This window comes from Crocodylus siamensis, chromosome 6 (assembly GCF_052110815.1).
Source record: "Crocodylus siamensis isolate JL-2025a chromosome 6, ASM5211081v1, whole genome shotgun sequence".
NCBI classification, from domain to species: Eukaryota; Metazoa; Chordata; order Crocodylia; family Crocodylidae; genus Crocodylus; species Crocodylus siamensis.
This window is the reverse complement of record NC_143400.1, coordinates 79,115,700-79,187,788: the sequence shown is the minus strand read 5'-3', so window position 1 is coordinate 79,187,788 and position 72,089 is coordinate 79,115,700.

The following is a 72,089-nucleotide window of genomic DNA, read 5'->3' as shown; positions in this document are numbered from 1 at the left end:
TCAGATGCAGTCTAATTAAAGCATCCCACCCCTGGAACACATGTAAAGACACCCTTGGAAACTGTGCATATTTTTGGGCCCCACACTCCAAGAATGATGTGGATAGTTTGGAAAGAGTCTAGCACAGAGCAACCAAAATGATTAGGGGCCTGAGAGACCAGACTTATGCGGAAAGTTTGAGAGAACTAGTCTAGAAAATAAAAGATTGAGGCATGATTGATAACTCTTCAAATACCTGCAGGGTGTTCATAGAAAACCTTGTTTATGTGGATGTAGGGGACAGTACTAGGAACAATGGCCTCACACTGTAGTAGAAGAAATTTAGTTTGGATATTAGGAGAAACTTTTTTACTAAAAGGGTGCTCAGTAGGGGTAAGTGAAATGGGCTGCATTTGATTCAGATTCGGATTTGGATTTGACCTGAAATGGGGACAGTTATTCAATTAGTTGATTTGGATCACTGTCTCCGATTGTATTCGGCCAACTCCAAATCCGAAGATTCAATGCTGATTCAAAGAATCAGCAATTTGGACACAGACACAGCTTTCAATGTTCTTCTACATACCTCAAGGTACCAGGCATGGCTCATGAATGCTGTGATGGTGGGCCAGATGGAGCACCCCACAGGAGTACGGAGGGCCTCCCTGCCACATGCTCAGCAGTGAACTTGGAAGTGGACCAGAAGTACTTCCTGTCCATTTCCAGGTCTGCCTAGGAGCATGTGGGGGGGCCTCCCTTGTGCCCCCCTGGCTCAGTGATTGGCCACAGGGGGAACCAAGTGCTCCCCCCAGATCCAAGAGGCACCAGTCACTGAGCGGGGGTGGGGGGGAGGGTTCACCACTCCCTGTTAGATCCAGAAGTAGACTGGAAGTGCTTCTGGTCCACCTCCAGGTCTGCTGCTGAGCATTCTGGGGACCCCTCCCTCCAACACTCCTGTGGGATGTTCCATCCACCCTACTATCTCAGCATTCACAACCCATCTGGTACCATGAGGTATGCAGAAAGAACATTTAAATCTGTATCTATGTTCAAATCATCAAATCTTTCTGAATCTCTTCAAATTGATTCAGAGGATTCTGACTCCATTTGGAGAGATTAAAGGGTCTCCTGACTTCGATTCGGATTTGGAGAGTCAATCACCAAATTGGGCCAAACCTCCACCAAATTGAATCAGTGACTGAAGCTTCGCACAGTCCTAGTGCTCAGGGATTGAAACAGGCTACCTAGAGAAGTTGTGGAAACTCCCTGCTTGAAAACTTTTAAAAGCAGCTTAGACAGAGACTTGGGTGGGGTTATTTAGTTAAGTATAAACCTGCCTTCAGCAGGGGCTGTACTAAATAACCATATGATATCCCTTCCAGCCTTACTTTCCTAGGATCCTATGATAAGATAGGCAATTGGACTCATTGCAGGGAAAAATGGAGAGGTATTTCTGGACTGGGCTTATTCCAACCTAAAACTTCTCTGAGTTAATTAGACAATATTATGTCTTGAGTCTCAATATAAAATGTTTGTGTAACCCTACTTTTGATGCCTAATATTTCAACATTTTCTACAAATGTCATTGTTATGGACTAGACAAAGATTTTGGGAGTGATATCTTTTATAGAACTAACTGCATGGTTGCGATAAAGACAGACAAGCTTTTGAGCGCCAGGCACCCTTATCATAGATTCATAGAAGTTAGGGTCAGAAGGGACCACAATAGATCATTGAGTCTGACCCCCTACATAGGCAGGAAAGAGTGCTGGGTTCAGATGACCCCAGCCAGATGTCCATCTAACCTCCTCTTGAAGAGAGAACCACCTCCTTTGCGAACCCATTCCAGATTTTCCACTCTAACTGTGAAGAAGTTCCTCCTAATGTCCAGTCTAAATATGCTCTCTGCTAGCTCATGGCCATTATTTCTTGTAACCCCCAGGAGCACGTTGGTGAGTACAGCCTCACCAATTCCCTTCTGCACCCCCATGATGAATTTATAGGCAGCCACAAGGTCGCCTCTCAACCTTCTCTTGAGGAGGCTGAAGAGGTCCAGGCACTCTAGTCTCTCCTCGTAGGGCTTGGCCTGCCAGCCCTTAACCATACAAGTGCCCCTTCTCTGGACCCTCTCCAGGTTATCCACATCCCTCTTGAAGTGTGGTGCCCAAAACTGCATGCAGTATTCCAACTGCGGTCTGGCCAGAGCCTGATAGAGGGGAAGTATCACCTCCTTGGTTCTGTTTGTAATGCATCTGCTGATGCATGATAAAATGCAGTTAGCTTTTCTGATGACTTCATCACACTGATGACTCATGTTCATCTTGGAGTCCACTAGGACTCCAAGATCCCTTTCCACTTCTGTACTACTGAGCAGGTCATTTCCTAGGCAGTAGGCATGCTGGACATTTCCCCCCCCTAGGTGCAGTACTTTGCATTTCTCCTTGTTGCATTGCATTCTATTTTTTTCTGCTCATTTGTCCAACCTGTCCAGGTCTGCCTGTAGTTATTCCCTGCCCTCCGGTCTGTCCGCATCTCCCCACAGTTTTGTATCATCTACAAACTTGGACAGAGTACACTTCACTCCCTTGTCCAAGTCACTGATGAAGACATTGAAGAGTATCGGTCCAAAGACCAAGCCCTGTGGGACCCCACTCCCCACGTCCTTCCAGGTCGATACCAACCCATCCACTACCACTCTCTGGGCAAGACCCTCTAGCCAATTTGCCACCCACTGGACTGTGTAATCATCTAAGTCACAGCCTCTTAACTTGTTCACCAGTATGGAGTGGGATACAGTATCAAAGGCCTTCCTGATGTCTAAGTAAACAATGTCAACCCCTACTTGTGTGTCCAGGTGTTTTGTAAATGGGTCATAAAAAGAGACTAGTTTAGTCAGGCATGATCTACCTGCTATGAACCCATGCTGGTTTCCCCTCAGCATAATTTTTCCTGCTGGGCTCTCACATATATGAGCCTTAATAATCTTTTCAAAGACTTTGCCAAGGATGAAGGTGAGGCTAACTGGCCTGTAGTTGCCAGGATCCTCCTTCCTCCCCTTCTTGAAAATAGGGACCACATTGGCCCTTTTCCAGTCCTCTGGGACCTGGCCCATGTGCCACAAGGTGCTCAAATATTCTTGCCAGTGGCTGTACAACAACATCAGCCAGTGCCTTTAGTACACTCCTATCATTTAGGATAATTTCATTTGATGCACAAGTGTGTCATCAAGGATACTTGGTTACCATAAACTCTGCTTGTTTAGCAGCTGCTGACAAAAACTGGATCTCAAATACCAACATAACATCTTCCCTGCATCTAAATATGTATTTTAATAATCAAAACTCTATGGCACTTATGTAAAAGCCATCAAGAGTTTCTCAAAAGTAACTTCTATGACAGTCCTTTCACCTGCTGTTTATACCTAACAGTTTATTACCAGTGTAATGTCACTGTTTGCAAATACTTCAAAGAGTAATACATTATGAGAAAAACACTGCTGTTTTTCAACATTGCTGAAGAATCCTGCACTGCATTTTTATATGGGATAATTCAGCTGCCACAATTAAACCTACTTCTTTGCTCAGCATATCCAGTTATTTCAGTGAAGTCTACTTCATCCTCTACCCCTTTCTGCTGAGATTGATTTATAGCTCCAGTCAAATTCGTGAGAACGTGCATGACCTGTATGGTATTTCTGCTATTATTAGGCCCTATGGTCCTGTGCCCACAGCTACTATACTAGGTTCTGATGCATTCAGTGAACCTTCAGCTATTAGCACCATTTCTTTCAATGTCATTCTATATAACAATGAGTTAGTGTCTGTGCTGATTTGCCACTTGGCTTATATATTTATTTCTTCTAGCTTGACTTACTCAAGAAAGCATTAAGAGAGGAAACTTTTAAAATCACTCCTCTGATGATATGGTTTTCTGTCTCTTCCTTTTAGCTCAGCTACTATATCATTTCTATTTCTTATTTAGTTTTTATTACTTCTCTCTTTCTAACTTTCTTTTTGTGCTAATTAGGATATCTATGACTTGACCTTTTCTATTTGTAGACTTTGTCTTACTAATTCTCCTTTTATTGATTTACTGTCTCATACCTACTTTATATTAACCTCAGTGAGGTCATTCATATCATTCTCCTTATTTCTTATCTACCTCATCACTCATATGCCATCTGTTCCCTGTATATATTAGAAAGGAACATATTTCTAATTTGCTTCAATGAGATGTGTTTTATTCACTGCATTCACCATGTACGTCAGTCGAAACTAATTTACTTGAGTGAAGTCACCCATATTCTCTCCACTCATATTTTGCCAGTAATATACACTTTATGGCATTATCTTCACTGAGGCCACCTGCATTCTTGTTAAACTTTATTCACCATAGCAAGCTACATGGAGATTGTGTACAAGCATTTTCAGTCACTATAAGATCCCAGTAAGGTCCTTTAGTAAAGGTAGTCATTAACCCCTTTCTCATGTTTCATATTTGGTAGGGTAGCAAGGGACCTGAACACATCATCAAGTCCGACCCCCTGCCATGGCAGGAAAGAGTACTGGGGTCAAACGACCCCAGCAAGGTGTTCATCCAGCCTCCTTTTAAAGACCCTTAGGGTAGGAGCCAGCACCACTTCTCTTGCAAGTTGGTTCTAGATCCTAGCCGCCCTGACAGTGAAGTAGCACCTCCTGATGTCTAGCCTAAATCTACCCTCTGCCAGCCTGTGACCATTATGTCACTCCTGGTAGCGATTAGGGGAACAGGGACTCCCCCAATGCCTGCTGGTCCCCTCTGACCAGTTTGTAAATGGCCACTAGATCCCCCCTCAGCCTTCTCTTGTGGAGGCTGAACAGGTTCAGGTCCCTTAGCCTCTCCTCATAGGGCCTGCCCTGCTGCCCCCTGATCATGCAGGTGGCCCTCCTCTGGACCCTCTCCATGCTGTCCACATCCCTCCTGAAGTGTGGCGCCCAGAACTGGATGCAACACTCCAACTCCAGCCTGACCAGTCTCACATAGAGGGGGAGGATCACCTCTTTGGACCTGCTCGAGATGCATCTGTGGATGCATGACAAGGTGTGGTTGGCCTTCCTGACCACTTCCTCACACTGTCAGCCCATGTTCATTTTGGCATCAATAATGACTCCAAGATCCTTTTCTGCCTCTACACTGACAAGAATGCATGAAATCCCACTAAAATAAAAGACTAGTCATGTATCATAATGATTTTGTTGAAATATGATATAAAGGTGAATAGCGATATAAATATTAAAACTCTTCAGCAATCCCTTGCAGTCAAGGATAGTTGTCTTTCATGATTGTCTTATCCATATGTATGTAGACAGCTCATGAAGCCTACCTGGGATTGTCAGGTTCTACTGCAGCCTGGACATTCATTTGTGTATGGGGTGTGTGGAATTGTATTTTTTTTTTTCATCCATGACACGCTGTTTATGCCACTCCCACTTTTCCATCTCCTTTTGTTGTCATGAAGTGTCAATGAACTGAGATCATTGCAGAACATTAATTATCCATGTGGGGCAGTCCTGGGCAATAGTCTCCCATGAGCTGACAATGATGTTGCGGGGGGGTTAAGCTAGACTTAAGGACTTCACTGCAGCATTTTCTTTGCCCTTCTCTTAAGTGTACGCCTTTGCTGAGATGAGAGAATAAAATTTGCTTGGACAATCTGGAGTCAGACATCCCGATGACATGGCCAGCCCAATAAAGTTGATGTTGGGTGATCATCGCCTGAAAGGTTGTGGTGTTTTCTTGCAGGAGAATGCTAATATTGGTGAGTCTGTCTTCCCACTGGATATGGAAGATCTTATGCATGCAGAATTGATGGTACTTCTCCAACAACTTTAGATGTCTTCTACATTATCCATGTGTCAACTCCATACAGTGAGGTAGGCATCATGACTGCTTGATAAACCATGAGCTTGTTTTTAGATCTGATGTCATGATCTTTGAATACTCATTTTTTCAGGTGCCCAAAGGCTGCATGTGCACATTTGAGGTAATGTTGGATTTCTTCATTAATGTCAACCTCCTGCAAGAGATGGCTTCCAAAGTACTGGAAATACTCAATGTTCTCCAGAGTCTAGTCTCATTATGGATCTGAAATACCAAAGCTGGGGATCATTCATTAGAAGCTTGTTGGTGGAGGACCTTTATCTTCTGAATGTTGAGCATCAGTGCCATTTTCTTGTACGCCATGGTAAAGATTATGACAATTACCTGAAGGTCTGCTTCTGAGCGAGCACACACTACAGCAGCACAGGTGTATTGAAGCTCAATGCAAAAGGTTGGGTATTCTTGGTTTTGACTCAGAGTTGTCCGTGTGTTACAGGGTGCATCTGGACCAGCAACCTTCTTGCTTTCAGGTTCCAATTCTTATTCCCCCCCGACACAGGATATCACACCTGCCACTTCTTGATGTCTTGATAGGAAGCTTTGAGGGAAAACTTATGTACCCAGAGAACTTCCTAGGTGAGATTACTCTCAGGTCCTCACTGTCTTCACCTGGCAGTAGTTCCTCATAATCACAGTGTTTATGTTTTCTAGGGCTCCTCTACCTCTACACCTCGGTCTGTCCCTTACCAATTGTTCTTATTGAAGTTAGCTGTTGTATAGGAGTGTAAATCTGCAACTACTTTCCAGACTCTCACAGTCTGTAACAATCAGGATTAGATTACAGTCCTTAGTAGTCCATTTACACACAACCAAAATTATATAAATTGAAAAAGCAAACAGAAGGATCCCAGATGTGTGAACTCACATTCTTAATCACGCTTCTGTTTAAGAGTGTGAGAGACAGAAGGAGCCACTGGGCTGCAAAGCACATGGGCTAAACAAAGGCTCAGTGACCCCAGGTTCGCAGTCCCAAGGACCCCAGCAGAAATTTCCCTTTCGGGAGGGGAGGGGCAGAGAACTCCCACACCAGTATAAAGAAGAGCCCGGGACAGGAAAGCAGGAGAAGCGCAGAACCGGAAGCTCTGTGGACAGCTGGTAGGAGACTCTTGCAGAAAGTAAGCTCCTAAGAGGGGAATTAGAGCCCAGACTACTGACCCAGCAGTCAGAACAGTTTGTTTAGAAGCCCAGAGTAGGCGGAGCCTGGCATAGAGAATTGTATCGTAATACCCCTAATAGAGGGCCACTATAGATTTGGCGGTACCGTATAGCATGTAAGAGTGGCACAAGCCAAAAAGATGGTGTCACAGATGGACTTAATGTGCTAAAAAGGAATCATGGCAACCTCAACAACAGGCTCAGAGAGAGAGAGAGAGAGCCAGCAAAAAGGGACTGACCTCACGAAGGCCAATTTGTTTTGATCTTGGCCGCAAACAGCAGGAACAATAATACAGGCCAGGAGAGCCTTCTTTGTTTTTCTTGTTTTTCCTGTCTTCTGTTGTTTGTTTTGATTGGAACCATGGACATGTGGCAAGACCAACTGGCTGGTCAGATCCCGGTGGAATGGGCAAGGCTGTAGGGGTGGTGGAGCTCTCAGGAACATACGAACCCACAGGACGATGGTGAGACTACTAATTGGACTATACGTACAGGTAATGAACCAACTCCTTTAATATCAAGTCATGGAAGGAGAAATGTGGGCGTGTAGATCACCAATTAGAATCAGTAACACCCTAGTAGATCAGCAGGTGGTGTCCTACAGGTCTGCAAGTGACAGCAGTACTTGGCAAAGAGCACCCCTCTTGTCATAATGGAACCCTCTTTATTCCTTCTTGGGATCTCTAGGTGATCTCCCTTATTCAATTGCTGCCCAGAGTTGGGTCCTCCCCTTTTCCCTTTCTTGGGGCTCCAAAACAGCTGGTGGGAGGCTTTCCTGCTTATTCTGCCACCAGTTCCCCAAAATCACAGGCAGCAAGGCATACAGGCCTCTCCAGCCCAACATCACACTCCCTGCTGCCTGAACAGGTGGCCGACTAGTAACATCCTATGAATGTCAGCAGGTGTTCTGCAAGCCATGGCTGCTACCTTAGTCCTGGTCTACCCATGGTATTTTGTTGCTAAGCAGGGCTATTAGCCTTCTCAGAGTAGATAGCTAGCCTGTTTAGCATCCCAGTCACCCTGCTACTCACAATTTCCACTAGCTTCCCTGTGTGATCTCTCACTGGTCTCTGGCTGCTCTATATCTTTTTGTGGAACTGCAAGGATGTCACACTTCCCTCCAGCTCATTGCAAAAACTCTGATGCTGCTCCCAGGTTGGATCTGCCCATGCCTCCACAATAACACCTGGTAAGACTTTGGTTCCCAGCTCGGAGAAGGATGATGCTCCTTGCTTACTAGGGCTTTGGCCTCTCTCTCCTGACATGGAACTTCAGCATCCCTTTTGAGGTTCTGCTTCATCCCCCTCAGCCTTAGCAAATACCAGACTTAAAGAGGCTGCACCTGCATTGGGGAAGTCCCTTTGCATCATTTCCAGTTCCAGCTCATCAGGGAAGATAAGAATAGCAGGGTCAGGACCCAGTTCCCTACTACACTGAGGTTAAACAGCTTACCATCCATTTGGTAGTTTAGCTCCACTCAGGCTGGAAGCATGTTAGTGGACAGATGTAGCATTGTGGCATGGAATATTGAGAAGTGTTGGAGTGATGATGCAGCCTTACTTAACTGCTGTTTTAAGCTCAAAGGGATCTGTGATAGATTTATTACTGAGAACCACGACTCATATACCATCATGGAGCAGGCAGAGAATGGTGACAAATGTTGTGGACATCCATACTTCAGAAAGATCATCCACAACACATTGCAGTTAACAGAGTTGAAAGCTTTCATGAAATGAAAGAAGACCACATGAAGAGGGCTTACGGTGTCCCTGACATTTCTCCTGAAGCTAGTAAGCTATGAAGAACATGTCAGCTTTGCCTCTTGATGCTCTAAACCCACAGTGAGATTCCAGGAGGAGCTCTTCAGCAAGTGGAAGGAGATGGTTCAGTAGGGATCTCACAGTGATCTTTCCTGTGGTGGGCAGTAAGGAACTCCCTATGTAGTTTCTATAGTCAAACCTGTCTCCTTTCTTGTCACAATCATGATGCCCCTGAGGCGGATATTCCATCTGTTCCAGATGACTTGTTGTTCTTTATCTGCTTGATGGCTTTCCTCACCTCATCAAGGGTTGCAGGGATTCCAAGATCACTCTGACTGGGTGTTGCAGGATGGAGTTAAGGATGGATTATCAACATAAAAATAGAAAAATATGAGGCATCAGAATAAGAGGTGTTATAATGGTAATGTTAGCATGATATTGTAGCCATGATAGTCCAAAAATTATGTGAGAGACAAGGTTTACTTAGGATGATATTGGACCAATTATCTAATTAAGATAGAGTTAGACAAGCTTTCAAATGCACATCATTCTTTGACAGGTCTCCTTTTTAAACTTTTACATTTGAAAGCTTCTCTAGCTTTATCTCAGTGACATAGTTGGTCCCATAACAAATGTTACCCTCGTGTTATAATAGCATTAGAAAGTTTATGTAAGAGGCAAGGATGTCTTAGGGTGATATCTTCTATTGGACCAATAAATAATGACATCACTACAGGAGAGAGAAGCCCTTGCACAGTGAACATTTCAAGCCCCTTATCTGCCTAGCTTAGGTTTCATTGGTTTGAAGCCAGAGAGGAGGGTGGTTATAAATTGTCCTACCCTCTTCATGTAGGAAGGAATATGCTAATCTTGCAAATAAAACAGCCAAAGACTAATGATACCCAAATTAGGCTATGCTCTTGATTTTTCCCATATATTATCACATGCAATGTACCCCAGAATCAGCTACACAACTTGTCTTTAAAAGGCAGAATGAAGAAGCAACAGTAATTGAGGGCCCATCCACATATTCAGGTAAACACACAATGGGATCTAATCTGCGATCCACATGATTGCACCTCCTGCTATGCCACATGTGCATGGCAGGAGGTGTGACTATATAGATTGTACATTAGATTGCATTGCACCTTAATGCCAGTACAGTGTGAGCTTGAACTCTGGATCTCCCTGCACCAGGAAGAAGAAAAATCTTGCAGTTAAGATCACCTTCAGTTGACTGGCACCCATTCATGGCGGTGCAGCATGTACTCCCACAGCTGGGAGCCCAATTAGCTAAAAGATCTTCCAGTCATGGGGGTGCCCACACAGCCTGGTGGTTGAGAGACCACATCCAATGTGATCTCCCAGCCACAGCTAATGCACTGGGGGTACTTTACTTCAGGAACTAGGAGATTGTATCAGCTGCAGTCTCCTAGCTGTGGGGGTACGTGAGGCACCCCTGTAGCTGGGACCCCTACCCCTATCAGCTTATGGGGGTCCCACATGTGGGGACTGAGAGCAAGGATCAGCTGGGAGCACCCAGGCTCAGGGGTGCACATACCCTCCCTCAGCTAGAGGCTCCAATTAGCTTATGGGGCCCTGTACCCACACATTCAATTAATGCTGTGGTAGGAACTACAAAGTCATTACACACATTACAAGATACATGAGGTACTTGTACTTATTATATAATATGCCTCTGATTTGAGGAATCTGAGTTCCACACTTGGTTCCATCATAGATATCTTACATGATTTGGGCTAGGTCACGTAATACTCTGTGTATTCATTACCAATTAAGTAGGGAAGTTTTAAAATTTCCTGGAAAATAAAAATCCCAGCTAAAAACATTTTGGTATTTAAAGAAAACCCAAACTCATGAAAATATTTTGTTTCCTTATATCTGAAAGCACTTCATAATGTGTGCTGGCAGACATGGTAACCCCCGCATCCCACCAACAACATTACTAGAAGAATTGCATCGTTTTGCCCTGACTACCCAGTGTCTATATAGGTCATGCATTTCAGCAGGGATTTTTGGCTTCATAGTTTCATAGTTTCTAGGGATCGGAAGGGACCTGAGCAGATCATCTAGTCCGACCCCCTGCCATGGCAGGAAAGAATACTGGGGTCAAATGACCCCAGCAAGATGTTTATCTAACCTCCTCTTAAACACCCCCAGGGTAGGAGCCTGCACCACTTCTCTTGGAAGTTGGTTCCAGACCCTAGCCGCCCTGACCGTGAAGTCGCGCCTCCTGATATCTAACCTAAACCTACCCTCTGACAGCTTGTGACCGTTATTCCTGGTCACTCCTGGCAGTGCTCGGGGGAACAGTGACTCCCCCAATGCCCGCTGATCTAGTTTATAACAGGCCACAAGATCCCCCCTCAGCCTTCTCTTTCGGAGGGTGAAAAGGTTCAGGTCCCGTAGCCTCTCCTCATAGGGCCTGCCCTGCTGTGCCCGATCATGCGAGTGGCCCTCTTCTGGACTCTCTCCATGCTGTCCACATCCCTCTTGAAGTGTGGAACCCAGAACTGGACGCAATACTCCAGCTGCAGCCTGACCAGTGCTGCATAGAGGGGGAGGATCACCTCCTTGGACCTGCTCGACATGCATCTGTGGATGCATGACAGGTGCGGTTGGCCTTCCTAACTGCCTCCCCACACTGCCAGCATATGTTCATCTTGGAGTCAATGATGACCCCCAGATCCCTTTCTGCCTCCGTGCTGACAAGAGGGGAGTTCCCTAACCTGTAGGTATGGTGCCGGTTGTTCCTCCCCAGGTGCATCACCTTGCACTTGTCTGTGTTGAAACCCATCCTATTCTCGTCCGCCCACCCTTGTAACCTGTCTAGGTCTGATTGTAGCCTGTTGCATCCTTCCAGTGTGCCCACGTCCTCCCACATCTTAGTGTCATCAGCAAATTTGAACAGGGTACTTTTTACCCCCTCGTCCAAATCACTGATGAAGATGTTGAACAGTGTGGGCCCAAGGACCGAGCCCTGCGGAACCCCACTGCCCACGTCCTTCCAGGTTGAGAAGGACCCATCCACTACCACCCTCTGGGTGCGGCCCTCCAGCCAGTTGGTGACCCATTTGACTGTGTGGGTGTCAACCCCAGAGCCCCCCAGTTTCTTGATGAGAACGGGGTGAGAGACAGTGTCAAAAGCCTTCCGGAAGTCCAGGAAGACAATATCCACTGCTACCCCTGCATCTAATGATCTGGTGATCTGATCGTAAAAGGCCACCAGGCTGGTCTGACAGGACTTGCCATTGATGAACCCGTGTTGGTTGCCCCTAAGCATGCAGTCCCCTGCTGGCCCCTCCTGGATGTGTGCCAGCATAATTTTCTCAAACAGCTTGCCTAGGATTGAGGTAAGACTAACTGGCCTATAGTTTTCCGGGTCCTCCTTCCTGCTTTTTTTGAAGATGGAGACCATGTTGGCCCTCTTCCAGTCCTCCAGTACCTCACCAGAACACCACGAGTGCTCGTAAAGTTGTGCCAGGGGATTGGCAACGACCTCGGCCAGTTCCTTTAGAACTCTAGGGTGGAGATCATCTGGACTGGCTGACTTGAATACGTACAACCCCTCCAGAAGCTCCCTAACTAAATCCTCACTAAGCCTTGGCCCAGGTGTGCCTCCCCCGGGGCCCGAGGGGGGCCCAGCAGGGAGGTGGCTGTTCTGGTCCCTACTTAGGAAGACGGAGGCAAAGAAATCATTAAACATGTTAGCTTTGCCATCTGGTGTGACGATCAAGTTTCCCATCGCGTCCTGCAAGGGCCCCACATTACCCGGGATGTTCTTTTTACCCCCTATGTATTTAAAAAAGGACTTCTTATTGTCCTTAATCTGGGAAGCTAGTCCCAGTTCCATCTCTGCCTTGGCCTTCCTAACTACCCCCGTACTTCCCCGAGCAACTACAGAATAGTCCTCCCTGGCGATGACCCCTTCTTTCCATTGGGTGTAAGCCTCCTTTTTAACAAGGAGACATTCCTGGATGCATTTGGTGAGCCATGGAGGCTTGTGTGCTCTCCTGCTCCCTTTGATTCTCTGGGCTTCAGAGAGATAATTTGACTTCAGTTATTAGAAGTGACAAAAAGCCCTCCTGAAACACTTAAGCTATACAGAAGCTAGGTGAGCCAGGTCAAATTGATGGGATTCCTCTTCTGGGCAGGTGCTGTGTCTGGTGCAGGGGCACACCAAGGTGAAAGTGAGGCACTGTTTGTTTGGTTTTTTCCCACATCTGTAAGCAGCCTATAACTTTATCAGGTTGGTTGTTACAAATAAAAGAAATTATGAGTCCAAACAAAGTACTTTGGCCTTATTGAAATAATATTCTTCATTAATTTTTTTCTGAAAAAGTACAGGAAATGTACACTTGCTCTGAGCCAAAAGCCAAGAAGCAAACAATATATGCCTGCAAAATGTTTTTATTCCTTTGAATCAGCTTTATCTATAGTTTTGAGGATTATTGTCAATATAGTGTACTGCCACCAAAAATGTATGGTCAGTCAAGACACAAATTATTGCCTGTTTTATGAGATACAGCTGTCACAGCACATTTGTATGCCAGCTAGAGTCTTTGGGCATCCTAGGAATATCTATTTTCTGTACAATGAAAATACAGAGTTCGTCTTTAAATGGAATGCAAGAGGGCAAACTCACCATACTTTTTACTGCACCATAACCTAATGACAGATTTCTGACAGAAAAATTATGTGTTGTTCTTTAAAAATACAAGCCTTTACACCATGCAACCACAGTAGTTCAAACTGCTTTTCATGAGAACTTCTTAAAAGATACAGTTCTTCACAGATTCTAAAAACACCAGTGTCAATGACATTTTCAAACAGGAAGACTGACACAAAACAGTATAAATCTTGTGCTAAAAAGTCCCAATAGCCCAAGAACTGCAGGCATATTCTATTTGTCTCAATGGTATGAAGAACAGTACCCGTCTTCACATTCAAAATCTATTCCCACAGAGAAAACAACTTATTAGTAAACAACTAACATTTCCCCACAGAGAAAACAATTTATTTCCGACGGAGAAAACAACTTATGAACAGAAAGCATGCTGCAGATGCAATCTGGATTCTAAAGAGCAGCTGCTCATCAATAACTCTATATTCAAAAGGTGCATGATAAGAACTGCTGTTAGAAGGTGTATACTATGATACGTCAAATACCTACACTACTGTGACTTCATATCTTGATAACACAATAATTCCAAATGTTATTTTATTAGCAATTCTAATCCACCTGGATTTCTTGTTTAGAAAGAAGGCAAACAAATTCAGATACATTAATAAAAGCTACATTAGTCACCACAGGAAATATTTCTATTAAAGACAATCTCCCTCATGACTTTTTTTATTTCAAACACACGTAAGTGCTCAAAGTACTTAAATAATGTACAGAGAAATCTTAGGAAATAAGTAAAATCAAGGTTCACAGTGAAGAAGCATGCCAAATTTAGCATCAAGAGGAGAAGGAAATAAGACAAGAAAATCTCACTTTATCCCTGACTTGACAAAAGATCAAACTTTTGGAAAATAGGACTAGCTAAATGAATATATTGTGTGGATTACTAATCAAAGAATACTCTTGACATAGCAAGGGAACAAAGAAGGCGGATCTTGATTTCTAAATCAGAAGACCACAAGTCAAGCCATTTGTGATCTGCACTTTTATCTAACCCTGGTTTGTAGTTTTAACCTTCTGCAATGGACAGTTGAGACATTTTGGCACTTGATAGGTGTTCTCAGAAAGTGTTAAGAATGTGGATGTGGCACGATCAAAAGCAAACGGATAGCTAGAAATGTTCTGACAGAGTTTTCCATCAGATAGATGATAATTTTTCTAAATGTTTTGCAGAAACACTTTCCATTTCGATGAAAATTTCACTGACCCTCAATTTTCTGATGGTTAGAAACTTTTTTATAATTTCCAGTCAGAATTTATTCAGGATGACTTTACACCCATTGGGTGCTTATACATGTACTCTGATGCATTCTAATTAGGATGCGTCAGAACAGTCCTGATTAATTGAGTCTGCTGGAGCATTCCAATTAGAATGTTCCAGTGTGCTGCAGCATCAAGTATATTCAGCATCCTGCATTTTAAAATGGCAGTGGGGGCTATTTAATGAAAACTCACTGAATGAGCTTTAGTTAAAGCAGCCTCACAGCCATTTTGAAATGCAGGATGCTGAATACACGTGACACTGGCATGATTTAATTAGAATGGCTCTCTGGGAGCTGATCTAATGCTTTGGCTTCCATGACTACGGCCCACTCTTTGGCAAGAGAGGCAGTGAGCTGCTGGGAGAGGATGGCTTCCACCTCTCTCCCCTCGGGAGGAGGCTCTTCTCAGCCAGACTGGCTGACCTGCTTCACCAGGCTTTAAACTAAGCCCGCTGGGGGATGGAGGGACCATCACTGCTGGCCCACTTAAGAAACCATTCCAAAGACAGCAGGCCAAGGCACTTAAGGGAGTCCACCCCCGCCCCAGCCCTGGTACAATCTGTGGGCAAGGCAGGAGCCCCCTACGGGACCTTGCCTGCCTGTACACAAATGCCAGGAGCTTCAGAAATAAGCAGAAGGGACTCATCCTCCTGCTTAATGCAAATAATTACAACATCATAGGGATAAATGGAGACCTGGTGGGATTCCACCCATGACTGGACCACAGGTATAGATGGCTATACCTTGTACAGGAGGGATCAAGTAGATAAAAGGGGCAGGGGTGTAGCTCGCTATGTTAAGGAAAGCTACATGTCCCTGCAAGCTGATGTTGGTAACCAGGGTGGATGACTGGAGACCCTCTGGGTTAAAATCCGTGGGAAAGGTGGCACAGGGGTCACAACAGTGAGAGTCTACTACAGACCTCCCACCCGAAGTCAAGACTTTGATAAGGAGCTCGCCCAGGAACAGGCTGAGGCTGCATGCTCCAGGACCATGGTTGTCATGGGTGACTTCAGTTACCTCACATCTCATGGAAGGATTACTCAGCAAAACCCCAAGGAGCCTGGGTGTGCAGGAGCAGGTGAACCAGTGGGCTTTGGAGCTCACTGGGCTGGCTCCCCATGGGAACGCCTTCGCCCCGGCGCCGGAAGGCAGGGCGAACATTTACCTTTTGCAGGTGTGTGGCAGGAGACTCCAGCTCAAAAGCAGCACCGGAATGAGGGGAGAGAGAAATGGAACTGGAAGTGCCACAGCAAATGGCGGACACCGGTGAAGAAGCAGAGGGGTGGATGCGCGCTGCCCGAGGCCAGATCCGCACATTTTGGGGCAGCGGTAAGGCTCCACTGAGGTGTGCGACTGAGAGTCAGTGACCCAGAGGGGAGATGGGTTGACCACAACGTTCAGGAGCGTCTGGCTCCGGCGGGAGCACGGCAAGGGAAAGCCCTAAAGGTCAAAGGGGCGCATGGATTGTTGGCGGCATGCTCACAGCGTCGAATCGCTGGGCAGGCCCAGAGGGAGGGCTGCGAATGCCCATTGAAGAAGGCCCCAGAGATAGAAGCAGGACCCTGCTCGAGACGAGAGTGGGGCTCCAGATATGGCCACTTTAGGCAGAGGCAGCATTGATGTTATTCCTCCACCACCTCTGGTGAGGTTTGGACTTACACTAGAAGAGGGAGCCGTAGATAGGCTTCTACGCGGAGGCATGGGTGAGGGTGTAGGGGTGGAGGAGCCCTCACCAGCTCCCCGATGGACACAAGGTCTCATTTCTGAATGTGCACTCGCCAGACAGTTCATCTGAACTAGGAATCATCAAAGTCATGGCAGGCAAGTTCGGTGCGTGTAGCCCGGAGGGTGAATGCCTTGTATCCTTAAGGGGCCACTTCGACTAAGCAGAACAACTCGGCTAGTCAACTTGCTCACACTGGGAGGAACCCAGGGAGCAGCAATGGGGTGGAGAAAGAAGGGAAAGAAAAGAAAAGCAAATAGAAATGTTCTTACCTTTAGGGAGCACCGCGGCAAAACTGGAAGTGGCGGCAGGACCCAAGCGGCTTGTTAGCTGCTTTTTTATAAAGCTGCATCCAGCTGATGACCACAGCGGCAGGAGCCGGTCGGGGGACTTAAAAGCAGCGGAGTGCAGGGAAGGAGGGAAGAGAACAGCAGGAGCGCCGGTGGGGGAAGCACTCTCCAAGTTCCCTCGGAGCAGAGAAACACAGGGTTTGCAGCCTGTAGTCCCAGTGGAGAGAGCAAGATCCCGCAGAAGGAGGTCGCCGCCGGCAACAAGGCAGGGGGCAAGGAAGCAGGGCCGAGCTGCAGAGGCAGAGGAGGGCTGGAGAATGCTGAGACCTGGAGAAGACCACAAAGGATAAGAAGAGCCGGCAGAAGCCAGATCATTGGACCAGGTGGGATCACAGAGGGCATGGACTGTCCCAAAGAAGAGCTGAGGGGGAGACGCGCCAAGGGTAACCACTGAGAATACAGTAGGCTGACCCCAGACTGAATGTAGGTGGGTCAAGGGCCTTAAAGAAGGCAACCTGTGGTAATAGAGCAGGCGGTAGGAGCAGCCATATAAGGGGGCAAAGGGCAGCCCTTGGTCACTGGTGTTTTCTGCCAGTGATATACTTTGTGTTTTACTTTTTGTTACCCACTGTTGGAGGGGATGTGAGACATAGAGCACAGACAAGGGGATAGCTGCTGTCAGAACAGGCAGTTCGTAGGAGGAGAAGGGAAGAAGTGGGGAGCATTTAACTGGTTTCCTATAACCTACTGAGGAGAGGGCACCAAGCCCCAACTATCGGAGGGACATGGCCAAAGACCATCGAGATCCATCAAGGTGGGGTGTAAGGGCAAGGCAGAGGGGAGGTGGAGCCTCGCAGAAGAAAGTCATCCCATGGTCCCTGATACAAGGAGTGCCGATAGTCAATCCCCACCAGTGTGTTAAGATCAAAGTTGTGGCGGGCGAGATTGGGGAGAGACGATTCGGATCGATGACATCAACTCACTGAGATCACAGGGACAGACAGGTGGACAACTTTGAACATCCAGGAGCACAGAGCACATGACCGGATGTTCGAAATCAGGCTGGTACAGGCTTCCATCAGTCCCATGGGACGCCCATGCCTGCCACGGGACAGGGAGGTCCTGGTGAGGGAGATCCCCTGCATTCTATTAATGATGACCTTGTGAAGGAACACCTTGAGAGGCTGGACACCTTCAAGTCATCTGGCCCTGACAACCTACCCCTCAGGGTACTCAAGGAGCTGGCTAGCATTATAGCCCAGTCTCTGCCACGGAACTTTGAAAACTCCTGGAGCTCCGGTGTAGTGCCCAAAGACTGGAAGAAAGCCAATGTGGTGCCTATCTTCAAAAAAGGGAGGAAAGTGGATCCGGCTAACTATAGGCCCATCAGCCTGACTTCTATCCAGGGGAAGGACTTAGAAAAGTTTATTAAAGAGGCCATCCTTAATGGACTGGCAGATGCCAACATCCTGAGGGATAGCCAGCATGGGTTTGTTGCATCCACACCTGAGGATAGGAGGGAGATCCAGGCTGACCTGGACAGGCTCAGCAAATGGGCGGATGAGAACCTGATGGTGTTTAACGCTGAAAAATACAATGTTCTCCACCTTGGGAGGAAAAACCTGCAGCATCCTTATAGGCTAGCACTATGGAAAGAAGAGACTTGGGAGTCATGATTGACCACAAGATGAACATGAGTCCCGCCAATACCTGGGGGAACGTTTGTTCACCAGAGCGCCCCAAGGGATGACGAGGTTGAACGGTCATAAACTTCTACAAGACTGTTTCAGGCTGGACATAAGGAAGAATTTCTTTACTGTCAGAGCCCCCAAAGTCTGGAATAGCCTGCCATCAGAGGTGGTTCAAGCACCTACACTGAACACCTTCAAGCTCAAATTGGATGCTTATCTTGGTGGGATCCTATGACCCCAGCTGACTTCCTGCCCTTTGGGCGGGGGGCTGGACTCGCTGATCTTCCAAGGTCCCTTCCAACCCTAATTTCTATGAAATCTATGAAATCTATCATTTAAATGCTTCTCTGCCCCCACCTCCCTCACCTCAGAGCATGTGTATAGACACCCATTTTGCCTAGTACTAGTATTGTCTTTTAACTTAAATGGACCTTTCCCCTAATGGATCAACCCCCTAATGTATTTGTATGCAACAATCATATCCTCTCTCAGGCACCATTCCATTAAAGCAGCCAAATTCCTTTATAGTATGTCTGTATGGAATCAGAAAATTTTAGGCAGGAATAGCTTAAGCTAAATGAACATTTTGTTGACTACTGATTTGCATACTAACTGAACCAGAAACAGTAATTTTAGCTTATCACTTCAGGTGTAACTTCACACTAGCATCGCTTCTAATCTGGAGCTAGTATACACACAGGCAACACAGGGTATATCTCTTCACCTTTCATTCAGTGATACAGACATACCCATACCCTTATTGTGTTAAACTGACTGTCCATTCCTCCCAGTCATTCTCATAGCGCTAATCTACACCTCTTCTAATTTGAATTAATCTTTCCTGAACATGGGTGGCCAGGACTATACACAGTGGCTACATGCAGACATCCAGGGAGTTTAGGGGAAGGTTAGATCACATAAAAAATCTCCCCATTCTAAGATAAATTGGGCTGAGGGGCTAGAAGGGAAGGTTGGGGAACTGGGTGGGACAAGAAGTCTCTGAGGCAAGATTGGAGGGTCCATGGGGGGATTAGGGGACAGGTAGAGTCAGCAGGGGGGATCCAGGGAATTTGGAGGGAACAGGTGAGGTCCACAGGGGAGTCTCAGGGGAGATGGGGACTCTCTCCTTCACCTCCTGGGACCAGGAACTAAAATATACATATAACCCCCCATCCTCAGCCAAATAACACTCAAGCTATCCTTCATCTCTCCCACTCTGACTTACTTCCTCAGCTCCCAGCGTCAGGGAATACAAATAAAACCAGCAATGGGAATGGCTTACAGAATGGGGTGTTTGTCGAGCTGGAGGGAGGTGGTCTGTGGGGAGAGTTGTCCATCTGGGAGTTGGGGGAGTGGTTAAGAGGCTAAAAATAGCCCACTGCCAGGGAGGAGGTAGGAAAAGCATAGAACCAGGTCCCTGGGGATGTACTGGGAACTGTACACAAGTTCTGTTAAACCAGTCTCACCGGACTCTAGCAAAGTTAGGCTACCTCAGAAGTGCATTTAACTTATATTGAGTTGGGCATCTTTTTTAGACTGACCTAACTGTCCTGAACTTCTGTACAGTTCACATATAGATCTATCTAACTATCATAAGCTCCACACTTGGGTGAGCGAAGTTAGATTAGGTGGCCAGTTTAATGCAATCTAACCTCCCCCTGTCCCCAAATGTGTATACGTAGCCAATATTCCAGTTGATGGCATTCCTCTCTCTACTGGAACTGACTTGCCAAATGCATCATAGGATTGTTTCTGCACTTTCAAATAATATTGGAAACTCACTCTCTGCTGAGTACCCAGAGGGCCTTTCTTCTTCTGACATTTTCAGTACTAAACTCCTAGCCTATAGACTTTTGTTATTACTCTCTGGGTGCATCTACATGTGCAATTAGTGCAACACAATAAACTCTGTGGCAGTTTGAACTGGAGTCAACTGCTACCGGGCACAGCATCCACCCAGCACAGCAACAATTTGAGCTGGGCTGAAGCAGACCCCCGTCTGGCTGGGCTGACTGGATGCAATTTACAACTCTGGTCACCATCTATATGAGCGTTGTAGCACAGTAAAGTACTCCATTATAAGAAAGTACTGTCCCTAACAGTATTATCCTATGGTGGAGTTTGAGGAGCATAAACATAATTAGTCTGCTTCACAGTAAAGCACATGTGTAGCTGCATCCCCTATGTACCATAAATATTTCACTTGGTCACATTTCTAACACTTCAGATCCAGGTCACCCAATTCTTCTGTTTTTATTCCTACATATTAGCAATATCTCCCAGCTTTGAATTGTAAGCAAATTTCATAATGATGCTTCCACTTTTGTGCCAAAATAATTAATTAAAATGTTGAATAAGGTTGATTCAAAAACTAATCCTTGGGGATCTCTAGTAGGTTTCTCTTTTAGGCCTTACAATTGCTCTTTCAATACTACATGTATATTTATCAGAGAGATTTCCTTTAATCAAAGTATTTTAAAGCTACAGTTTAAAAAATGCATTGACACTTTTTAGCAATGAAGGAAACATATTAAGCTCAATTTAGTTTTTTTCCCCTTTGGTCATCCTGAGCAATACATCTTTTTTTTATTTTTTTTAATCGAGAAGAAGTATTGTGCTCAGTTGGTAAGAGCTTTAGAATGGGCCACCATTGACAGCATTTTTAGGTCCCACTTTTGACTTTACTGTTATAGCACTCATGTAGCAGAGTACAATTTTCAACACTGATTTATTAGGGTTGCCTGGGGCTTGCTTTAGGTTAGCTTTCACAGACTAATTCTATAAGAGGAAATTTATGTTCTAAAGGCTAAATATGTAAATTAAATCAAGTGCATTTTTTTTATTTTTTTTGCACATTAACACAAATCTCTTGATTGGACACATTTTCCCTGAGTATTCCTTTGTGCCTCATGTCATAGAAATATATGGCTAAATTCTCATTTGCAAAATGAACTGGTAAGTAACTCCGTTTTTTAGCATAAAAGTAATTCAATTAGATGGTTCATCTCCTGAACTGTGGAATTGTTCACTAAAGGCCTATTTTTCATAATTGCTACCAATATCAAGATTTGAGGCCCAATATCATTATTACCCTGTCTTTAGTACATTTAATTTTTATCATGCCATTTTTCTAGGCTTACACTGAAAAAAGTTTAAAATCAGTAAAATTGAGGTCATATTTCTTTCTTTCTTCATTTTTAGAAGTAGAAGATCTAGGAAAAGTTACATAAAACCTATAATAAATCAAGACTATAATATTGTACATCCTTATTTTATTTTAATTTTAAAGAAAACACTCCATTTTTACATGTAGGCAAAAGCATGTTGTGGTATACATACCATTTGATCTCTTTGTTTGTACATCAGTATATATGTGTTACATGTGTTGTGAAAGCAAAATGTAGGCTCGCTCCTTTCCTGGGTGGGAGGAAGAAAAGAGGGCAGATAGAGAGAGTGTGACTACCACTGAATTTAACCTCAGTGCAGCTCTCAGTCAGTTCTAAGGAATGACAGTTTGAGTGATGACAACCCTAGTGCTGTGCATTCCAGCTCTGCCGTTTCTCAAGCATCTATTCCCTTCCCATTGTCTCTACTGGTACAATAGAGACAGAGATATTCAGCATGGTAGACATAAAAAGAATCAACTTGACATTTAACACAATGGATTTTATTTATTTATTTATGTGTGTGTGTGTGTGTGTGTGTGTGTGTGTGTGTGTGTAGAATGTGTGTGTGTGTATATACACACACACACATATATATATATTATAGGCTTATATATATTATATTATATATATAGTAGGGCTAATTTGTGGCTTTAAGTCACTGTTCACAGATACTGGTGGTATAGAAGAATAACAGTATTCTAGACCTGTAATGCATTTTACATGCAACTTCACTGACGTGACCAGTCTACTTCCAACTCTAAAGGAATTTTGAAAAGTTCCACTGAGAACTTCATCTGGCATTCATGCAACTGAAACATTTCTGACACACTAGCTATACATAGATATAAGTTCCATGTCCTTCGGTTACTCCTTATTTACAGAAGTAAAATTGAGATTAAGTTTGAAATAAGATTTGCTAATGTGAAAAAAAAATGTAATGAGGTTACGTGTTCACCAAAACCACTCTAACTCGAAACATTTTGTTTAGTATTTTTCAGAGCTGCATTAGAAATTGCACCAATAGTTATAGGGACAAATAGTATTCTAACTCCTGTTATCCTGGCATATGTCTCTTCCCCTTACTAAAATATGACAATATGTTTAAGGCTGTCTTGAAACTTGTCATCTAAAGTAGTGGTTCTCAAACATTTTTGTTCCAGGATCCATTTGTAAACATCAGTGACCAGTCCTGACACAGTTCCCCTCATTCCCAACTTGCTGCCCCCTTCCCCAAGGTCCCAGCCCCACAGTGTGTGGGGCAGGGGGAGGGCAGAGCAGGTACAGGGGACGCCAAGCAGTCCCTTGCAGGCTGGAACTCTGCCAACCTGCAAAAGAAAAGTGAAGGTTTCCCATATTTTTCTCCTTTAAAGGAGAATCCATTTTTTAAGTTTGTTGATCCATTTTTTAAGTCTGTTTGTGACCCATTCATATATTCTTGAGACCTATTTTTGGGTTTCAACCCATGGATTGAGAAATGCTGATCTAAAGTATTTAGTTAGGTAAATACTCAGATCCTATGCTCTTCTTTGAAAAAAAAAAAGTAGCTTTCATTTCATTTCTACAAAAAGGACAAGTTTGAAGAGGCTAGCTTCAGAAATATGACAAGAACAGTGAGGACACTTTTCTATATCATGTCATCAGTTGACAAAGGGAAGAAAAAAGAACTAGCATGAGACATAAGAGGCGGTGCAATTTTTTAATAGGATGCTGAACAAGGAAGAGAGAGACCTAGGTTTAAACCCAGTTCTACTATTGTCTTACTACACAACACTGTGACATTCACTTCATTTCTCCGTGCCTTGAAGTTCCCGTTCCCCTTTTATTTTCATTGCCTGTACAGATTACAAAATGGATTGGGGTACAGATTATCTCTCTCAATGGGCACATCTATGTATGCCTCTTAAGCAGGATTAGCCTAAAATCACCATTTTTAAAGCTTATTAAGGGTACATGTCTAAAGCAGGTATCAAATTTAAGTGTGAATAGCTAAATTGCATTAGCATTAATGCAGACACCAATGTACGTTAACATGGTGTGCATCAGTAGATAGATATCATGTTAATGTGCATTAGTGTATCCGTACGTGCACTAATGTGACTTAGCTATTTGCACCTAAATTTAATGTGCCTTAATATGCATTAGCACGTCCATGTGTAGACACGCACTTAAATCACCTTAATGAGCCATAATCACAGATGCATTAAGTTTAGGCATGCATAAATACACATATAGACATGCAATTTATACACTGACTACACAATCCTCTCTTAATTTGTTGAAACCACCAGAACTTCAGTAACCATCACTCTATGTTAAAAAAATAGTTATTTTTAAACTGTGTTGCAAGTTTTTGTTCACATTTTACTTCTGCACCAACTAAAGAAAAATATGGGCCATTATTTATTTATTTTGGTGCTGAAATGGTGTATGTTAAATTAGAATATAAAGTAGAATAGCTTTATTTATTATTCTAGACAATAATAGCCCACCTGCCTCACTCTGTGGGATCGGCTTTTGAGCACTTTCCTAAACCGTGGTGCTTTATTTTATCTCCCTTCAAGGTAATCCACAAGTGCTTGCACATTTGTGAAGCATGATCATAGATGCTTAGAGAGCTATTCATCATTTCATTCCGTCTTGTCCAGCATCATTGATTGTTTCTTGAAGCAGAACAGTTTCAAGGAAGTCCCATGCACCTTTCAAAATAAATAAATCACACTTTTCAATGCACTAGGACCTTTACTTACTGCCACCAAACACAGACCGATTGGACTTAACGATGTATTTGCAGGTTTTCAAAACTCATTTGGCATCTAGGCCATTAAAACTTGGTATATACATAGAAATGGGAGTTTGGATTAGAAATGTTAAAAGTTGAAAGCACCTCTTTGATTTGAGTATCAGATCTAATCGTATCAACCAGGGGTCAACAACCTATGGCCTGTGGGCCAGATCTAGATGCAAAGCCATTTGGGGCTTTGGCAGCATTTGGTGGTGGGGTCTTTACGGGTGGTTGCTCACTAGGGCTTGTGTGAAATTTTGCTGGGTGTTTTGTTTTGAAGCTGTTTCAATGCATTTCAAGTTTGAAACAGCAAAAATCAAAATGAAAAAAAAGCCTTCGAAACAGCTTCAAAATGTAATGAGGGATTTTAAAATATTTCGAGTTTCGAAGCCAGGCTGACTTGGCCTCAGCACTGGTCCTTGGTGGCAGCAGCAGCCTGCTGTCATCCCTCAGGCAGAGCCAGGGGCCCACACCCCCAGGAGGAGTCTGGCACAGCCCCGCAGCCCACCTGGGGGTGCGGGCCCCCAGATCTGTGTGCTGGAATGCAGGAGGCTGCCACTACCAACTGGCACCAGTGCTGGGCACAGCACTGGGAAGACTGCTGCTGCCACTGGCTCCAGGCAGTAGCAGGAGCCTCCTGTCTTCCCACGTGCAGATCTGGGGTCCTGCATGCCTGAGAGGGCTGTGGGACTGAGCTCCATGAAGCTGGCAGAGCCACTCGGAGTGCAGCCTGGTGGCGGGAGATGGCAGAGCCACTCAGAGCACAGCCCTAACGGGTTGCTTGCCCCCAGCTCTTGCTGCCAGGCTCAGCTCCATGGGGCTGTGGAGCCACTTTGAGCTCAGCCCTGGTGAGCACAGCCCAGCAGCTGAAGACTCTGCAGCCCCATGGAGCTGAGCCGGTGGTGGGAGACAGGGGAGAGCCACTGGTCGGGGCTGCACTCCAAGTGGCTCCACCGCTCTTTGCCATCTCTCGCTGCTGGGCTCAGCTCTGTGGGGCTGGAGGAGCCGCTTGGAGTGCAGCTGTGGCTCTCCCCCACCTCCTGCCACCAGGCTGTACTCTAAGTGGTGCCACCACCCCACAGAGCTCAGTCCCACAGCCCTCCCGGGGCTGCAGGCCCCAGATCTGCCCAGTGGCAGCCTCCTGGCATCCCATACACAGATCTGGGACCCATGGGAGGGGTCTGGCACAGTCCCAGAGCCCTCTTGGGGGTGAGGGCCCCCAGATCTGCGTGTGGGATGACAGAAGGCTGCTGCAGCCAGCAAGTGACATGAGTTTTGCTTGTCCACAGCCTGAGGTGCAGTTTCTGAGAAACCCCTGCACCTATCTTCTTGAAACTCCAGGGGAGAAAAAGTGGCTCTGGCAGCTCATCCTATGCCACCACAGAAAGAGGAAGCAGCAATGGGCAGGACCTACTGCCCACCCACCCTCTTCTGACCTGAGCTGGGTCATTCTGGCCCACAACCTGAAAAGATTACCAACCACTTATAGACAGACATTACAATTATATTGACGTCATAAGGATAACAGCTTTTACAATGCAACTATTCCATTGACATGACTTCACCTCCTGCTTTAACTCTGCTTTATGCAGGGTCAAGGTTTAGGTAATTTCGATAACTTGTATTGTTACAGAATCTTGCAGATATAATAGTTAGATCTCTGCTCTCCTAAGGAGCAATTTGCCTCTTACCCTTTATAAATGTCCATTTGTTCATATCCTCAGTTAGGGCTAGTTTGATAGACTGTTCTCTAACCCGGATTTTCAAAAAGGACAAGCAGTTGCATGCCACACACTCAATTTCAATATATTTTCTGTTATTAATTTTTCAGCTTTTCATAGTCATTGTAGAACTACTAGTCATTCCCTGTATACTGGCCACATTCCTTTGCAACATGCTAAGTTCACAAATAACGTTTTATCTGATGTAATAATCTGAATCTAACTCTGAATCAAAATCATTAATATTTTTGCTACTGTTTGTGTGGATGGAAAAAGGAGCTCTTGTTACTCCCTGAATGTAAAGCCTTGTTTGTGAAATTTAAATGGAGATGAACTCACCGGCAGCTGTAGAGCTTTTTTCCAGGGATGAGTCTGGTGATATGGGGACCACTTAGACATACTTTCCTGGTATACTTAGCTTGAGGCATCTTCCCATAAAAAAACGTTTTGATAACTCCAGATTTTGATAACTCCATTCGACAAGTTGTTTGACATTTCTAAATTTCATTTGGATGTCACCTTCTTGCATGGTGTCTATGTGTTCTTACTGCTCCTGGATATTAACATTATTTTAAAGAAATGTCTAAGCTTAATGAGTCTAAACAGGGTCGCCCAACTTCCAAGAAGTTGGTGGCCATACACTCTGAGGATTGCAGTTCCAGGGTTGGCATGAGGCACATGCTGAAGACCAAGAGTCACTTGTCTCCTGGGCAGTCCCTCTAAACATCCTCCTTGTCCTGCTGTGCAGGCAGTCTGTTCCTTACCAAGACTGAGTACACCAGCAACCCAACTCCCCTCCCCTTCTGGCCACAGAGGTAGGCCCCCAACCACATGACCAACATCCTCCTCCCCTCTGACACATGCAGCCACCTGATGTGCAGACAGCCTGGCCCCTGTCTTTCTCATGCACAATGTGAACAGTCAGGCCTTCCCTCCCTTGTCACCTATGCAGCACGGTCACCTTGCCCACTCCTGCTGTGCCTGCCTCCGAGGCCTGGGGGAGGAAGTAGAAGCTGGAAGAGACTAGAAGAACCAGAAAAACTAGACTGCCATGGAAGAAGCAATGGTGAGGGGGAAAGGGAAGGAGCAGTGGCAACTTTGCCGGGAACCTGTGGGCCTCCTGCTAACTCTTTGGGGACTTCACGCAACCCACAGCCCACCAGTTGGTCTAAAACGTCTATGAAGCATTACAGTTCCAGAAGTTTGGCACTGCTTGTTCAGGAAAAGGTTGGGATTTAGAGTTCAAGTAACTAAACAAGTAGGTGTAGGAAATACTGACCCAAATGTAAATCAGTTATATAAACAGCATACATTATTGTGGATGATGTCTCATAAACTGCAATTCCTGGGAAAAAAATAACTATTACAATTAAGTCTTTCTGCATGCCACAAGATTAGGCTATTCTCTCTACCGCTTATTTTATGTTAGTATCTTCTTTAACCAGAAGATGGCATACTGATGAAGCCTTCCCTTCAGAGTTAAGCATGCTGCTAATACACTACTACCAGTCTTTGGTAGTCCAGAGACCACAAGACTTCACTTAATTCAAACCCAGATCTCTGCAGAAATAAAAGTCCCACCACCAAAGCCTATCTCCTGTGGCACCTTCTAACAAAGTAACTGGCCTTTTCTAGTTTCCTTAGTAATGAGGTAGGGAGAGGAAGTGAAAAGAGCTGCTTGTTCAGCAATATGATTTATTTCAACTTGGCAGCTCGGACAACCACTGTGCTTTTTCTCTAAGCTGTTTGCTTGATAGATGGTATCCCAGTACAAATGGACAGAGAAGCTGCAGAGGTGATGGTAGCATGCCCTTAACTCATGTTTGGTTGATGAACCAGAAGAACCTGAAGAGTCAGAGGGACCAGCGTGAATACAGCTACAGAAAGAGAGCACTGAGCTCTATTGTGATCTCATTCACAAAAGCGATTTCCCTGAAAACAATGGCATTGCACTCCTGTAACATTAGTGTACATAGGAACAGAGTCAGGCCTATAGTCTTTTATGCTTGTATCTTTTTCAAGTTGAGCTTTGGTATATAGAATCTATTATTCCTTATTTATGCAGGCATAGCTGCCATTAGTGTCAGAAGGAGTTACCGTTTACCTGCTTGTTGTAAACAGAACGGACTCCCCTGTGGCACAAGAGTGGTGAGATGGACTTCCTTGAAATAAAGAATACTACCAAATGATAAAGCAAAATGCTTGAAGTTTTAAACCCTTTAGATTATGATTATAGCTTCACTGATTGCCCAGATGAGGCTAAGAGGGCCATACACAGGGACACTGGAATGTAAGAGCTGGCAGTAAGCCAGTGTATTTACAAAAATACAAGGCTCCTTAGGGCGCAGTCTCAACAAGACAAGCACTAAGCAGGTGGCTGGTTTGCTGATTTAGTATTTGTTGTTTGGTCAGGTTTTTAAGCATATCCAGTACCACATACGGAGTAATAAGCTATAGCTACATTCTTAGGGGACGTTTGCCCCTTGTGGCGGGTCAAAATCTGCCCCTCTTCTCCAATACTAACCCACTGAAGTGCATGAGCCTGCATGACTGTAAATGGGAACAACATGAAATCTATTTAGAAAGATTCTCAGCTGTAGTAAGTGGGCATAGTTTTATTGACTTCAGTTGGGCCACATCAATTGACATTAACTGAGAATCAGGTATCTGGAACTCAGGAAGCTTAATTGAAGAAAAGCCAACATCTTCTGATTTCTATCACTGTAATTACTGTGGCCCAGCACATGGAAAGGATGCATGACGGCTAATACCACTCCCTTCACATTGCTGCTAAAGGGGTACAATGCATAGAGCTCACAGGATGAAAAGGATCACTGTGCATCCCTGTTCTTTTCTGCACAGACCCAATGAATGGGTTAGGTTCTGTGTTTCTCTCCCCACTGAGAACAACCTATCTTCACACCTTTATATAACACCATACTGGGATTTTAACACCACATTTCAACAGGGTTGTCCTTACAGACTTACAGATTTACACCGTCTAATCAATGACTTGTGAAAACTTGACCTGTTCTGAGAAAAAGATTTCTTAAGAAAATGATAAAGAAAGGCTAGATAAATGTTATGAATACAATGATAAAGAAAGGCTTGATAAATGTTATGAATAATTACAAAGAGTTTTTATAATATATTACTGAACTACATTGGGCGGAGGGAGATTACAGGTCACTAAGTTTTGCCAACATATACTGAAGCCGGTTGTAATTTATAGGAGCAAAAGCACTTGACATCATAGAATAGAAAACTGTCCAACACTTCTTTTTTTTAGCTCAAAAGTCATATATGTATCAATCTGAAAACAAGAAGTTTAAGGTCAATGCATAGGAACTAGAAATAAAATGAACAGAAATGATTACATTTGATTTTAGTGGCAAGAGTGGCACCATTCCAATCCCTGCCAAAAAAAGCAATTAAACTAAGCTACTAATGAACTTAACAATAGTTTCTATTTATCCCCTGACTTCCATTATCCAAGTCTTTTTATTTCTACTTTCCTTTAACTATAGCATTATTAAGTGCATAGAACAGCATTTTTTCCTGTAGTGCAAAAGCATCAGTCTCTGTCAAAACCTGAGTAGGAGCTATCATTTTGGCTAGTGGTGCTGTCAGTGGCAATGTGTTTTGTTCTCTTTTGTTAATAGAAACCCTTTGCTCTCAGCTTTCTATTCAGAATTTAAGTAAGTAAGGGGTCAAAACTGGAAGAGAAAAGGCATGGTTCAAAACTACTTCTTACTATCCCAGGACAATTGGATTTTTTGCTATGACCAGTAATGAAAGAGTTAATGGTGACACATACTGTTTGACACTGCAGACAATGAAATGAAATATGCAGTTTGTAGAGCATTTACAAATATTACAATAGAGCCCAGAGGTCCAATCAGCAATGTCCTAGCATTGCCTAACCATAACCATGCTAGGAAACACTCTCTCCCTGAAAGAGTTCACAACCTAATTGCAAAATTGGTGACAATCATAGATAAACAGCATAGAAAACTCAAGGTAAGGCATAAAACCTTAAAAACATGACAAGTGTGCTTGGGCAGATCTGGGATTTTGAAAAGAGGGGTGCAGACGGTGTGACATGTCATCACATAGATGACACACATTTTTCTTCAGTTAAATAGAAATTAATAGCTTTACTAATAAGGTAGGGTCTAACCCTGTATTAGTCAGTTTAAGATCAAAGCAAAAGTAAATATAAGTAGTCGAATGCTCACTAATTTGGAGCTTATATATTAATTTTTTTAAAGCTATGCAAAAAGTGGTCAAATCATCACAAGATAGTGTTTCATTAGTCCTGTAGACATTATAGTTAATGTATATCTCATAGGGCCTTGTTAAACAGTAATTTGGGGCAGCTCCAGGAGCTCATAACACCTGGATGGTCTGCACATTAAAACCTGAAAATAGTTTTAAGCGCTCATTAGGTGGCTCAACATTTGCCACTCCAGGGCAGGACTCTCTCTGATTTGTGTTACCCAGCTCATGCTATGCTAAGGCTAAATACAGGCATTCAAAAATCCTAAGGCAGAAGTGCTCTAAGTATCATATTTTACTCAAAGCACCCTATGTTAGGTTGAGAGAGAACAGAAACAGAACAACCATTTGCCAAGGAGGGTAGGAAGGGGGCAACTTAGAGCCTGCCTATGCTGGCCAAGGCCAGCAAGCTGGGAGCATTCCTGCTTGCCTCCCAGGAGACTGCCACAGAATACCCAGCCCAGCTAAGCAGCCAACCACCCCTGACCGACAAGCATGGCCCTCTCCCCAGCACCCACCCAACCCCTGCTGGCTTTCAGCTGTCAGTGGCAACAGCTGGAGCACACCCCCCATCCCAGCACTGCATGCAGCTCCAAACTTGCTGGCTTGGGTTTTGGGGGTGGGGGCACTCTAGTTCTCTGTGGCAGGGACCTCCATTCCCCCATGTCCACTCCAGTCTCTTAACAGCTGCAGTTCAGAGCCAAGTACAGTTTTTGGCTGCACCAGGAACAGGATGTGGGGGGCCGGGGGGGAATGGATCCACCCTGCTATGTGGACCTGGCATGTCCCCCTCCCCCCCGCACCCCCAAGACCCAAGCCGGCAATGCTGGGGGGCCTCTGTTCTCCCACCTCCCCACCCCCAGTTCAAAAACTCTGGCAGCTTCAAGCTGGAGCTGTCAAAAGCCTGAGGTTGGCTTAGCAGCCGGTGCAGAGGTACAAAGTCCCCCTGATGCACAGACCCATCTTGCCCCACCCCACAAGACCTGAGCCATCAAGCCTGGGGACCCACACAGCAGGAGAACTCCATTTCCCCTCTACACCCAGCCATGCAAGGAGGTTGTTTCCTCTTTATGACAGCCTGGGGATAGGGCTGGACTGGTGTTTGTCCAGAACAGACAAGCACCAGACAAGACTAGCATGCCATCCAGGGAGGGGCCCCTTGGATGCTAAGGGACTGCAACCTAACTTGAGTAGTAAGGGGATCTGGTGCAGACATTCAATAGAGTGTTGTAACTTAAACCACTTTAGTTTGATACTACATCCATCCAGATCAATCTTTGACTGGGATCTGCCATTTTTAAAGGGGTTTCTGTGTGATAAATGCTTATTCAGTTATGGGTGTAAAGGAAATTCTGAGTGTTTATCACATACCACCCCCCTCCCCCCCCAGTTTGCTGGCTTGGTTCTTGCATGGGACTGCACTAGGTCCACTTTAGTCTGTACCTGGCCTAAAGTATAGCTATTCTCGGCTACACTTAGCGTAAACACAAGGCCTGTGCAAAAAGGCAACTATTCAGTTTGTATTCAGATTCAGCCAATTCAGATTCAGCCAATTCTATTCGGAGATTTAAATCGCTTTTCTGAATCAATTTGAAAAAGATTCAGAGCCGATATGGAGATTTGGCCATAGGGTGTAATGGGGAATCAATGAAATAGCTATAACTTTGTTGTGTTTTGGCTGTTTCAAATGAAACTTACAGGGATGATAGCATCTGCTGAGGGCATAAAATGTGCCAAGTTTCAAGGTGAGAGGTGTAGGGGTTTATAGGAAACTGCACCTCAAATCCTGAAAGCAAAACTCATGTCATGTATGTTAAGGCACAGGGGAGTGAAAACTGCAGGTCTGCTAGTCCCTGCTGAGACCACAAAGACCGCCAGCTATCAAGGAGATAGGTGCAGTCGGAGTCTGGGTTCTGGGACCCTGGACCTCTGGCCACAGGCAGGCAAAACTCACGACATGGGTACTTGTGGGACTGTGTGTGTGTTCAGATGCTCCCTTCCTGGCACTGGGGCCCGTGTACAACACGGCAGCATGCCCCTGTGAGGCCTCCTCCCCCCAAAAACTCAGGGACTCAATATAGATTGGACAGTAGTATTCTGACACACTGTGATCTGCCGGACATCTGACTCCCCAGGTACCTCTGCACTTTTACTGGCATTGCTACATCTGCCTCTGCCCCCCGCAACCTCTCCCTCACCCCCTGACACCTCCATTTCCATTTTCACTAACTGGCTTTCTTGCTTGCATTGCATTACAGGCTAGCCTATGGCTTCTTTACTATTCCTTCTATCCAGGACTAGGAGACACATCAACTGCATATGCTTCCTCAGCCTGACAAAAGGTTTTTCACTCCAAAAGCTTCCTAAGATACATTTTTCTAACTATTTCATTTTTTTTTTATAATAAGCACATAAACATAAAAAAAAGCAAGATAAGCCATCACACACCACGAGTAACATATATCCAACACAACATCTTTACTTCTTGCTTTCAGTTCCTTTATAGAAAGAAAGGCTCTGTGGCACTTCCATTGGGGTACCTTTGATGCTGCTGGTGCTATTGGTGTTGGGCCAGCTAAGTTATTTTGACCTGCCATCATTTACAGTGGTGGACTGAGCCAGGGCTGCAGGGGAGGAGGAGACCTCATGTGGCACACTGCCATGTTGTGCTCCAGGAAGGGTGCACCTGAACACACACAGAGTGTCATCTATGTAATGAGTTTTGGTTATCAGCAGTTTGAGGTACAGTTTCCCAGAAACCCCTGCATCTATCTCCATGTAACTTGGCAAGCTTTGTGGCCTCAGCAAGGGCTATCAACCCTGAAGTTTTCGCCCCACCAAGGCTTAACAGACACACGCGGCATGTGTTTTCCTCCCAGAACTTTGAGGTGCAGTTTCCCAGAAACTTGGCATACTTCATTCCCAGAATATAGACTACCACTCCTTTAAGTTTCATTCAAACCAGCCAAAAACAACAAAGTTATAGCTATTTCATTGATTCCCCATTATACCCTATGACCGAATTGATTCAGAAGCTCCAAATCAATTTGGAAAGCCAAAAGCTTCTAGTGATTCAAGTTAGATTCATCCTCCAAATTGTCCAAATCATCTCCAAATCTGAATCATGATGCAAAGCTTTGCACAGCCCTGATAAACACCGTACCAACTCCCACTGGCCTGAGTTGGGCCAGCTGTCCCCACTCCCCCTGCCCTTCTCAGCACCCAAGTTCCCTGATCACTGTGTCTCACACCACTTCCCTTCCCACTTGTTTGGGGTTGTTTGTCCCAGGGGAGCTGGCAGGGAAGGGTTAACCTGCTACCCAGTCACTTCTCCAGTCTAAGCCCACCCAGCGAGCAGAAGAGCAGCAGCAGCAGTGGCCAGGCAGGCGCATTCAATCTTCCCTGCCTGCTTCCCTGGAAAAGGCAGCACAGGCTGGGGGGTAGGAAGAACCAGAATGCATGGGGGAAGGTTCTTACCTTTCAGTCCTCCAAGCCCCTGCTGGCCTGAATGTGTGACAACTCCAAACTTGAGCTAGCACTAACACCACTTAACAACATTTGTGCAGCTCACAGTGTAACACACAACAAGGCCCTTATTCAAATATGTAAAACAAACTATTGTGTTCTTCCACATCTTGACAGTGTCCCCAATACTTCACTGTCAGTCACTGATGCACAGGAGTTAATATGGCTGCTTCTGAGTTAAGGTTTTTAGCTTGAATTAAAAATAGTCTGCAGGGCTCTGAAACAGGAGAGAGAGATTAAAGGAATGGCTAATAGAAAAACAAAATTGCAGGAGAAAGTATAGTTTGACTAGTGCAACATTAGGACAATTAACAAGGGCCATTAACACCTGCAAAAATGAAGAGAGGAATCAAACTTATAATGAGCCATGAAGTCATGACTCCCTCTGCCCTGCTAGAATAGAAATGCCGTTGAGTTTTGGGTACAGCAGGAATCGTAGCAGGTTCCTGAACCCCTGAACCCTTCCCAGGGCCACCCTTGGGGGGGAGGAGGGGGAATTGGGGAAACTGCTCCAGACCGTGCACTTTGCAGGGCCCCACAGTCAATGTCATATAGGCCCCACCATAGATGCCATGCACTTCTGCCAAGTGCTGCTGGCTCCAATCCCTCCTCCCTGCTCCGATGGCTCTGGCATTAAATAGTCCCTATTTGTTAAATTGTAAAGTGCGTTCCCTTTATGTGAATTCAAGTTATGTGCCATTTTCCAGGAATGCATATACAGCATAGAGCGAGGGAAACATGTATTTCATTGTCCGTTACATGTTTTCACATTCCTGAAGTTTCCTGCACTGCTAGAATCTTGAGAGACCATTCTGTGTTTTTCCCCTTCTATAACAGCACATTTGAGTAATTTAAAAGTAGCTGGAAAAATACAAACCTTCTGTATTCAGCAAAAAGCAAAATTCATTCTGAACCTCTTTAAAAAGCTGAGGGGGAGTGGGGAAGGCTGGAATGGCACTTGTCTATAGATTGGTTTCCCATGGTAACTTTATTTCTGGTCAAGGAAAAAATTACTCAAATATATTAGATACCATAAGCCAATCCTGAGTCTGACTTGATGATCTGCTCAGGTCCCTTCTTACCCTACATCTATGAACCTCTGAATCTTCCCTGAAGAAAAAAAAAAATAATGGTTATGTTAAAGTAGAAAGTGTTTCCTCCACACAAAATAGTCTCTGCTAGGTACACAGCTATGTATCCAAGTCACTTTGATGTGTTTTGATAATTTATTCTTAAATGGGTGCATCTACACATGCAATTAAGGCAAAAAGATAAACGCCGGATCATTTTAAGCCCAAGTACAGGTGCAGTGTCTACACATGGACCCAAGACAGCAGCACTTTGAGCCAGGACAGAACAGACCAAGGCTGGCAGCAGGCTTGGGATGTCAGCCCAGGTTCTGGGTGGCAGCACTGGGTGGCATTGGGGCGTGCTGGGGCATGAGAAAGCCTAAAGTACACAGCCATGTGGCTAGGCAGCCCCCACATTTTAGCACCCTCATTCTCCAGCCAGCCCCTGTCCCCATCTACATGTGAATTTCAGAGCAGTTACTTACTCTGCAATAAGACAGTACTGTCCCCAGAAGGATTATATTATGGTGGAGTTAATTAGTTTACTGCACCATAATAGTGGTGAATGTGTAGATGGTGACACTTTACTGCAGAGTTACTCTACTCTGTACTAAAGTACACATGTAGATGCACCTGGCAGGCGTATCTACACAAGACGCTTAAAACTCACTGGACTAATTCTACTGTGCATTAGCATAGCTGGCAAAAACTGGACTAATGTGCAGTAACTTTATTCCAATGTGCATTAAACTTCACACAAAAAGCATCCACCTGTGCTAATGAGCAGTAGCACCAATTACAGTGCATTTAGTATGTGTTATTATAGGTACTAAACTTAATGCACCATACTTATGCTGCATTAATGAACATGTAGACATGCCCAGTATTTATCAAACTGATGTGCAGTTGTTGAGACCAGCTCCCCAACTTGAGAACTTACTCCAGCGCAACTTAGACTCATAGAAAATTAGGGTTGCTGGTCACCTAATCCAATCCCTTGCTCAAAGCAGGACCATCCCCAAGTATATTATCCCAGCCCAGGCTTTGTCTAGCTGGGTCTTTTAAAAACCTTCCAAGGATGGAGATTCCACATCCTCTTTGGATAACCTGTCCCAGTGCTTCACCACCCTCCTAGGAAAGTTTTTCCTAATATCTAATCTCAATTTCACTCACTGCAACTTGAAACCATTGCTCCTTGTTCTGTTCTCTTCTACCACTGAGAATTGCCACCTCTTTGGAACCACACCTCAGGTAGTTGAAGGCAGCTATTAAATCCCCTCTCAGTCTTCTCTTCTCCAGACTAAATAAGCCCAGTTCCCTCAGCTTCTTATAAATTATGTGCCCCAGCCCTCTAATCATTTTCATTGCCCTCCACTATACTCTATCCAATTTATCCACATCCTTTCTGTAGTAGGGGACCCAGAACTGCACATTCCTACTAATGCAGCCTAGTATGCCTTCTCTGCAACAAGGATACATTGTTAGCTCATTACCCCTTAGAGCTGTCAGTCAAAATTGCACCACCGATTTAGGGCTCCCTCCTGAAGGGATGCTGTGGCAGAGCGCTATTCCCGGTCTGCTTCCTTTGCTAAAAGTGCAGGGCATGTATCTAAGGCAGGGACATGTACCAGAGCAGCACAAATGAACTTGGAGGGAATTTCCTTTAGCTAAAGAACTTTCTGCTCACCATTCATAACTCTGGAGTCCATCACATCATGAATGATACAAAATGACTGGTTCACACTGGAGAAGCTATACTGATCTTGCTTCATATGAAGTATTGCATCCATGTATTTGAAGAGGTGCAAAACTCCTTCTACTAAAAGACTTCATCCATTCATATTAAAGAAGCAACTGAGTATTTATTTCCTGGTTACCCATTAGAACCAAGAAAAACAAATCAAACATTACAAATGACACCATTTCCTTTCAAATAGAAAATGGTTTGCAAAATGCATGATTGGCACAGGGTCAAAGGCTGAAGGAAAACAGAAACCTGCATCTGCCAAATTGGAAAGGAGGACAAAAAATAAACTAATATAATTCAATTAAAATAACCATTTTGTTTTTCTCTGAAGTTTGATACCTGAAACATACATATAAGAACATACTAAATCTGTGAATAAAATCCCAGGTAGTATCATCACATCTCCTGAATCACTAAACTGTCAAAGATAACACTTAAATTTAATAGCCCATAAAAATTAAATATTTATATTTAAAATATTCTCCTTAGTAGCTGATCCAATATATTAACTATATGTTAAGAATCAGCTAAAACTAACTGTAACTTAGTTACAGTTGACTATGCAACCTAGTGTCCTATTTTATTTCTTTAGACATATGAATATCCCACTGTGGTAAATAAAGGCTAGATCTATACAGGGCACTGCAACACTGCAGTGCTGAGCTTCATAATAACCAACTTTGAGGAGTCTTACCCTCCAAAGCATTTCACACACTCAACCTAAGATGCACTGGATCTTTATACACTTAATCATGTTGGCAGTGCCACTCAAATTTGAGCTATTAATCAAGCAGTTAGAGTAATCACCTAGAATATGCAATATGAAAGCTCACTTCTCTCTTTGTGTTGAAGGGATTTGAGCTTGTATTTTCTACCTTCCAGGTATATACTTTAACTACAGGCTACAGGAATCAAAGGTGGAGGCATCAGTGTTTCAGTTTACACCAAATCATTAAATGTTCATTAGACTAAAGAGCATATGTGCTATGGTCTAGTTCCTATACTCTCAACCAGAGCCACTGGATAAGTTAGGTGCACCTCCACTTTCTCTGGCAATGTTTCATGTGGAGCCTAATTCAGTCAGTCTCAGAAAATGATCTCCTAATCGTGTACTACAGCTAGAGGAATGGCTAGTTTGTGGATTCTGATGAATTTTACCAAGAGTTAGATTTCTAGATGTTCATTATGGTCAAGACATAGTCAGTTCTTGGCATGTCCAGCAGCAGAAATTTTCTAGCAAATTTGCAGAAACTCAGACGTCTAGGGAATTAAGCACCTCCAAGCTTTGGCAGCAGGGTTTAGAGACTCTAAATTTGTACACATCCAACTTGTACACATCCAACCTTTCTAAATAGACCCTGACTTGTTCCTTCACCACTCAGGGCTTCTCACCTCCTCTCCAAATTGTGACGCCAGGTGCAGTAGTCTGGGAGCTGCCATTGACTTCAAAGCAGTCTTTGAAGACTGAGGCAAAAATGGCATTCAGCACTTTAGCCTTTTCTCCATCCTCTGTCACAAGGTGGTCTCCCCATTCAGTAAGGGGTCTCCACTCTCCCTGATCCTTCTCTTGCTCCCAACATACTTGTAGAACCCCTTCTTGTTCCCCTTCATATCCCTTGTAAGCTGCAACTACAATTGCACTTAGGTCTTCCTAACTTCATTCTTGCATGCCTAAGCAGTGCTCTTACATTCTTGCCTAGTTATTTCTTCAAGTTTTCATTTTCTTATAAGGTTCCTTTTCATGATTTAGTTTACTGAAGAGTTCCCTACTAAGTCAAGCTGGTTTTCTGCCATACTTGCTTGTTTTCCTGTGCATTGGCGTGGCTTGTCCCTGCACTCTCAGTCAGGATTCCTTAAAGTACAGCCAGGTCTCCTGGACTCCTCTCCCCCTCAGACTGGCTTTCCAGGGGATCTTGTCCATAAATTCCCTAATCAAGTTGAAATCTGCTTTTCTGAAGTTCAGGGTTCTTACTCTGCTGCTCTCCATCCTTCCTTTTCTCAGGATCCTGAACTCTATCATCTCGTGGTCACTGCTGCCCAAGTTGCTATTCACTAATACATTCCCCAGCAATTCTACACTGTTTGTGAGTACCAGGTCAAGAAGATCATGGCACCTAGTTCGCTGCTCCAGCATTTGCACCAGGAAGTTGTCTCCAATACTCTCAAAAAACTTCCTAGATTGCCTGTGCACTGCTGTATTGCCCTCCCAGCAGATGTCAGGGTGATTGAAATTCCACATGAGAACCAGGGCCTGTGCTCAGGAAATTTCTGCTAGTTGTTTGAAGAAAGCCTCATCCACCACTTCCTCCTGGTCTGGTGGCCTATAGCAGACCCCCACCATGACATCGTCCTTATTGCTCTCCCTCTAACCTTAACCTAGAGACTCTCAAAAGGCCTATCTTCAGTTCCATACAGGAGCTCTGAGCAATCATATGTCCTTCCTAAACAGTTTATACCCATCCATGACAATGCTCCAGTCATGCGAGCTCCCACCAAGTTTTTGTTATTCCAATCATAGTTCCATGACTGTGCAAGGACTTCCATTTCTTCCTGCTTGTTTCCCAGGCTCCATACATTTGTGTACAGGCACCTAAGGTAATGAGTTGATTGCCTTGATTTTTCAGGAAGTATGAAAGCATCTTCCCTATTGACCTCTCCTGCTTGCTCTTCCTCCAGGTCCTCTGCTTCCCCACTTACCTCAGGGCTTTGGTCTCCATCTCCTGATGGAGATGGAGTTTAAGGTCCTCTTCACTAGGTTAGCAAGCCTGTCTGAGAAGTCACACTTCACTTTCTTCATCAGGTGAATCCCATCTCTTCCCAGCATTCTACCTTTTTGGAACAATATCCCATGGTTGAAGAAGACAAATCTCTGCTGGCAACACTACCTGGGCAGCCAGTTGAGCTACAGGATGCACCTGCTCATGCCCAGGCCCTTTCTCTTGACCAGAAGGATCAATGAGAACACAACCTAGGCCCCAGATACCCTCACCCTTGCACCCAGAGCCATGTAGTCACTTTTGATGGCAGAGTCTCCTCTGGCAGTATCATTGGTGCCCACATGGATAAGCAGCATGGGGTAGCAGTCAGAGGGCCAGATGAACCTCAGTAATCCTGCCATGACATCTCAGATCTGGGCTCTGGGCAAGCAGCAGATGTCCCAAGACAACAGGTCAGGCTGGCAGATGGCTCCTCCTGCCCCCCAACAGAAGGGAGTCTCTAACCTCTACCACCTGTTGTTGCTTCTTGGTGGCAGTTATCTTGATCCTAATCACCTTGGTGAGGCCTGGCCTGTCTTCCTCCATCAACAGAACATGCTCCTCCCTCTTTGCAGCTAGATCTGTATATCTGTTCTCCAGAAGAACAACTACAGGTGAAGGTGAAGATCTTTGCTTGCTGCCAGAAATCACAAGGCTCCAGCTTCCATCCTCTTAAGTTCCTTTACCTAGCAACTACAGAGGAGTTCACACAGCCATCCTATTTCTTTGAGTTCCCCTTTCATTCAGAATGCCCTTTATAGCTCCATGTTCTGAGGTAGGTGCCTCCACTGCCAGACCTCATTCTCTTCACCTGGGAAGACAGACAATGCCTGGCCCCAATCTTTTAAGTTCACCAGTGAATCTATACCTTGGAACTAGTGAGAGAAATGTAGCCTAAATATTGAAGGTAATGATATGACTCGCTGAGTAACAAGACATATTTGTTAAATATTAATAGCCACTCCACACTTGCAAAAGCCCAGTTGAGCCCTTTGCTCCGTTTCCTATGAGACACTGCCTTATTACTAAATGAGTCAGTTTATTTATGTATACACTTATGTAGCTGCCTTAACTTTTGGTTCAGTGCATTTTCCATGATTTAAATTCCACATGGATGCTTTACTTCTAGATCATATATAGGCAACTCCTTTTCAAAACAGTCAGAAATATCACTCTTTCTACAGGAAAACAAAAACAAAAACAGAACATTATTATGTATATTTGCAAAAGTCGAAACCCCAGTTATTCTCCAGATTACTAACAATGAAGAACTTGATAAGAAAGCTTCTGTATATGATCATTCTCTATAGTACTTGCTTTATGATAAATCCTCTTGAGTGACTCTTGAAGTATATTTTGTTTTAACCATTTACAATTAAATTTGTCCATATGACCATGAAACCAAAATGTAAAACTGACTGACATTTCCTGTGATCAAAGGAATTGAATGATTTATATGCCAAATTAAAAAAAAAATCATAGTAACAATAGGGCATCTCAAAAGATTGTGATTACCATAATATGGTCAGGTATTTATAAGAATGAGGAGCTAATGCACTGTTGTGCATCATAATGGTCCAGTGATGTTAATTATCTTCCAGTGGCCACATGTTTTACCAACACAAGTATTCAGTATATAGCTGTTTCTGAACGTTATTCAGAGTTGTAGATCATCTGCTTGTCTTTGGAAGGAACTTAAGAAATGGGCATGCTATGCAGGATAAAGCAAAAGGTGCTTTTAGTATTAATGGTAAAAATGGAATATAACTGGATTCTTTCACATGGAAGGGTTTTCTGTTTGCCTAGAGGGAATGAGTCACAAAGAAAGAAGTATGTGCCTTTGGAAAGGTTTAGCATTTTTTTAGGTCTTGAGTCTCCAAACTTTGTACCAATCATAAGATTGCTTTGTACCAATCATAAGATTGCTTCTGAAGTGGCAGAGATAGAAAACTAACAGTTTTATTGGAATAAATACCTAGAGGAGAAGCTGCAGAAGCACTTAAGAGCCATGTTGTTTACAACTATAGCTAACTTAGTTGGGATAAAGCCTAATATATAAAGGTACTTCGGTGAGAATACGCTACAGCTGCTGAGGAGGATCTTGCACTTAAATTCCTGCATTAGAGACAGTCCACTGAATTTAGGTGCAATTCCCTTTGTGCTGTCAACCCCCAAGTCTAATACCCAAAATCCCATGGCTTAGGCAAATTCAAGATACAAAATAAATTATGTGGAGGGTTACTTAAAGCTTGAAGGGTATGATTTGTGGGAAAGAGCAGAGAAAGGCCTGAAAAGGGATATTAGAAAACATAAGTATTGGCATAATTATAGGTACCAGGGAGGACTTTCAGAAATGTTCTGTAGGAAGACGTGATGAGATTTGGACATTTCTGGGTATGAGGAACAAAGAGTTCTAAAAATTACAGGCTTGAGAGAAAGGGTAGATACTAAGCCACATTACTGTATGATTACTATTAACTATATGGTAAGTATTGCTGGTTTGTGAACACAGCTATGTTAATATCAGACAATTGATATTTTCCTCTCAAGCACAGGATTTTCAAAAGGGGCGTAGCTGTCTTAAGCTTCTTTGAAAAAGATGAGCCTAAACACTCATTTCTTCATTTGTTTTAGTAAAATTATGCAAATACGTATGTATTCAGGGCCGAACACAGAACTTTTCAGTCACTGCTTTCTCAAATTAATACATTAATAGGGTTCATTTTGCATCTCTGCCTGTCATGTACAAGTACCATCTCTCAAGGAGTTACACAAGAAAATGAAATTTGATATATATTTTTTCATAATTCTAGAATAAATTCATACATAATGATATAGCTGCCATGAAATTCCACTTGAAACTTAATTCCAATGTAATTCAAATGCACAACACTGAGTACCCATGCCAGCTGTGAGCAAAAATAAAGAGTTTTCAGCTTTAGCAAGACTGAAATCAACATCTATAATCTTATCGGAACCTAAACAGAGGCAGCAGTGTATTTAGACACACGCTTGCATTTCCAGACATTTCAGTCTTTTATGTAAAAACAAAAAAATATTGTATTGATTTTAAATATGGACTTCCTGTGCCAAATATGATGAAGGTGTAACTGTTCAAGGCATGCAAATATTCAGACCCAGGGTGACCATCATTCTCTGCAGGAAGTGAACCATATGCAGGCAATATAAATAATTGATAATATTTTTGGAACACACCTGTAAAAAGTAAAGCCCAATCAGACTCTTCAAGTGGGACCCAGAAGTCTGAACATTTTGCACAGGAGGCAGATATCAGCTATGTAGGATAACACCAGAAAATAAAGGTCACAAGGTCACAAAAGGACATCCATCCTCACACTTGAAAAATGGGAGCAAGCAGAATCCAGCATCATAAAACATCCCACCGCAGTGCTTTGGGCATGCAGGAATCCAAGGGAAGGTTTAGTACATGGCTGAAAAAGTAAATCCAGGCTTCATCATCCCGATTACCCTGTCAAGTATGTCAGAAAGAGTGCTTTCTTTCCCAAGGAAGGTTCTGGAGATAGGCATGGGCATGCAGGTCCAGATCCCCAAAGTGACATGAGCATCCAACTCTCATAGTAGAATTCATAAATCTGTACTCAAGCTTACTTCTCCTGCTTCCCAGGAGACTGCCCTAATCACCAGCCTTGTAGGCCAGGCTGAGGTGGGGGCACACTCAGCACTTCCACTGTAAACTGGGCCACTGTGTTAAAAGTACTGTGCTCAAAGGAAGAAGTCTTGGGTTCTAGTCCTTGCTCCCAATAAATTTTGTGTCTTTTATTTTATGACTAATTCTAATTTCAGAAGCTTTGATGGAAACTTGATGGTATACATAGACCTACAGAGTTAAGCTGTTACTATTACCCAATCCCTATAATACCCTGAACATGATCCAGAGTTTTGAGACCAGAGACCATGGCCTACAACCGTCATTAAATACAACCCTCTTCCACCCCCACCTTAAGTATAATACATTTTCTCATTAAAAGTATAAAAGAAAGAAGATCAGTTAAAGCATTTTAAACAAAGTATTAATAGAGATTTAATTTAAATGCCCCCTTTTTCCCTTTAGCTTTACAAAATTGTAAGGAAAAACATTTGAAAATCCTTTTGAATGTATGAAAACCGGTATGAATTATCCTTATAAGTAGCCTGATCATAAGGAAATCTGGGACATTCAACAAGGATGCCTGGGACACTGCCCCCTCAACCACTCTACCACGCTCTCACAAGTCAGTGGGAGAGGGACAGCATGCCGGGCAGGCATCAGTACCTGCCTGCCCGCCTGCAAGGTTCTCCATGCTGCTCTGACCCCAGCCAGACTGTGCCACATGCCCCTGCACTTTTGGGATGCCCATTATAATTCTCAACAGCTGTCCGAGACCAGACTGTGAAATCCAGGACTGTCCTGGTTAAAACAGGACATATGGTCACCCCCCTTATGGGGAAAAAGAAAATTCATTGGGATAAGTTGAAGCTGATGTTATGAAATGCTAATCATTTTCCTTGAAGACAAAGAGACCTACACAAAAGGAAACTTATATAGAAAACTTACTTCAGGTGCTGACTTCACTTGCAGTGGAACTGCTGAAGAAACAGCCCAGCAAACATTTTTTATTTCTGAGACAAAATTGAACCACCATCAGTTTAGGGCATTGTGGTCAGCTGTCTTTGGTCATGGGCACTGCTATAAAAGATACAACTTTAACAAGCTAAGAGGCAAAAAAAGAGGCAAAGGGGGAAAGATAAAAAGGAAGGGACTTATGAAAACTGGTAACAGCAGAAACTCAAATCTCTCATTCCAAATGCTATCCACCTGGCATCAGTCCTCCAAAGCCTTTTTATTTTTTTAAAGAATCCCCCCAAAATGGTGACTGCCAGAATAACCTTTCTGCTCATCAGTCAGGACTAATTTCTGATGCACCAATTTGGGCCATACATTTTCAAGTGTATCCTCTTTGTTTACTAATCATAATCTTAACACAGTCCTTCATTGGCATAAGTTGATTGTGCCTTTGTCTGTATGTGACTAATCCAGTATATCTGCTCACTTTTATAAAACAGTTTTATGTAATAGCCTGAAATGGACTTCTCTTACCTTGTGCTGAGGCCTTTCAGTAGTCCAGAAGGACCACGCAGGAGGGTGGAAAGAGATGCTCTGAAGAGAAGCCATCTCCCAGTAGTGAATTCTGTAGCCTTTTCTCCTGGATTTAAAGAGAGAAGTTACGGAGGCTGATGACGGGTACTTGCTGGTTTTACCATTTTCCTTCAGAGGAATACCATGCAGGTGACGCAAAGGGCTTATGGGGTAGAAGGTAAGGGGAAACGGATTTTGGATAAGAATACAAGTTTAAGTTAGTAAGATATTCTTCATAGGTCTAGTGAGTAAAACCTTCTCTGTGGGGGTGGGGGGAGAGAAGGGAAAAAACCTAATGGTATAACACAGGAACGTCAGAGGATTTAATAATGCATGATCATATAGGTCTCCCCATACTCCTCCATTGACCATCTCTCTTTCTTTCCAGTAATTTATTCATTCAGCTAACATTAACAGGCTGGTTGGGAAACCACACCCCACACCATGTTTCAAAATATTAATTCTGGTCAAGTTGATGGCCATTGCTGTCTGTGAATGAGAGAACAAATCCAATGGTATGAGAGAGAGGATGGAAAGCTGACCTCTCTTGAATTCAATTCATGTTGATGTTGTGGGGAACAAAGTTTTGTGCGATCCTTGGTAGCTTTAGTCTACCTCAGTCCAAATTTTGATCACAGGCCTACAGATGATTTCAGCCACACTGAGATGCTGACTTAGAATACTAAAAAATTAGGGTTGGAGGCAAACTCAGGAGGTCATCTAGTCCAACACCCTGCTCAAAGCAGGACCATCCTCAGCTAGACCATTCCAGCCAGGGCTTTGTCAAGCTGAGCCTTAAAAACCTCCAAGGATGGAGATTCCACCACCTCTCTAGGTAACCTGTTCCAGTGCATCACCACCCTCCTAGTGAGAAAGTTTTTTTTTCCTAATGTCCAATTTAAACCTCCCTTGCTGCAACTTGAGACCACTGATCCTTGTTCTGTCATCTGTCACCACTAAAAACAGTCTAGCTCTGTCCTCTTTGGAACCACCCTTCAGATAATTAAATGCTGAAGGGTGGTTTCAAAGAGGATGGAGGTAGACGTCAACTGACTTGTTTCTTATTTATATTAGTATAAAGGAGAAAAAGAAAGAAAACAAACCCTAGCATATCTCCATCAATGAAGCAAAACTTTTCCCTCATTTAATCTTAGTCAATGTTATAATCAGGTTCGTTCGGTACAAAGGCACATTTACCAAAAGGGAAATAATGTTTTCCTATTAACAATAACATACAAAGTATCCTTCTAGTTCTGATGTGACCTAGCCCTTGTGGGTGGTTTTTCACTGGTGGGTTTTGTGGTTCTTACAAAAAGTAGCGTAATAGTGGTTTTACATTAGGGCAATCAAAATCAGCTCACCTCTGTATTTCTTAACTATATTGGTTTAGCAGAATTGTTGCTATGCATAGAGTCCAGCAATATTAACCAGAATAACATGGAACAAGACGTTTGATAGTGGCTGTGAGCTGGGAATGAGAGTCTTAGAAAAGCAGCTGAAGGAGCTAGGCTGCCAGTAGATTCTCTTATTCTAGTAACTGATAGGAAACATCAAAACATTGGCTAATTGGCATTTGCAAAATCCCCTGTGCTGAATTCCATAACTCCGCTTCAGGAGCCACCTACTTTTTAATATACCAGCTGAACTTTCAGCATACAAGCCTCAGGTAAAATAATTAAATGTAATAGTTACCTTCTATTTAAAGCCAAAAGTGGAAATGATTAAATTTAACAGGAGCTACAGCTTCTGACTACTTGCATAAGGCTGCATTTTAGTGGATTTAGGGGACTTTCAAACATATATACTTGCATCTTTAAAAACTTGCATAGCTTAAGATACGATTCAGAAAACATTTGAAATAGGTGCCTGTGACAGAAAAGGCTAAGTGGGCTGAATGGCCCTGAAGTTCTGGTGTAACAAGTTCTTGTTACAAGATTCTGTGTCAGAAAAAGTGTAAGGGGCAGAGAGCTGGGGTATAGGCCATACGTACATTGTAGGTCTGTGCAGCACGCGCTATGTCATGACCTGACCTAAACTTGACCTGTGTAGCAATGACATAAGTTAAGCATGCACTGAAGACACTGATTGATAAAGTGCATTAACATAATACAAGGAAAAGGAAAGGAATGGCATAGCTCCAAAGTAAACTAAATATGGAAAAGCTCTGTGTTAAGCGTAAGATGAAAGAGGACTGGTAAATTACGCAACCATGGATCCTCTGGATCATGGTGTATATACGGAAGAAGTCTAGTCAGGTGCCTGATGAATCCACTTTTATGGAGTCCTGTGACCATCACACCAAGACCTTTGAGGCATATGCCTAGGCAAGAGTACGGAGGAGTAGAAGCTACCCAAGACCGACCATCACCTCTTTAGACCGCTGGAGACAGAGCCCACAGATCAGACATTCAGTGTCTTGATGGTTGTAGCTTCTGCCACAGACAGACAGATAAGAACTGCTGCTGATTGCCTAACACCTCAGTGAGGGCACATTTCTGTCAGGGTCATGTCTGTAAGTCTTTCTCAAATCAAGGAGTACCCACAAGGCAGTGGGGGCTAGGGTTTTTAGGTGCCCTATACTTGCCTTACTCTGAAGACTGCAACATTGCATTATTTTATAGAAGCTACCCTGCTATGGGTAGCCCCACTACGTTGCCACCGGACCCTGCATTGGATGATCATGGCTAGGACTATAGCGCCAAAGCATAACCAAATATGGAAAGCTCGGTGTTAAGTATATGATCTGGTTAAGCCATGCAATTTTCACCTTCTCTGAAGCTCAGCAAAAAAAGAGGAATCAAATCAACGAAAGTCCCCGATAGAAAAGAGAAGGCAAGCCAGTGGACCTTGATTTCCTCTCGAATCCAAGGCTAAGCAAGCACTGTCTTTAGTCATACAAATAGGTTCTGCTATTGTATATTCCAATAAAGTTTTCAAGTTTTGACCAGATTAGTCTCACTGTTCATCAGTCTCACTCTCAGCCCCCAGTTAAAATTTGGAGTAACAGGGAAGAGAAAGGTAGCCCCAGAAAGGATGGAGAGAAAGTCACAGGGAGGACAGAGTAGAGTAAAATGAATAATTCCTGTGGAGACAAAATGGGGTCTGAGGAAGGACACAGGGAACTGAAGTAGCACAATAAAGGTTCCTTCTCTGGAGCTATTTGGGACATCAGCACACTGTCCCCCTGCCCCCCCAACACACACACATCTCTTTGAGGAAGAAAACCCCTCTCTTCCCAGGAACTGACCAGGAAGAAAGAACTCTTTGAAGTGGAGAGTAATACAAGTCATCAGGGAAGACAGGGACCAACAAAAAAAACAGTGTCTCAGCCCAGAGACTTGTCCCTCAAGAGTCCATGCTAGGGCTGCTTAAGGGACTCCTGAAGGAGGAAGGCCAAATAAGGCTTCTTCTGGGGGAGTCCCAAGGCAGAACTTTCCTTTTGTAAGCAGCATAATTCCACGACAGTGCCCGACCACTGGTCCACCTCCCTTACAAACATACAAATATACATACATATTGGGGGGGGGGGTGCACACACTCATACATACCAATGTATGCATGTCACCACCCTTACAAACATATGTATATATTTGTAAGGCAGGTGACATACATACACTGGTAGTTGTTTTGGACACTGGATTCATGCCCAGTGAACCCTTGCTAGCAATAGATCTGTATTTGGGGTTCTCATGCCTCTGGTATAATGGTGTCATTTTCAACCTTGTATGTTATTCTTGTTAAGCCTCTGCTTTTCTGTTTCTTTGACAAGTGTTTTGTGCTGTTGCCTTCTTGAGGTTGGGTTTGGACTAGACCTTTTGAGGTCCCATCCATCCCTAATTTTCTGATTCTGTTTTCCCTCTACTACATCTCCATGTGCTACCTCATCTCTGTCTTTTTAAAGATGCTTAGTTTCTCTCTCATAAAGATAGCAGGTCAAAAATATACCTCAAAACACCTCAAAACAAAAAAGTAGGTTTCCAGTTACTGTTTACTCTAATACTATGCTCACTTTTTGCCCCCAAATTAACTATCTCCAAAATTAGTGTGTGTTTTAAGTGAGAAAATGGATTTTTTTTTCCTGCCCAGAACAGAGGCATGGATGTGTTGCTGTTTCTTTGTCTTCTCTTCCCCCGCTCCAGCAGCTCTATGGAAGGCGGCCAGGGTGCAGTTACACCCACTCTGATTCATACAGTTTACTGCTGCCTGAATATGCAGCAGCAGTAACATAGTCAAGAAGTATTGATGTTGTCGATTGATTTCATGGTTCATTGTAGTCTATTAAGCTGCCCTTTCTTTGGCATTTTTTTCTGTTGGTTAAAGTGAAGTTACATGTTACACTTAAACCATATTAAGGACACAATATGTGACAGTCTGCAAAATACAGCTCATTAACTCTTGGTAAAAACCCCCTGGGCATTTCAAAGTTAAGCCACTTGAGGCAAAGCTTAACTCTGGGTCATGCTATGAAGCTCATGTTAAGGTAACTTCAATCTGCTCAGTGGATCTAAAATATGCAATTTTCAGTCTTCCAGTATCCCACGATGCATTGCTCCCAGCCAACCTCCCACCCAGAGCAGAGATAAAGCCTAGATTTCCTGACTCCAAGCCATACTCCTGCTTGCCAGGGCTCTAGTGATAAGTCACAGCCATGCAGGCAAGAACCAGTATTAACCCTTACCCCACAACTATGCATAATGCACTCTAACATTAATATTCCACAGACTTGGCATGATCTAAGTGGTCATTTCATATTTCACAGTGCTACAGACTATTTTCAGGTCTTTTCAAAATGAGTCCAGTTTTCAGCAGTAGCTATAGTCTCAACTACTGACAAATCAACTGTGAAAGGATTATGCTTTTGCTTAAGGAGGAAAGGGAGGGTGAATGAACTGGTGATTAGGTTCTGTCTCTTTTATACAGCTAAAACTCTTGAAAAAAGTCTCCCCCCACTTCATTGTGCCTTCCCAAAACCAAGATACATATGGTATGCAAGAAAATATGGTATCCCTCCCCTCTCCCCAGCAAGTATTCTACTTTTTTTTTTTTCCTTTTGGAAAGTCACATTCCACAAAGTGGAATTTGTAAATTGTTTTTCACAGGAAAAAATATACTTGGAAAGGTGCTGAAAACATTTTATCAAAGGTTTCATTGGAAAAAAAACATACTTTTCATGCTGCCATCAGTCTCCAACTGCAGCATGTAGCATGACCAAGCTGGCTGTGGATGCTGAATTAGGACTTGTCCCACACTGCATGCAGGGCCACCCCCAAATAGGCCTCATGTGTTGGATCTGGAAAGGGCCCACTTTCCTGCAGGACTGGATGAGTTTGATACTGCTTATGTAGAAAATATGGCAATAACCATACTTTAATTATCATGAAGTAAATACAACAGAGATTTTTATATTTAGGAACATGCTAGCTATCTAGAATTACCCCTCAAATTTCCCTTGGAATGAACGTGGAACATAGCAGGTGTTTCACAGAAGCTGTGGATTGATTTAAACTCTGGGCTGGAAAGTTTCTTTTCTTTCTTTTTTTTTTTAAACATTTCCTTTTCTTAAAGTGGGCATAACAATTTGGGCTCTTTCTGAAAATCCATTGCTGTTACTCATATTTTATTTTGCTAAACTACTGCACTAGTTTACAATCTGCTTTGCTTAATGAAGCATGAGTCCATGTAAGTATAAGCTTGGAAATAGTTTTCTGATACTATTGCAACAAAATTAGCAGTTTGTTGCTCTAATATGGGGAGAAGGGACTACCATGATTGATCTACCAGTTTGGACAGTATTTTAGAGTAAATTCTGAGATGTTAACATAGTGTATGTTGGATAAGTTGGTCCAGTATGAGCCACTGATGGGAAACTAAATACTTATGGTAATTAGTAGGCCCCCATATGGTCACAGAAAAATACTGGTGGTATCAATACAGTGCTAAATTGCAGCTAGAACACTAAAAAAAAACCCAACACTTCTAGAGGAGAACTTTGGCTAGTTGGTTTTCTTTGTAAATACAAAAGTAATGCAATTTACTTTAGCAGAGAAAAGTATTTCAATTTCAGAGCTACGTTCCATTCAGCTTTCAGAGGGACTCAATCTGATTAGTATGAAGCTAATTCACAAACTAGAACAAAATTTTGAAGACAATGTTATGTTAAAAGGCTAAAAGAAAAGAAGAAAAGAAAAAGGGAAGAAAAAAAGAACTGCATAAGCAGGGATGGAGGGGGCTATATCTCACAGAAAAGGAATAAACTACTTTCCTGGCTTTTTCTTTCCAAATTCAGAAACATGACTTGGTGCTCTTTATTGCTGCCTCACTATTTTACTCCACTTGTACCAACAGAAGAAACAGAACATTTGCCATGTTTCTCCCATCCATTTAATCTGACATGGAGTCTATGTCAGACACAAGGGAAGTGAGCAAACTTGGCAGACAACAATCAAAAAAGAAACAGCTGAGCAGCAGTTAAAACCATGTAAGGAACTGTGCAAATGTCTGAGTGGAAGAGATACCTGTGAAATGTATGCCACCTGGCAAGTATACAACATTAGTCAGTATTGTCACATCAGACATACTCCAGCTGTTTAATCCAGTCCTCTCTCACCCTTTTTGTGTTCATTCATAGAAAGAGAAAAGCACCCATAAATCAGTTTTGGAGTTAAAACGTGAGGCACAAAAAGAGAAGTACAACAATTCACTTGTTAAATATACCCTTATACCAAATGGTAACTTGTGCTCTGCTGCCCTGAACAATACCACATTAATGGGGTGACTCAATTCAGAACAAACTTGGGCTTAAGAAATTGTGATACATATTGGGTAGGAAGTCAAACTGATATTGTCATCTTCCTGCGCTGACTCATTTGATTTGATTGTGGAATGGTCTGATTTTTGTAGTCCATCTGGAAGCAAGCTATTTTCACATTGACAAAGGAAGGACTTTATTTGTCCCGTTGTTGATATGCGTATACAAGAAGTATGCACTTCTTCCATTCTTGTTAGTGCCCAGAAAACTGTGAAACAAACAAAATAAACAATGGTTTCTAAACTTAGTAATTTGTCTTTGCAACGACTGCATTGCTTAGAAAGCCATTTCCTGTGAAGCCTCTAGGAATTTAGCAAAATTGTGCTGGCATGATTACATTCAGTAATCACAAGGAAACAAAAAGGAAAAAGCAAGAAAGGTAAGGCCTGAATAGTTTACTCTCAGGAATTTAACACCTTCAGTAAAGACACCTGCCAAAATCCTGTTTAACAAACAATAGGATTTATTTTATTATCTCTTGTACAAAGATTTGAAATTGTACTCATTTCCTAATTATGATTATTCAGTACTACTACTACTGAGCAAAACATTGCAGTTTCACTTCAAAGGAGCATTTTTCTCAGTTTGTATTCACTGAGGTTTCAATTTCTTTGAAATTATTAGAAGAGGTCAGCATTCAGTTGGAGTTGGAAAATGTGTTCATTAATGCTGAAATAACCGTAATGATTTCACTTGAGTAGGTGCGGGTTACCTTTTAAACTTGTTGTATGTTGTTTAGGTGGACTCTTAATATCTCAGGCTATACTGACATGAAAAGTTAATATGTGTACCTACACAAGAAGAATTGCATTACTAACTGAACTGAACTCTAGATAAGCTCCGAGCTTCAAATATGAATAAATTACCTTTTCTCATTGTTTCCAGTTGATGATTCATAGGCTGATAGGGCCAGAGTCATTTGACCCCAGTACTCTTTCCTGCCATGGCAGGGGGTCGGATTTGATGATCTGCTCAGGTCCCTTCCAACCCTACCAACTATGAAACCAACTATGAAACTATAGGGTTGGAATTATCATGCACTCCGCTCTGTACAACTGCAAGGGATTTCACTATCCCTCAAGTCTTAAGACACCTGAAGTTCCTTTCGATGCTATCCTCCCGTGATTCTAAAGTCATTTCAAATAATCAAGTTTTGTGCAAGATAATAAGGACAATTTTAGATCAAGCTAAACCTGTTCAAAAGGTCAGCAAAGCTGGATGAACTAGTCTAGTATTTGATATTCCAGAAAAAAACCACCAAGATAATATATTTATAGAGCACCGCCTTCCAATCCTAAAAAGGTTTTTGTGCTACAGAATAACCATCATTCTTCATTACAAGCTAGCTTTTCCTTGAGTTTGTGTTTCATTGATGAAATGAAAGATGTACATTAAATTTGGTGCATTTGGTTAAGATATGGCCAAACAACACAGACAGTGAAGCCAAAGGGACAACCATAATAGCAAAGCACAAATTGCATTTCCAGAGAGAAAAAATTAGAGAAATTAATTATGAAAGAAGATACTTTTTTCTTTTTTTTTTCTTTTTTTTTCTTTTTTTTTTTCTTTTTTGAGAGAAGGTGTTTTAGTTACAAATCACTATTCTAGATTAGGGATGTTCAGACTTGAAAAAGCATGATAATGATAACCATCCAATGTAGCTCCTGTGCATACTGACTTTGCCTTTTCAAAGCAATGTCATTATACAGACATTACAATTTTATTATTCCTAAGTATTGATTCCATTTCTGATCTCCGAGCCTCCATTCAACACATTTTTTACTGGGTTCACCTCTTCCTATTTAGGGTCAGAAAACTTTATCTTCTCCACATTACTGGCAGCACAGGAGGTCATTGAGAAATCATTACAACTGATCTCTGTTTATAAAAGAGAATCTTGATTAACCTGACTGTATGAAAGTCCCACACTGGGGGTGTGTCTACATGTCCATTTACTGCACAGTAGCTTACTGCACAATAAATGGCTTTTAGAGCGGCATCTACACATGTAGGCATCACTGTGAAGTAACGTTGCGTCTGTTCCAACTTGGGAGTAAAGTTACTTCCAAGTCAGAATACACACACAATGTTACTGTGCAGTAAGGTGTCTACATGTGCCTTACTGCACAGTAACTAAGTAACCGCACGATACCGGTAGCAAATTTATGTATAAGTCACCATGGTTACTGCGCAGTATGGGCACACGTGTAAACACGCGCCCATGCTGCATAGTAACCTAAGTTACTGTGCAGTAACTGTGCACATGTAGATGTGGCCCTAAGTCCTGAAAAATTTGATGAAGCTGCAGACATATAAAGTCCAATTCACCACTGTCCAGTGTTCTGTGTAGTTATTCACAGAACAGAGTGCTATAATTTTCCTAAATCAGAAAAGTTGCACGTTATATCCCACTATGTACTAGAGGAAATGCAGAACAATGAGTCTGAATCAATTTGAGTCACTGTTCTACATGCTGAGGTTAGAAATTCTTTGAGGTGTTCTGTCTCAGGAATGGCATGCATGATCCTCAAAGTTTTGGAAGAGCTGATTTTATTTTTCCGGCTTCATAGCTTTAGCGCAGCATTTGAATCCTAATGCACATCCTAATATTGGTCTGGAAATCACATTATGACAAAGTTGTATAACTAGCAGCCTGCAGACCACATCTGACCCACAAAGCATTAATGTGTGGCCACTTAGCTACTGTCCAGCTGCCACTGCTCCCATTCTCTTCTACTTGCTGCAGCAGCAACAGCAGCTGGAGCCCCTGGGGCAGGACAACACAGTAGGAAGCCTGCTAAGATCACTGCCCACGTGACAAAACTAGTGGTGTAGATGGAAGGAATCACCTGCACTGTTGTAGCAGAAGGGGGCTCATGTGGCAGCACTGGGAAAGGGAGGCAAAGGAAACAGCTCATGCGGCAGGGGTGCTGGAGAGTACACGCAACTGCAGTCCATATGGTGTGTGACTTGGGGCCAGTGACCAGTGATACATGTAGTCCATGGCTGCTCTGAAGTTAAACAGCCCTGGACTAAACTATGTCCTTCACAGGAATTCCAGTACACCTGGATTTTAACTGTCATATCAGTCATATATAGTGCAACAAGCCTCCCTCACTTCTGTATCAGATGAAACCTAGAAGTGGAGAAGAATGGAAAAAAAATAGAAATGAAACTTTTGTTCAATGTGCACCAAAGAGACTTGACTACAGTGGTTGATGTTTTTGTTGCATACAGATCGGTATGCATCTACCCAAAGACAAGATCATTATTTTCATAAATAATTGTTCTTCTGTTCTGAAGTGAAGAATACATGTTGATAATAATTGTTGATGAGTACTTTTGTGGCATTCACAGACTTTTTTCTTCAAAGCGAGAAGTCAGATGGTTGCTTTCTAATCAAGTGGAAACTGAGCCTGCTTTCCACACTTTGAGCAAATTGGGGTTGCAAAAGTGTAACCCAAGGAAAACCTCAATCTCTGTATTTCCTTTCATCTTTTACTTCTGGTTTCACTGAACAAGAGAGGGGTCCTGGATCTTTAAAAAACAACAGTGCCAACAAACAAAGCCTCTGCCACTGAAGGGAAAGAAAAAACTATTGACTTTAGTGGGAGTAGAGTTGGCTCAAGGTTTTTCAGTGGTTCATTTACTGTACAGTTTTCAGCTGCAGGAGAGTCACAGGTCTCAATCCTTCCTGGAGCTGTGTGTACTCAAGTACTAATTGTTCTGGCCCATTGTATATGTCCAAGCTTGATAACATGTACAGTCTGGTCTTCAATAATAAGCACTTTGAGCAAAGATGAGTCAATATAGATATAGCCAATGCTAATGTAAAAGGCTGGACACTTTGACAATAAGTTGATGTTTTCATTTGACATAGCCCTAGGAACAGCAAAGGAACTTTTTTAGGATGGCTCTTATTTTAATAGCAGATAAATATGTATGATCTTAGTTTTATGACAGATGTCAAGAATCCTGAAAAGTACTGTAAGAAAGATCATTTTAATTCCATAGCAATAGGAGGCATCTTGTGTGATTAAGGGAACTCCTTTTTCCAGTTTACTTTTTCTTTGTCACATTACTGACAGCAAGAGTAAGAGATGTAGCAATGGGTGAATATGCATATGCTTCTGTGCCTAGTATTATGATTGCTATAAAAATATTCATTTAGGTTGAAATTACATACAAAACCTGTACTTAGGTCATGGTACCACTAAAATATATACTGACAAATGCCAGAAAATTCAAGTGCATGTCTAAAACATGGTGGTCCTAATTTAATTATAGTGAAAGGAATAAATAAGAGTTTGCAGCTCAAAGTAGGATGTTCCGACATATTTGTCACTATGTGTCACAGTAGGAAAATATGTATGGAATTCTCTCAGAAGTGGTTGGGAAAAGATGACAGGTAAACAGAGCCCAATTCTGAATAGTCTGTGCACACTTATGACTCCAAAGAGTTTGAATACATGTCAAGACCACACCTGGAGTTGGATGTTTTAAATGTCCATAAGGCTAGGTTCAGCCATTACACATAAACTGGTTTAAATGATCAGAAACTGATTTAAACCTGTAACAGAACAGATGTTCAGTGCACATAAACCAGTTTGAAAATGGCTGAACCCGGTTTGAGATAAATCTGGTTGAATGTAGTATAATACTTAACTGACTTGGGTCAAACCGGTTTATGCAATTTCTGTCCCAGACCGCTTGCTGGTTTAAGGGGGGACTCCACCAGCATCCTGGCATGCTCTCTGGGATGGGCAGGGCTCCCTGCTCCACAGAAGAGCTGGCCCCTCCCCTCTGGTCCCTGGCTGCAGCTCCAGGAGCTTCTGCAAGCATTTGCCTGGCTTCAGCCTCCCCCCCCCGCCCCCCTCCCCACTCTTTGCTAAGTAGACATTCCCCCATCCCTCACGATACCTCTCAGCATTAGCTAGCAAGCCATATGCTGGCTGCCTCTGAGCTGTGGCACATGAGGACAAAGGCAGAATCAACAGATAGCTGGTAATGTCTCTCTGTTGTTTCCTTAGTAAACACTGAGTTACAGATGATGAACATTACCAGCTGGGCTGGTCAGGAGCCTGGGGGGTGGGATGCCCTCCCTAATTATAGCATCCTGCTGGGTCCTGGCCGTGCCCCCCCCCCCCCAGCTCAGTACTGTAGAAAGGAAGAGATGGCTGCCCTAGCACCCACTGGCTTCTAGCCTGAGCCACTGCAGGCATGTGCCTACAAGGCGGGGATGTCTGTACAGTTACAAAGTGATTTAGCCTAGCCGGAATAGACTAACCTGCAAAGATTGAATCAATTCAGGCTCAGGCTTCTTGAGTGTCTGTTCCTAACCTAAAAGACTAAAAAGTTAAAGCTTTGTCCCCACTCCCTCCACCCCCACACCTTGGGACAGTATTTTAGAAGACTCCATAAGCTGTAGATAAGGAATAAAGTAAAACCTTTAAAAGGTACAGCCTCTGCCTTCTCTGCATCACATTGTGTATAGACAGGCTGAGCAACCCATCTGTTTTCATAATTTTGGGAGCAAAGTGTTTCACTAATGGGGAAGGAGCACTGTTACCACAGAAACTTTTTCTTCTGCTGGTAGCAAGCTAAGAAGATTTATGTGACTGTAAGCCCCCCATCAGTGGAACTTACCTTTCCCAATCCCTATCTGATCCAGGCAGCATGCAACTCTGTTACAGCTCCCAGCTAGAGAGCCTAGTTCTTCTGCTCAAGCACAGGGATTCCTGCTCTAGGTTCTGGAAGTCCCTAATGAACTAATACTATTTTGGGGTTGAATAGAACACGTGAGGCACACTGTTTCCATGACAGGTAAAATCAAAAGCATGATCCAGGAAGAATTCAATGTCTGTTATCAGAAAACCATGGAGTTTTGCAGCTCACACCTATTCGTGCATACACAAGGTCCTTTGTCATTGGAAAGGAGCGTCATTCTTACTTTTAAATGTGCTTTTTTGTTGTGAAAATAGGGATACTATTTTATGAACATAGCTTCTGAATTTTATTGTCCCAATCCCTAAGACATAACAAAGGAAACAAAGCCCTTATTTTGCCAAAGAAGGGTTTGATGGAAGAGAAAATGTCTCTCCCCCCACTCACCTTACTGTTTCTTTTGGTAAGAAGAGAACTCTAGCAAGAGTGGAGAGAATATTCCAGCTTAAACCTCCCTCTACTGAATAAGTGGGTGAAGAAAGGCTGGTAAGGAACAGGAAATAAGATCCATTGATTTTTCCCTGGAACAAAGAATGAATCATGAGAGAACCATTATGTGGTCTCAGGCTAGTAGGACTATGCACCACTCCTTATTCCAAGCAGGCTGTAAAGTTGCAATAAGAATAAAATCAAGTGTTCTGAATTTTGAAGCACTTCTCAAGATTGCTAAATATTACTGAAATTAATTTTCACTCCTACATATCAGAACAAGAAAAAATACAACCAGCTTGAACTAGACTAGTCTTCCCAGAGCAGATGTGTTCAAAAAGTTAACCCCAAACTGTTACAAAAACAACACAATTAAATTCAAAGAATGAAAAGTGTCACTCTACTTCCTCTCATATGCAGCTTGATTTACTCTAATAATTGTATTTCCCCTGGGTTAACACTTGTCAACTTAACCGACTACAGGTTAGGGAAATGAGACAGGCTGATATCTCTCCACTCGTTGGGCATAAACCTGCCTTGAAATACAGGGAACAACTGCAAATAGGAGTCAATAGATCAAACTCTCATCTTGCCTCAGCAACTTCACTGAAGTTACTGGGGTTGTATAAACCTACAGAACAGATTGCATCCAACGAGTTCTTTTTGACAGTGGATATGAGTTTCTACGGAAGAATAGCCTTCTTAATATAAAGAATATCCATTATCCTTTCATTGACAACCAAAAGGGCGTAAAGAACATGAACATAATAAAGAAACAAAAGCCTAATTATAAAAGTAAGTTCAGTCAGTTCTTCTACTAAAATGTCTATAGTCACACTGTAAATATTATATGGTAGCAGCAAAAGCACACACATTTGAAACAAAGGAGGCTAAGCATGCTTGCATGACAAATAGTCTCATTAATGAAACAAATGGCATATTGCCAACAGAATACTGTCTACCTTAAACTTCTCTGTGCCATGCGTTTTTGGATCAACCCATTTCATGTGTTGAGAGTATTTGAGCTTGCTTAATTGGCCTCCTAATAAACCTTTTTGTTTCTAGATTGATAGAATCACTTGTACTGCATCCAAGAACTGCTGGAAGATTAGGTTGGTAATGAGATTGTACCTTTCCCTATTCTCGTTAGTTTGTCAGGACAAATAATTGATGTGCCATTTTCTGTTCTTGCCATGAGAATGGATTAATGCTGTGGCATTTTCTGTTCACAATAAACTGTTTTCTGAGGTGTTCAAAAACAAAAACAAAAAAGTGGATTTAGCACACTAAAAAGAGGTTCCTACCACCCCCCACTTCCAGAAAATAAGGTGGATTCTCACTATGCTTCCTGTTTTTATACTTTTATACTATTCCGAGCATACTCTTTTCTACATAAGAAAACAGCATTTTCTTATTGGCTTATGGTGAGCTTTCCATGTTTTTACTTTTTTTGTTTTACAGTGTCTACTTATTTTACAGACAAACCAAGTTCCCATATTAAAGGTCACGGTGTTCCACTAATCTGCACCATTGCTGGAAATTCTGTTTTCTGTGGAACTTTATCTGTAGAAACAATTGCTCATCTGTCCACCATCTCACTGCTGCATACATTTATATTAAATTGGATAAGCCACAGTGTGTCATTCATTTGGCCCCTTGGCCAACTGATCAGCATGGGTGGACCATTAAAACCAGTTACAATAGAATATATTCTAACATTCCAAGCATTTCATCTTTTTTTTAAAGGCAATGTTTTAAAAAGTCAAGACAGAGGAATGTTTTAAAAAGTCAGGACAGAGAAATGTTTCCTTTTCCCAACATGAAAAAACATTATTTCCCAGTGTCTCAGATAGAGATAGATATGTATCGCATAACCTATCATGGGAGGAAATGGAAATTTCATATAATTGAAAAGGCAAGATTCCTATCTTTCCAGTGAAGCGCACACAACTTTTTTTAAGGTCACACTGGCTTGAGATCTCAAACTTTGATCTCATGTATGGACAATATGTATTTTGAAAGAAAAAAAAAAAACAGCTTTTCTTCTCTCTCAGATAGTATAACTGAATCCATGATACTAAAGGATTCAATTGTAGAACTTAAAAACTTAATTTTAGAAAGGGTGTAGAAATTAAAAAATAGTATTAGGTCCAGGAACAGCTGTATGCAGAGCAGTGGGCGGGGGGTGGTGACAGCTGCAATTGGAGCAGTGGCAGTGCAGCGTGGTGGGTGGCAGTGGCTGTGCATGAGGTTTCCACCCCCATTCAGCTGGCCGGGCGGAAATTCCAGTTACTAAAGTGTGCTGCTTAGTAAAATCCCAGATAACAGGGATTCTACTGTATATTATTTCTCCCTTTTTCTTAAATAACCCTATTAAAAACAACATGCAGTTAGTCATTAGTGTATTTACTCAGATATAAGATAAGGCATACCCTCCCTAATCGGCATGGGGAAAAAGCTCCTCATGTTATATTTGCATAGAAGAAAACCTCATTAAATGCACTTTCTATCATTAAACTGCTGCCAAAAGCAGCATGGGCTCAGTAATGGAAACCAACTATGAAGCTGATTGTATCCAACACCGAGAATGACTATAAAATGCACAGCCTATATTGGGTAAATATGCTGATCGAACCTACTTTTTTTTTTTAAGAAAATTTTTTTCCAAGCCAAATCAAATCCAAATCCATAATTCAGTCCAGAGCAGCCCTACAACTGGCAAACAACCTCCATCCCCACCAAGGGATTTCAGATGTTTCCAATGTCTTTTGGCGGGCATCCTATTTGCAGGCCCAAACCCAGAGGCTTGGAGTTTAGAAGCCTCCAAGTTTTGCCTGCCCTCAGCCATATGGCCACAGGAGCAAGCTCGGGAGGAGCCTTCCATTTCCATAAAAAGGGCTTTAAGCCCCAGCACTTCAGTGGGTAGTAAACCATGCCAGAAGAACAGTTATCTCAGAGAGGGCTTAAGGAAAACTATCTTCTTGGACCCAGATACATGGTGTTCCCCCTCATACTGACTGAACCAACCACAAGGCTGGGTCGGTAATATCCATCTGAATATGATATAAGGTAGTGCCTATTCCATGCAGTCCCCTTCCCTGCCATCTCTTTTACAAGTTATGGTGAGCTGTTATACTGAATACATTTTGACTTCTTCTTCACTCCCAAAGCTGAAATGGCCCTTCCTTTCCCATTTACAATGATTTCTGTTTCTTCATCAGTCTTAAATATCCAGCAAACATCACCAAATGGAGCCCCAATCAGTTTACTCAGGATCCCTATTGCCTGCCCTCTTAGCCTGTCATGTATGATTATTGTGATCCCACCATCCATGAAGTGGAGACAAACTAGGTTGCCCTGAGCCTCCTCTGCACATGAATTTTTGGAGGAGTCCACAATTCATGTCAAGAATACACTATTCAGGTCAGAAGTGGGGGTTAATTAGCACATACAACCTTTGTGCAGGGGTATCTGGAGTACATATACTGAGCAGTGCTGAGATATGGGGTTACCATGGCTTGAAAAACTGGGGGTATCTACACATTCATTAATGAGCTACATTTATGGTGCATTAAGTTTAGTGCTTGCAATAGCAGGTCCTAAACTTAATGTGCTGTAATCACAGACACTTTTGTGATGCTTAATGCTCATTGGACTAATCTATTGCACATTAGCACAGTTTTGTCAGCCACATGGATGTACAGTAGAATTAGTGGAATGGGCATTAAGCATCTCATGTAGATGCCCCCACTGGTGACAAGACTAGGGCCCAGCCCAATGAATTATATGATAAATCATAAGCTTTTTAGATTTGTACTAATATCATGAATAGTTTGTACTATATCTAAATAGGTGCAAAAGTGTTGCTTAAATGTGTGTTTATGGAGTGCCTGTGCTAAAAGTTGCACCAGACAAAAAAATGCATCAAGTCTGGGTGAACTAAATTACTACAGGCATGTTTATTTCAAAGTTAGTGTTTTCAAATTTGCTCGTCCCTTCCATGTTCTCAGGGAAAGCAGGGTCTGACAGTAATGGTGTGAGGATGGGACACTTCAGGGGGAAGAAGCTGTCAGGGAAGAGGGGAAGAGGACAAACCTCTCAGATTTGTTTTCCCTGCTGTAGCAGTGGGAAGTAGGCAAATTCAAGGCAAGCCTCCAATAATTAGATTCTATACCTGGAAAATTATAACAAATGTATATATTTTCTATATATAGAATCTAATTATTGGGGGGGTTGTCTTATATTCAGTCACCTTATATCTGAGTAAGTATGGTAAATTATCTGGGATTGTTCAAGATTTTAGAAAAAAGATTTAAAATCTCTATTATTTGTTACGTGGTTTTGTCATAAAAGTGCACACCAGGTTTGAGCCTTTATTTGTTTATGTTTTTTTGGAGTCTCTTTAATCTTTCAAAGTACATGTAAAATACTACTATTTTTACTTGCGTTCTTCATCTGCTTTCCACAGCTGTAAGTGACTATACAGCATGTAAAACAAGCTAGAATCAGGATCACTAAATATATGTAATTATTATAAGTACACTTATTAGGTTAGCCCGGAAATAGGAAAAAATTGTGATATTTGTTCCAGTGGCTGCCATAATACACACTTATTTCCATAATTGAGCTTTATAAGAGAGTATTTTCATGTGGAAAATGATTTTTTAGCTTATCCAGCCAACATCTAACTATTTAGTGTGCCTTTTCAAATGAGAAAAACCCGCATTCCAATCTATGAAGCTGTGTCTATTCACGCATCTACCTTGTATTTGTTTTGAATAAAATGAAGAGTAGGTTCATCTGTATTGTGTTTTTCCATTCCTACCCAAAGCTGGCTGAAGGTCAAAGAATAAATTACATTTGCTGCAATACTTTGATGGGGTAAATCAATACTCATATGATCAGTACCTCGTTTGACTCAAAACAGAGACCCAGACTGCCACTTGTATCATGAATTTTTGCCATCCTTTAAATTGTAGTCATCGATGTTTTCTACTGTTAAGGCAATTCCAGTTTTTGACAATGCAAGAAAATATCTGTTCTACAGGAAAGAACACCCTTGTTTACTGTGGTTGAGAAAATCCTGCAGGAATTTTCCATGGAGAAAAAAACAATTCTGTAAGTGTGTTAGACGGACTTACAGAATTCAAATTTTACAAAATTAAAAAAAATCTAAATAAAGACTGGTTCTCTATTAAATTCTAAAAGCTTTTATTCAGTTTGTAGTAGAGATTACATTTCTAAGAAAGTTTCTAAATGCCACCCCCTAAATTCTGTATTTCCCAAATGCAGTATTTTGTGTGTATTTTTAAATAGATTGGGCCAACTGTGAGGTTCCTTTTATTTATATTAAGTTATTCTATAGTACACTATATCATATCCATACTTTTATATTTAATAGGTCATTTAAAGCTTTCAATATATAAAACAATTTTGCATAATCTGACCTACCTTCAGAAAGTTGTGGATTCAGCATAATAGGAGATGTAGTATGCCTTTTAAATGCTTCTTATCCCTTTTAAGTATACCACTTTGAGAATAATTTCACTACTCTCCCCCTTTCCCGGGAGGTTCTTCAACATGAACGTCTTTGGGATATAGTCCCTATGTTTCTCAGAACATAATGCCCAATGACCCCTCACACAGCCTTTTCCCCCAGGAGCCTATGACAGCAGCTGATTAAAATTCAGAGAACACATTCTTCCATACAAAATATTGCTTATTCACAATACAGTATGCAGATGGCTAGGAAGAGGCCTATCAGGGTAATTCCCCTGATATAAACTTAAGCTTTTCTCACAGGGATGTATTTGGTAGCCATGATGGTCAGAGACAAAAACCAATGCAAAACTCTAGAACTCTTGGTTCAGAGATGATACCTTTTATTAGACCAACTAAGAAATCACAAAAAAAATTTTAAAAAATCTTTTTTGCAAGCTTTTGGGGGCACACACCCCTCCTCAGGGTCAGGGAAAATGAAAGATGGTAAAATTCCACATAGGTAGAAAATAAAAATTGATTTTAATAGGTATATTAAACTGCAATTTACTTTTACATGGCAAATAAAACTTTATTTTAATAGATATATAGTAAAATACCTGTTTTCTGGCATTCTACTAGCCAGCATACTCTATTAACAGGCACTGTGCCGCTGCTACTATGCTGCCACCATCCACCACTCTGTGCCACCACCACTGCGGGCAACCACCCTGCACTAACACCACACTGCTGCCATTCATCAACCTGTGCCACTGCTGCCACCACACGCAAGCCAAGTGCAACCCGCTTGCACCACCACCGCCACCATCCACCACCCTGCACAGCTGCTGCAATGCACAAGGTCCCCCCTCCGGCTCTGGTATTTTTAGATAACTGGCATTTTCACATTACCAGCACCTGGCATTTCCCACTCATGCCAGATAATGGAGATTTTACTGTATTACATTGCAATTTACTTTTAGATTACAAATAAAAGTTTTGGGTGTTTTGTTTTTTTATTTTTTACCTATGGAGACTTATAACCATTTTTAATTCTTCCTGAGACTGAGGAAGGGCATGTACACCTGAAAGTTTGCAGAAAAAAAAATATTTTTTGTGATTTCTTAGTTGGCCTAATAAAAGGTCACCTCTCTAAACCAAGAGTTCTAGGGTTTTGCATCTTTTCTCACAAGATTTCATACATCCTATTTCTTTTGCAATATTCTGTGACCCTAAGTATCTCTGTCAGAGCCCCCCGGTACTCCCTAGGTGTCCCACAAAAATGCACTCACCTTCCTTTTGTACAGTAAAATTTTGGGGAAATTTACATTACCTCTGGTCCTAGGTTCAGTCCAGGAAAAGCAAATTCCAAGCCTGGTTAAAGTGACACAGGATCTTTCCCCAACCCATTATTCTCATCTGTCACCTTACGAACCCTAGGGTATTTTCTGAACTGTACCTTATTTTTGCCATGATTTTCCTTGTTCATTTCTCTCATAAGTGCAGGTTTAACTTCCTCCAGTCATGTAGGATAGTGTCAGATACAAATATGTTTATAAAGATATAAAATGTAATATATCTATTGAAATAAAAACATCTCTAGCAATTTTCACACATGATTTGGAATGAGTGATTTTGCATCTGCATAGATGCCCAGCCCTTTCCTCACACTTCTCAGTCTAAAATGAGAGACTGATCAAATCTCACAGAAATCAAGAATTAACTGTAGTTTGGATAGGCCACTATATTTTTTTCCATGTCTCCCTCAGCTGATCACCAATTCATCAGTCAGTCCCTACTGAACAAAACACATAAGCACATGCCTAATTTGAAATTAGGCATGATGTTAACCACATCTACCCCTTGTATGCCATTTGTACAGAATGTAGAGCGCTTTAAACACTGGTACTCCAGTGGGCCTCTGACTTTTCACACATGACTTGTGCTTGAAGATAGACTTGAGTATATTCCTAAATGCTTAGCTAACTCATCCAAATCTGAGTTTCGCATGTACAGAAGTGTAACTGAAGGGAACAACTGGGAACAGAGCACTGACTTGCAAGGGACACAGCACAAAAATAGCAGCTGTTGCATTGTTGGTTTAGCTGCTGCCACCAACAGCCAGCTGCAGCTGCTCCCCCATTCGCTGCTACCCAGGGCATAGAAATGCTCATTTACTCTTCTGCTATGCTCCGGCATTGAAGTACTTAAGGACAAATGAAGACCTGGAAATGTTTAAACATCTGATCCTTAAAGCTGTAGACAGTGATCAACAGTCCAAGTATCAACAGCAAGTGCCGCAGCTTTTTTGATTGCCAAAGTTTTTTCTATTTTTTTGTCCAGTTCAGGGACATCAAGACTTCCACCTCCTTAGCGCATATGTGGCATAAACAGCAAGGCACACACACATACCATATATTTAATACCACACTAATTCTAGACTAGAAAGGTCCTGCTTTTCTCCTGTCACAATAAAGCTTCTTGAGTCATGATTAAGACGACTCAGTCACACACAGCTGCAAGCATTTTTCCTAGGAAATATTTACAAAGCTATGTGTTCATTTTGATAGCTATTATGAGATTACTCAGTAAAAATGAAATCTGGGATGTATTTTAATAAAAGCTAATGAGAAATTAGAAATACTTTCTCTGAAACAAGCTACTATGGCAAAAAAATATATGCTAATGAAGTAAGAATGCTCCATAGACTTTTTACATTTTCTCATGCAGGTTTCTTTGTAGAGATGTGCTCCCTGGATGTCTAAATCCAAGAGGTTACGGCAAAACATTACAATACTTCCTAATTTTCAGCAAATCTCATTGTTCAGAAGGAACTCCCTTTGTGAATCAAGGTTCAGCATATTACTCCAATATCTGCAAAACTTTTTTCTTTTCATTCAGCCTTTATAAGCTAATTTTGAAGTTTCAGATTGTATTGAATATTTGATATATCATCTCAAACAGCATCGGGGGCGCATTCAGATGCATGTGCTCATGCATTTCCCCAGGGACAAATAGCAGCGGCACATAGCTGTGCTGCTGCTATTTGCCCCCAGGGAATGCCCATGCACACATGTTCTGGCATGCAGCAAGTTGCCCTGGGTGTGGTAGAGGAAGCTAGTGCCAGCACCTGAGCTGGCCCCAGCAGCCCTGCCTGGAGTCCTTACCTAGGCCACATGTGCTGCCCTGCTTTTTTCTGCTGCAGGTTTTTTTTGACATTGGGATCTCCTGATGTCAAAAAACCTGCCGTGCTACAAATTAGCAGCATGGTGAATGTCTGCCAGTGTGGCATGCATGGTTTGTGGTGCCACAAATGGATCTGCAGTGCTGCAAACTGCACAAGTGTGCTTGTCTAGATGCATCCAAGATGACTAAGCTATAAATGAGGACATTTTGTTGTGAAAAAAAGAATTCAGAAATTCAAGGAAGCTGAATTTGTAACAATTAACCTACAGTATATTATGTCCCCAGAAAGTTATGAGAAGTTTCATTTGATAATACTAAGGTATTCTAAAAGCTTTGGGAAGCTGTACATTTGTGAGATATATAATTCTATATAGAAATAGGTGATGATGTCTAATACAATTATTGTTTTAACTACTACTGATACGTGATCTAAACAACAGCGAAATACAGCTACATTGTAATGTAGGAAGAGTAAATGTTACAAATAAGACAGAAAAGAAACTAATGGGAGAAAGAAACAATGAATGCCCATGTAAGTAGGATTCTAGGGCAGAAACTGATGTAAGCAAGGACAATGTTACCTGGAGCTCTATGGATTTGGGAAAGACTTCCCGGAGGTTCACAGTCTCAGGACACATACTTCTATTTCCCTAGGCAGATTCAGTGAGAGCTGGGTCAGTATTAGAAAACTACTGGACTTGTGCCTCAGGCCTCCTAATTCTTTACATAGAATTATTCCAATAGAAGGCAAACATGCACAAGAAACTCAAGTAGTTCCTTGCCCATTGAACTTAGCTGCAATGGGCTTATTCATAGCTAACCATATATTAACAAAAATAGGTTTTTAAATTCTCTTTTTGCTAGCTGGGATCACATACAGCCATTTTATGTCCAAGGTATTTCATTTTTACTAGATAAATATTGGACTGAGATGAAATTCAGCAAGGACAAATGCAGAGTCCTGTACTTCAGACAGAATAATTGTATGTTCAGGTAGAGAGGGGGAATTACATGCTATGCTGCAGTACTGCAGAGAAGGAATTGAGGGTACAGTGTACCGTAATCTGAACAAGACCCAGCAGTGCATTCCTGTTGCAAAAAAACCTTAACAGCATACTGGTGTTTATTCACAGAAGGGTCACTTGCAAATCAAAGGAAGTGATTTTTGTATTCTATTCACAACTGGTAAAGTTTCACCTGGAGTACTGTAGCCTGTTTGGGGCCCCATACACCAAGAAAAATGAAGACAGATTGGGAAAAGTCTATCAGAGAGCAACAAAAGACTTATTAGGAAAGGATGAAGTAAATAGGGTTATTTAGCTTTGAGAGGAAAGATTGAGGGGAGATTTGATCAAAGTCTTCAGATGCCTTTTCTCTGTGGCTGTAGGAGAAAGGACTAAGATCAATGGTCTCAAACTGTAGCAGAAGACATTTAGTTACGAGATTAAGAGGAATTTTTTTTTATTATAAGGGCTGTCAAACATTGAAACAGGCTACCTAGGAAAGTTGGGGAATCTCAATTCCTAGACATTTTCTAGAGAAGGTTGGCAAATACTTTGGCTGGATTGGTTTAATGATCTTGCCTTGAGTGGGGGAGTGACCTGGGTGACCTCATTTGAATAGGAATTGTAGAAGGGCAGGAACTTACCTGTGGGGAGGGGCAGGGGTGACTAAGGGGTGAGGAGAAGACTCTGCTGCCCTCTGAGACAAAGCAATGCAGAGGAAAACAAACAACAACAAACAACCTGGCAGTTCCCCAGGTGGGCCTAAGCTCACCTAATGAGCTCTAGCTACCAGAAAAAGCTTCCCTGGCAACAAACAGGAAAATTGGAAATTCTCGGTACTCTGCATGACAGGAGAGGATGATCCAGAAGCAAATATCAAAAACTTTGAGAGACTGGCCATTTCAGCTGGGCAGCCCAATTGGAAACTCTTCTGGTGGGTCAAGCCCAAGCCATGTACAGGAATCTTGTGCATTCAGATACTTTAGTTATGGGAAGGTTAAAAAAGCTATTTGATTGGAAATTTCACCTGAACCCCACTGACTAAGATTTCAGGCACAGAAAAGCAGGGAAGAGTGGAAACCAAGAGTTCTTCCCAATTGCTAAAGGATAAAATAGAGAACTGAATAAGACCCAAAGGAAAAACTGTGCGGGATGTACTTGACCTCATGACTTTAGAGCAGTTTTTATCGGATCTGGAGGAAAGAGTCCAGCAGTGGTTGCAGAGGCACTGAACCCATACAATGAAGGAGGCTTTGAAAATCACCAAGGATTTTGCAACAATGCAGATCAAACTCCAAAGGGGGGGGGAGTCCACCACCTCTGGGGTGGGGGAAAGAAGAGGCAGGAACTGAAAGAACCATAACATAAAGCATGGAGACCACCCTCTAGGGAGTGAATATGCTATAAATGTGGGTTACTTAGCCACATGAGGCAGGACTATCCCTTCAGCAACCATGCTGTTGTGAGAGGGGGGTTGTGGGGACCTGGAAACCAGAAAAGCTCAAGCATGAGGCATGGTGAGATGCCCACCCCCCAAGTCATGGACTAGGGGTTTGGGGAAGAAAAACCAAAGCATAGGGGTACCCCACCCTGTAGTGACTGTTGGTATGGGAAAACAGGTCATTAGTGCCATGCTGGATAGAGGATGTGCCTAGATGATGATCCATACAACCATAAAGCCAGCTCATCTAAGAGTGAGAGTTACCCCTGTAAGCATGACCTGCCTGCAGTGGGAGACCAGTACCTATGAGTATTGACATGTACTTCTGACTGTAGGTTCCAGTGGGTATCACCCCGGACCTCTCATGCACTATGATGTTGGGCAAGAACTGACCATATTTACACAACGTCTGCCAGGCGGTAGGTAAGGTAATTCAATCTCAGAAAGATGGGACTTCCAAGAAGACAGGACTTACAGGAGTCCTTGCTACAGAAGAACCAGACCTACCAGAAGCCAGGGCTGATCAAGAGATAACCTCAAGAAAGTGATAGGCACTGGGCTAGGCACTGGGCAGTTTCAACAAGATCAGAAAGGAAGAAACCTTTAAGAAGATACAGGAGCATGGTATGACCAAGACTAATAAGGAAATCCTTTGGCCCGAGCTAGCCCAGAAGTATCCCCAATTGGAGATAAGAAAAAAATTGCTATATAGGTGGAATGGGGAGAATTGGAGGTATAACAGTGAGTTTAGTTGTTAGTGCCTCAAGTCTACCACAAAACCTTATTACATCTAGCCCACCACTCCACTCTGGGGGGTCATGTAGGCTGAGATTGCACACCATACCAGACAATTTTGCTGGTCCTGACTCCATAAAGGTGGGACTGTTTTGCAACACCTATCCCGAATACCAAAAAGTATCCCAGGTGCAACCCAAGCAGGTGCCGCTACTGACAGTGGAGGAACAATTCAGCTGCATAGCACTCAAAATAATTGATCTGTTGCCAAAAAGCTCATCAGGGTACCAGTTTATGATGGTTATCATGGATTATGCAACACAATTTCTCAACATCATCCCCCTCCATTTGGTTACAGCCCCTAGAATTGCCACAGAGTTAATAAAGTTGGTCCTTGAGGATATGCCTTCCTTCACAAATTGTGACAGACCAAGGGGAGAATTTTCTGTCTGATACGCTACAGGGGTATACAAAACCCTATGCAACAAAAAGATTAGGACCTCTATTTATCACCCACAAACCTGTGGCTTAGTTAAGCATTTTAATAAGGCACTCAAGGGAATGTTAAGTCTAGCATACAAGGGGACCCCAAGAAATGGGACCAGATGTTTCTGCCACTGCTCTTTCCTAAGGGAGGTACCCCAGGCATCAACAGGCATCACCCCTTTTGAGCTAGTCTATGGCCATCAACCTCGAGGACTACTGGATATAGTCAGGGAAGGATGGAAGGAAGGGGGCTCCTCACTGTCCCAAAATATCCCAAAACACCTAAAGGACTTATAAATGATCCTGGAGGCAGTGTGAAAAATGGCTAGGAAAAACTTAATGGGGGCACAAGAGAGACAAAAAGAGAAACATAATGAGAATGCCCAAGACAGGGACCTACAGGAAGGTGACAAAGTAAGTACTTGTAATGTTGCTGGCCCATTCTAGAAACTAGTGGTATAATGGCAGGGACCGTTCAAGATTTTGAGAAGATCAGGACCTGTAAGTTATGAGGTATTATGACCCAGACAACAGGTACTGTATATAAACCTCTTTAAAAAAATGGAGAGAAGCAGAGGGTTGGATGCTGATCCTATATCCTGATCTCAGTGAATTAGGGCCTTTAATGACCGGAAAATGTCCCCAGACCAAACTAAACAAAGTCCCAAAAACAGCACACAGCTGCTCAACTAAAGCAACAATTGAGGTGGGTAGCAAACAAGTATAGAGATAAGTTCCACAAAGAACCAGGGTTGACCACAGTAATTGAACACCAAATTAAAACCCCAGCTGGGGCAGTTGTTCATGAACAATGGAGAAGGTTGCCCCATCATCTACAATACCCAGTAAGAGAGGAACTGGATCAGATGCTCCAGAAAGGGATAATCACACAACCTGTGGTGCAGCCACTGGCAGTGGTTCCTAAACCAGATAGTACATTACCATTCGGCATTGACTACCAATGTTTGAACTCCACAGCAACTTTCAATGCATTTCAATACCTCAGGTTGAAGAAATTCTCAAAAGGATATGACTGTTGACACTGGATTCAGACCCAGCACATATGCCTTTGTTCTGGGCGGGCACAACCCTCAGACCGACCACAACACCTGCTAGTCAATAATAGGTGAATTTACTGATACAGAGTAAAAAAAAAAACAAAAACCAGCAGTACAAACAAACAAAATATTCTAAATCTACCAATTCTAGGGCTGTCATCTGAGTCAAAGTACATTTGGTCAGGATGCAGGATCGACTCTGAAACTCTTTTTCTTAGGTGTCAGCAATTTGGAGGAGGCTCACAGCCCCCCTCCAGTGGGATGCATGAGATGGGCTGCTGGTGTGTGCCCTCTGTCCATGACAGCCTCAGGGACCTTCCCTGGGGGACAGAGACAGGGATGGGAACCCTTCTCAAAGAGGAGAAGTGGGAGAAACAGAAAAGAGGGACATGGAGGGATGAGAAGGAACAGGGAGGGAAGGGAGGGACCCTTTGTTAATCTCAAGTCTTTGCTTTTGTATTCTTCTTCCCCCTTGATGACTCCTGATGACTCTGTATTGATGATTATCTCTGGTTGTTTGTCTCTCCGTGGTCACACATCCATGTAGCCTTCTAGGCATTCGCCTAATTTGGTCTCTTCCCCCAAAACCGGGATTCAGGCCCTGCTTTCAGGGACCTTGTAGCTGGTGTCACTTATCTAGTGTTATGGGACAGTATGGTACATACTTCTTTGGTTCCTAGGCTGTGTGTCCTTTTTGTGTTAGATAACCTGCCTGCTTTGAAGGCTGTGATCTCATGTTATGGCATGCTCCCTTCATTCTCAGGCTATGTCCATCTGTTGGCCTTGTTGTGCTAGACAGCCCATCTACTTCCAGGGCCATGAGAATCTGTGCATATGTGTCCCGAGCTCTTTAGAAATCCATTTAACCCCTGCTGCCCATCTTGATCCCTTATAATGCATATACCTATACCTATAAACCAATTCCCAAAAAAACAGGCTTCTAAATACCGTTTCTAAGCCAACAATGACAAGCACAGTTTAAATCAACATTCAATTTAATGAAGGGTTATTGACAATCCCAATGGCAGCCACAGACAGAGAAAAGGTAG